The sequence below is a fragment of the Microcaecilia unicolor genome, chromosome 3 (genome assembly GCF_901765095.1).
Source record: "Microcaecilia unicolor chromosome 3, aMicUni1.1, whole genome shotgun sequence".
NCBI classification, from domain to species: domain Eukaryota; kingdom Metazoa; phylum Chordata; class Amphibia; order Gymnophiona; family Siphonopidae; genus Microcaecilia; species Microcaecilia unicolor.
The window spans coordinates 239,038,255-239,099,202 of NC_044033.1; the positions used below are offsets into that span (position 1 = coordinate 239,038,255).

The 60,948-nt window shown below is 45.4% G+C and overlaps 1 protein-coding gene across 1 annotated transcript; it reads left to right on the plus strand.

Moving 5' to 3' along the window:
• The first annotated feature begins 26,157 nt into the window (after nt 1-26,157).
• On the plus strand, nt 26,158-57,190 carry LOC115464476 (vomeronasal type-2 receptor 26-like). The gene is made up of 4 exons (XM_030194852.1): nt 26,158-26,346; nt 39,213-39,440; nt 49,217-49,343; nt 56,295-57,190. The coding sequence occupies exons 1-4, from the start codon at nt 26,158-26,160 to the stop codon at nt 57,188-57,190; spliced, it is 1,440 nt and encodes a 479-aa protein (XP_030050712.1).
• The last annotated feature ends 3,758 nt before the right edge of the window (nt 57,191-60,948 follow it).

Consider the following 60,948-nt stretch of genomic DNA (forward strand, 5'->3'; position numbering starts at 1 on the left):
AAGATCTTGCGTACCACTCTGGAATGGAGCGACCACTCGTGTGGTTGCATGACTCTGCTCAGTCTGTCAGCCAGACTGTTGTTTACACCTGCCAGGTATGTGGCTTGGAGAAGCATGCCGAACTGGCAGGCCCAACGCCACATCCCGACGGCTTCCTGACACAGGGGGCGAGATCCGGTGCCCCCCTGCTTGTTGATGTAATACATTGCAACCTGATTGTCTGTCCGAATTTGGATAATTTGACAGGACAGCTGATCTCTGAAAGCCTTCAGTGCGTTCCAGACCGCTCGGAGCTCCAGGAGGTTGATCTGAAGATCTTTTTCCTGGAGGGACCACAGTCCCTGGGTGTGAAGCCCATCGACATGAGCTCCCCACCCCAGGCGAGATGCATCCGTCGTTAGCACTTTCGTGGGCTGTGGAATTTGGAATGGGCGTCCCAGGGTCAAATTGGTCCGAATGGTCCACCAGTGCAGTGAAGTGCGGCAACTGATGGAGAGGCGGATGACATCTTCTAGATTCCCGGTGGCCTGGCACCACTGGGAAGCTAGGGTCCATTGAGCAGATCTCATGTGAAGACGAGCCATGGGAGTCACATGAACTGTGGAGGCCATATGACCTAGGAGTCTCAACATGTGCCGAGCTGTGACCTGCTGAGACGCTCTGGTCTGAGAAGCGAGGGACAGGAGGTTGTGGGCCCTCACTTTGGGAAGAAAGGCCTGAGCCGTCTGAGAATTCAGCAGAGCTCCTATGAATTCCAGAGATTGGACTGGCTGGAGATGGGACTTTGGGTAATTTATCACAAACCCCAGCAGCTCCAGGAGGTGAATAGTGCACTGCATGGACCGGAGAGCTCCTGCCTCCGAAGTGTTCTTGACCAGCCAATCGTCGAGATATGGGAACACGTGCACTCCCAGCTTGCATAGATACGCCGCGACCACCACGAGGCACTTCGTGAACACCCGTGGGGCAGAGGCGAGCCCAAAGGGCAGCACACAATACTGAAAGTGCCGTGTGCCCAGGCAGAATCTGAGATACTGTCTGTGAGCTGGCAGTATCGGGATGTGAGTGTATGCGTCCTTTAAATCCAGGGAACATAGCCAATTGTTTTTCTGAATCATTGGTAGAAGGGTGCCCAAGGAAAGCATCCTGAACTTCTCTTTGACCAGGTATTTGTTCAGGCCTCTCAGGTCTAGGATGGGGCGCATCCCCCCTGTTTTCTTTTCCACAGGGAAGTACCTGGAATAGAATCCCTGCCCTTCCTGCCCGGGTGGCACGGGCTCGACCGCATTGGCGCTGAGAAGGGCGGAGAGTTCCTCTGCAAGTACCTGCTTGTGATGGGAACTGAAGGATTGGGCTCCCGGAGGACAATTTGGTGGAGGGGAGGCCAAATTCAGGGCGTATCCGCACCGCACTATTTGGAGAACCCACTGGTCGAAGGTTATAAGAAGCCACCTTTGGTGAAAAAATTTTAACCTCTCCCCGACTGGCAGATCGTCCGGCACAGACACTTTGATGGTGGCTATGTTCCTATGGATCCAGTCAAAAGCCCGTCCCCGGCTTTTGCTGTGGAGGCACAGGGGACTGCTTAGGCGCACGCTGTTGATGGGAACGAGCGCACTGGGGCTGTCCCTGTGCCTGATGAGGCCTTCGGGCCGGCTGGGTGTACCTACGCTTCTTGTAGGCGTAGGGCGCAGCCTGCCTGGCCCGGGAAAAACGTCCACCTGCTGAGGTGGATGCTGAAGGCGCCCGGTGGGAGAGTTTGTCGAGGGTGGTTTCCCGCTGATGTAGTTGGTCCACCAACTGCTCGACTTTCTCACCAAAAATATTATCCCCCCGGCAAGGGACATCAGCCAGCCTCTGCTGGGTGCGGTTGTCCAGGTCAGAGGCACGCAGCCATGAGAGCCTGCGCATCACTATACCTTGGGCCGCAGCACGAGATGCCACATCACAGGTGTCATATATACCCCTGGACAGGAACTTTCTGCACGCCTTCAGCTGCCTGACCACCTCCTGAAAAGGCCTGGACTGCTCCGGGGGGAGCTTGTCGACCAGGTCCGCCAGTTGCTTCACATTATTCCGCATGTGTATGCTCGTGTAGAGCTGGTAGAACTGGATGTGGGTCATGAGCATTGAAGATTGGTAGGCCTTCCTCCCAAACGAGTCCGGAGTGCGAGACTCCCGCCCCGGGGGCGCCAAGGCGGTATCCCTCGAACTCCGTGCCCTCTTGAGAGCAGAGTCCACGACCGCCGAGTCATGAGGCAATTGAGGCCGCATTAACTCTGGGTCCGAGTGGATCCTGTATTGGGACTCCGCTTTCTTGGGGATGGTGGGATTAGATAATGGTCTCAACCAGTTCCGAAGCAGTGTCTCTTTGAGGACATTGTGCAACGGCACCGTGGAGGACTCTCTAGGTCAGTGATGGGCAACCTTTTGAGCTTGATGTGTCAAAATTCGCCAAAAAACCGAGCATAACTCGGGTGGTGTGTCACTTCGAGAAAAATCACTGCTACTAGGACCGCCCCCGGGCCCCCCTACCCGAGATCGCTGCCCCTACCCGAGATCGCTGCCCACCCGAGGTCGCTGGGCCCCCCCCCTCCACCCGCTACCGGGCCCAGAACTAACCTTAAAGCCTCCTTTCACGTCGCAGCAAGCAGCAGCAGGGCAGACCTCAACTCCTTCCTTCTGTGCTCCGCCCTCGCGGACGTTACGTCAGGCGAGGGCGGGACACGGAAGGAAGGAGTGGCCTGCCCTGCTGCTGCTTGCTGCGACGTGAAAGGAGGCTTTAAGGTTAGTTTCCGGGAGCGAGGAGGGAGGGCGGACCCAGTGCATTTTTTGTAGAAAAAAAGGTGCCGGTACTCATTATGGGTGGGGTCACCACATATGGCTCCACCCCTATGATAGCCACACCCACATTAGCCACACCCCTTATGTCAGCCATGGCGCATATAAACAGACATCATTGAAAATATACTAGTATAGGAGAAAAACAATAACTTGTGATTTTTTTTCATTATAAATCATTTCTGTAAGATGTTACAGCTCAAGTATACCCAGTGCAAAATAAGACAACAGATGTAAATTCTGAAATTGGACAAATTCCAAACACTAAAATGAAAATAAAATAATTTTTTTTCTACCTTTGTTGTCTGGTGACTGTTTTCTATCCATACTGGTCCAAGTGTCTGATTCTGCTGCTCTCTATCTGTTCTCTTAACTCCGTTTCCAGGGCTTTCTTTCCATTTATTTCTTTACTTTCCTCCTTTCTTCTTCCATGTCCAGCATTTCTCCTCTCTCCCCGCCAACCCCTCCATCCATCCATGTCCAGCAATTCTCCGCTATCTCCTGCTCTCCTCTCCATCCATTTCCAGCATTTCTCCTTCCTCTCCTGCCATCCCATCCATGTGCATCTCCTTCCTATCTTCCATCCCCTCCATCCATGTCCAGCATGTCTCCTCTCCCCTCCCCTCCCATGTCCAGTGATTCTCCTCTCTCCCCTGCCCTCCTCTCCTATCCAAGTCCAGCAATTCTCTCTTCCCTGCCTTCCCCTTCCATCCATGTCCAGCAATTCTCCATTCTCCTCTCTCCCCTGCCCTACTATCCCATCCCCTCCATGTCCAGCGATTCTCTTTTGCCCCCTATCCTCCCCCTCCCTTCAATGTCCAGTGACTCACCCCAGCCTCCACCTGCCCCTGAGATCATTCAAACCCCAGCCCCACTTGCCCAGCCCCCCAGCCCCACTTGCCCATACACACATACCCCCAGCCCTACTTGCCCACACACACACCACCAGCCCCACTTGCCCACACACCCCAGCCCCACTTGCCCACACACACCCCCAGCTCCACTTGCCCCCACACACACACCCCCAGCCCCACTTGCCCACACACACAGACCCCCAGCCCTACTTGCCCACACACACACCCCAGCCCCAATTGGCCATACACACCCCCCCAGCCTCAATTGGCCACACAACCCCCCAGCCCCACTTGCCCACACACACCCCCCAGCCCTAATTGGCCACACAACCCCCCCAGCCCCACTTGTCCACACACCCCCCAGCCCCACTTGCTCACCCTCCCCTGCTCGCTCCCTGCTGTTTGCACCGATTCCTGCCTCGTAAAACTTATTTTTTCGCGAACCGGCAGACTGAAGAAATAAAACAAACAGCTGACAGGCTTGCCTCCTTCGATCGCGTCAGCCGCTTCCTTTCCCTGCATTCTGAGCGCGTCCCGCCCTTCTCTGATGTCATTTCCTTTCCTCGAGGGCGGGACACGCTGAGAATGCAGGGAAAGGAAGCGGCCGACGCGATCGAAGGAGGCAAGCCTGTCAGCTGTTTGTTTTATTTCTTCAGTCTGCCGGTTCGCGAAAAAATAAGTTTTACGAGGCAGGGATCGGTGCAAACAGCAGGAAGCGAGCAGGGGAGCACTGGGTGGACCACACTGTGGCGGCGCCGCGTGTCATCGAAAATGACTACGCGTGTCAGTGCTGACACGCGTGTCATAGGTTCGCCATCAGGGCTCTAGGTGGTGATGGATAGTCGAGGACCTCGAGCATCTCAGCCTCGGCTCATCCACAGAGACCACGGGGAAGGGAATGCAAATCGACATATCCCTGACGAAGGAAGCAAAGGAGAGGCTCTCAGGTGGCGAGAGCTTTCTCTCTGGTGAAGGAGTGGTGTCGGAGGGAAGGCCCACAGACTCCTCTGAGGAGAAATATCTGGGGTCCTCCTCCTCCCCCCACGAGGCCTCTTCCTCGGTGTCGGACATGAGCTCCTGTAGCTCAGTCCTCAACCGGGCCCGGCTCGACTTCGAGGCACCGAGGCCTCGGTAGCGTCGTCGAGCGGTGGACTCCCGCGCCGGCGGGGATGAAGCTCCCTCCATCGGCGTCGGCGTCGAAGGCCTTGGCACCGGGCTAGAGCACGCCGGCGCCGAGGGTGCAAGCACCCCCGGCGCCGGCACAGTCTGGCGCATCAGCCCTTCCGGGATTCCCGGAAGGATGGCTCGGAGGCACTCGTCCAGGCCCGCTGTCGGGAAAGGAGAGGGGGCCGGTAGAGGTGTCGGTGCCGGAAGCTGTTCGGGTCCAGGAGACGGCACCGAAGTGCTGGCACCCTGGCGTAACGATACCTCTACTAAAGAGGGGGACCGCTCCTCCCGGCGCTGCTGCTTCCTCGGCGTCAAATCATCTCTGGAGCCAGGAGCCATATGCGCCGTGGGCGACCGATGACGGTACTTTTTTTGTCTTTTTCCGGTGCCCGTCATCGGCGCTCAGTGGTATTGAAGAGGAGGAGGTAGATCCCCCTCGGCATCGAGGGATCGGGTCCGACAGGGTTCGGTCCCGAGGGCCCTGGGTAGAGGGAGTGACCGGGGCCGATTGCCCATGCAGCCGCTCACCCCTGCCGTCTCCGGAAGACCGGCGGGCCGACGGGACCTGTGCTCCTGGGGTCGGTGCCGATTTCGTGGACATCGGTACTGGTACCGAAGATCCGGCCGTCGACACTGATGCCGTCGAAGTCGACGTCGAGGGGCCGGCGCAAGTTCCAAAAAGACGGTCCCGTAGAACTTGCCTCGCCACCTGTGTCCGTTTCCGTAAACTGAGACACAAGGTGCACATCTTGGTATCGTGCTCCGGCCCGAGGCACTGGAGGCACCAAGCGTGAGTGTCGGTCTGCACCGACCACACTTCTTAAATCCACTCAGGACCTTCGAGGACATCGACGGAAAAATCGCGTCGGCGAAGTCAAAGTCGTCGATGGTGGCGGTAAAATCACACCTCGAAACCGTGCGGCCACAAGGCCGCAACGAGACGCCCCCGCTAAAAAGACGAGGGAAAACAAAGTTCTTCTCTTCTTTTTTTTTTTTTTCCCCAAAATAAACAGAGAAGCAAAGAAAACAGAACAAAGAAAAATCTCGCGGCGAAAGCGCGATACGGTTTCCGGGGCTGACAGTCCTCGGAGAATAATATTTATTTATTTATTTATTGCATTTGTATCTCACATTTTCCCACCTATTTGCAGGCTCAATGTGGCTTACAGAGTTTTGTTATGACATAGTCATTCCAGGATATCAGATACAATTAATAAAGTACAATGGTTGAGTAAGGGAAGAGAGAAGGAAGGTGTTAGGCATGATAGTATAGAAGGTGGGCTTTAATAACTGGATGGGTTGGTGAGGTAGTTTTGTAAGGCTATGGGTTCTCTTTGTAGGCCTTGTTGAAGAGATGTGTCTTCAAAGATTTGCGAAAGTTAGTTATTTCATCAATAGTTTTCAGGGCTTTAGGTGCTCATGTAAGAGAAGGTGGTGGCGTGTATCCACTTGTATTTTAGTCCTTTACTGCTGGGGAAGTGCAGATTGCGAAATTTGCGGGCTGATCTTATGGCCTTTCTGGGAGGCAGGTCCACGAGGTTTAGCATGTAGATTGGGGCGTCTGCATGAATGATTTTGTGTACAATCATGCAGATCTTGAATGCAATGCGTTTCTTGAGTGGGAGCCAGTGAAGTTTCTCTCTTAGGGGTTTTGCACTTTCATATTTAGTTTTTCCAAATATGTCTGACTGCGGTATTCTGGGCTGTTTGGAGTTTTTTGATAGCCTGTTCTTTGCAGATAGATGTGGAGAAGGTTCATCAAAAGTGAAGATTCTAGACTTCAATAAAATAGCTTTGTTTAGATGGGGGATTACCTCAATGAATTGTTGTCTGGATGGGAATATCTGAAGAAGTTGGAAAGCAGTGGTTAAAACTGAAAGGATCTATTGTAAGAGCTATAGTAAGGGCAACAAACCTTTTTGTAAGGAAAGTAAATAAAAGTAACAGTTCTCAAAAGTACTGGCTGACAAGGTATGAAAAGAAGTTAGGGGGGGGGGGGGTCTTTGTAGGCGTGCTGACATTTTTAGTAGGTGTTAAAACTAGGCACGTGCTAAAACGCTAAAGCCGCCCGTAGTAATACATTGGCATCTCTAGTGTTTTGCACGCACCTATTTTTAACGCGCGTTAAAAATGCCAGTGCGCCTAAGTAAAAGACCCCATTAGTCTTTATAAACTACAAGAGATCACAGAAAGGGGAAAACTGGCAACAATATCTGCCTTGTGAAAAAATTAATAAACAAAGGATATGTGGAGTTAGAGGGTGTGGAGGAAGGCCCCAGGGTGGGGCTTTTATTTCAGAATTTCATCAGTAGCAGCAACAGAGGTCACATGGGGGAAAGTTCCCTTTTGCTCAGCAGTGTCCCAGACAAGGGAAAATGGTAAACCTAGAGGACATGAATTGAGGTTACGGGGGGCGGGGGGGGGGGGGGGGTAGACTTAGGGGTAATGTCAGAAAATAATTTTTCACAGAGAGGGTGGTTGATGACTGGAATGTTATCCCGAGGGAGGCGGTGAAGAAAAAAATGGTGACAGAATTCAAAAAGGCATGGGATGAACACAGAGCATCTTTAGTTAGAAAATTGATGGTATAAAAATCATAACTTAGATAGCTGTATGTGTTTGTATGTCACGTGGTGCTTAGATGGCAACTCTGGCTGTGAAGAACTAAGGGGCAAGCTTTTATGGTCTGGATCCCGTTTATGGCAGATCGGTTTTAAGATGGGCTGGAGAGGGCTTTGATAGAAATTCCAGTAATTTGGAACATGAAGACAGGGCCAGGCAGACTTTACTGTTGGTGTCCCGCAAATCACAAGACAGATTTGGACAGGTAGGAGTGCGCTTTGACGGCAACTTCAGTAGTTGGAACCTAAGGACAGGGTTGGGCTGACTTCTATGGCTGTGTCATAGAACTGCCAAGAGAGACAATGACCAAGTATTTTATATCACACTAGTAAAAAAGGCCCGTTTCCGAAACCAATGAAACGGGCGCTAGCATGTGGCTTTTTTTTGTGTGTGTGTATGTGTCACAGAGATTTCGTGTGTGTGTGTGTGTGTGTGTGTGTGTGTGTGAGTGTGTGAGGGTGGGGTGTATGTGCAGGTTGTTGATGTGTGTCTTTTTTTTTTATTTGTTTTTTGGGTGGGGGGTTGGGGGATGTGCTGTGCTGTGCTGGCAAAGTGGGATGGATTGTTGTGTGTCTTTGAGGGTGTGTTTCTGTTGTATTGTGTGTGTGTGTGTGTGGTTTTGTCTGTCAAGGAGGTTTGTGGAGGGGGGTCTTTCTGTTGGTGAAATGTAAATGTGGTTGTAGGGGGGGGTCAGCCTTTGCTGAGTGGTGGATTGTTTTTTCCGGGGTTTTTTTTGTGTTGTGCTGAGGCAGCAGTGTTGTTTTAGATGGGCGGAAGGTAGAGGAGCACATTCTTGGTCTGTCGGTATTTTTTTGGCCATTTCAGGGCTGCTGTAGGGGAACACTGGAAGTGAAATGTGCTGTTGGAAGCAGCGCCGTCTTTTTCCGTTGGGCTGGGGTTCTGGGCATCCTGGAGGTGGAAGACGGCTTGCCTGAGGACGCGGATGGATGTTTTAAGTTGGCGGAAGGGAGAGGAGCACGGTCTCGGGCCGTCGAGGGGTGATCCGGTATGTTCGGTCCATTTCAGGCTTGCTGCTGGGGAATGCTGGAACATTTATGCGCTGCGGGAAGCAGCGCCATCTTTTTTCCGGGTGCTTGGGGAATCCCCGAGGTGGGAGATGGCTTGCCTGAGGCTGGAGATGGTTGGGCACGTCCTTGGCCGCTTCAGCAAAAGGGGAAGAGGAAGGGGGTAGGGAGTTACCTGCAGCCACGTGAGAAACCGGCTATTCTTTGTTTGTTTTGTATTATTAGTTTGCATTTCTGTTGTAGAAAGAGTGGATGCCTTTCGAATGATGGAGGTGGTGTGTCAGTGTGCGGTTGTTTCGTTAGTTTTGCATCCAGTCTCCAGCAATTCCTAGGCAGGGAAGGAGTAGGGAAATTTGCTGCTGGCTGGGTCGCGGGTAATCCTTCCAGCTGGGCCACAGCTTGTCCTGTTCGCCCACGTCCCAGATGGTGAGGGGCACACTGTTCTCCGGCTCCACCGACTCCACGTCTAGCGAACCCAAATATAGTCTGTGCTATAGGCCCTCCGGCACTCTTCAGTACCGGCATTAGGCATTTAAAAATTTCTTCCCCCCCCCCCCCCCCCTTCCGGTCTATTTTTGCACATACCCACAGCAGGAATATTCTTCTCTTGTTCAAGCGGTGGTTCTGTGCTCTCCGTGCTGCACAAATAATGAGCCATTCTGCTGGTGAATGCTCCTCCCTTATTGCCACGTAGTTTCCTCTGATAGGTCCGTTTTACATTGCCTAGCGTTGCCTGGGAACGGTTTTGTGATGGTCCTTTGTGTTTCAGAACATTGAGTTTGTTTTTTCTGATTGGTCCGTCATGCGAGGGCGGGGCTGAGAGACATGGTCAGTGTTGTGGCTTCACCACCATGAATCCACAAACTCTTCAGGGAGTGACTGAGTGACTTCAGAACGTTGTATTCAGAACATTGAGGGTGAGTTTTATTATAGTAGATTCATTTTTTTTCTGTAATCAGGAGTTGATAATGAATGCGATTTCTGGGCAGACTGGATGGACCATTCAGGTCTTTTTCTGCCATCATTAATATGTTACTATATTACTTGCTTTATCATCTTACCTGTTTTCTCTTCCTCTCTTTACAGTATAATTAGGCTCTAAGTATTTGATATATGAATAAAATGTGATCCTTTCATGACAAAGATGCTGATAAATACAATCTTTTATTTTCAGCAGATCAGTTACACCTCAGGAAATCTTGTCATGAACGACAAGGTTGAGTTTCCTTATTTCTACCGAACTGTACCCAGTGATCTGCACCTCTGTGCAGGGATAGTCAAACTTTTGAAGTATTATGGCTGGACCTGGGTCGGTATCATTGCATCTAGTGATGAGAACAGCATGAGGGCTGTGCAGATCCTGAGAAAAGGGATTGAGCAGAGTAGAGGTTGCATTGAATTCATAGAAACCTTCAGTCATTCCAAATCTCTGATGTTTCAAAATATGGAAAAAATTTCTGAGATCATCCAAAAATCTTCAACTAAAGTGATTATTTTGTATTATAATAAAGACTACACAGAGGTTGTAAGTCTCATTTGGGAAACACCTGGAAAGGCCTGGATCATAACAACTGAAAGGAAATATTTCTTTCCCTCATACTATGTTGATAGAAGAAACACCTTAGCTTTCACCGTGGGAAAGAAAATTATTCCAAATTTTCACAAATTTCTCCGTGAGGTGAATCCTTCCATTTTTCCAAATGATTCATTCATAGGGATGTGGTGGAAGGACCTCTGTAACAACCAGTACCCCAAAAGCATCCAAAGATCCTGCAGTAGTGATGAAACATCTTTTTACCTCTTACACTGTGACATTATAAACTCTGGGGACAGCTATAATGTATACAATGCTGTGTACAGCTTGGCACATGCACTGCATAACATGATCACTTCTGGTTCTGGAAATACCACCATATGGAGTGGAGAAAGTGAGAGCTTTTCTGATTTTTTGCCATGGAAGGTAATATTTATTTTATTTTTGTTACATTTGTACCCCGCGCTTTCCCACTCATAGCAGGTTCAATGCGGCTTACATATTATATATATATAGGTACTTATTTGTACCTGGGGCAATGGAGGGTTAAGTGACTTGCCCAGAGTCACAAGGAGCTGCCTGTGCCTGCAGTGGGAATCAAACCCAGTTCCCCAGGACCAAAGTCCACCACACTAACCAATATCCTACGTCAGAAGAATGTTATTGTCAGAAAGAAGAGATGCTATATGTTTGCACAGTGTGAAAGGGAAGCAGGATGCAGTGAAGTCTGTATACTCACATAGATGCTTCATGTCAAACATTATGGACATGAAGCTAATTGCAAAGAGAAAAGCATGGTTCTTTTATTTTTCAAGCTAGTAAATTGTAGAATTCTATACCTGTTCAAATTTAATTTGGGTGATTTCTAGCTATATACAATTCCGTAAAGGTTTGAAGACTTATCTTTTTAATAAGTATTTGAATGAATTATTTTGTAGGACTTTCTTGTTTCTATATGTTTGTTTTTGAAATTATGTAACCCGAATAGATTCTGTATTGATATTAGTGGGATATAAATACCTTGAATAGAATGAAATAGAGATATAATCTTAGAAATTTAAACAATCTAAATAAGATGGCATTAAATCACCAGTTTGCAGTGGCGTTACTAGGGGGTGGTGGTGGGGGTGGTTCGCCCCGGGTGCATGCCGCCGTGGGGGGTGCCGCGCGCGCCTGCCCTCCGTTGTTCGATGCTTCTTCTCTGCCCCGGAACAGGTTACTTCCTGCGGCGTGCACCCGGCAGGGGGGAGGGGGTTCCTTCACGTGGGTGTCCTTTCACGGGGGGGGGGGGGGTCCGCGTGGCATCGGGGGGCGCTGCACCCGGGGGGGGCGGGGCGCATTGGCGATCCGCCCCGGGTGCCAGCCCCCCTAGGAACGCCACTGCCAGTTTGTCTTATGTTTTGCCTGCTCAGAGACGTTATGTTGAAGGACTATCAGGCTCATTTTCGAAAGAGAAGGGCGTCCAAAAAGCAACACAAAAGGCATATGGGTGTCCCTATGAAAGAAGGTCATCCAAATCCAATAATCGAAACAGAGCCCTAAGGACGTCCTCAGCACGAGGACGCCCATCTATGGTCGTCCCCACAGGGGGAGTGTTATGGGCAGCGTTACAAGATGGGCACCTCCAACGTATAACGGCTAGCGAAATGGTTTTGCATGGGTGGGAACATGGGTGTCCTTAGTTAGACCTGAAATAAAAGCAACCAAGGTAAGGGGGAAGTCGTCTTTAGACCCATATCGTCTTTAGACCCATATCACCCCTCTCCTCAAGTCACTTCACTGTCTTCCGATCAGGTACTGCATACAGTTTAAGCTTCTCCTTTTAACCTACAAATGTACTCGATCTACAACCCCTCCCTACCTCTCTACCCTCATCTCCCTTACATTCCTACCCGTAACCTCCGCTCTCAAGATAAATCCCTCCTGTCGGTACCCTTCTCCACCACCGCCAACTCCAGGCTCCGCCCTTTCTGCCTCGCCTCACCCCATGCCTGGAACAAACTCCATGAGCCCATACGCCAGGCCCCCTCCCTGCCCATCCTCAAAGCCTTGCTAAAAGCCCACCTCTTCAATGTCGCCTTCGGCACCTAACCACCTTACCTCTATTCAGGAAATCTGGCCTGCCCCTACTTGACATTTCACCCATTAGATTGCAAGCTACTTGGAGCAGGGACTGTCCTTTTCTTAATCTGTACAGCGCTGCGTAACCCTTGTAGCACTCTAGAAATGTTAAGTAGTAAGTAGTAGTAAGTAGTATTAGCGATTTTGTGGAGTTGGAGAGTGCCGAGAGCATTGTTGGGAGAGAAAGCTGAATCCTTGTTTGCAGAGAAAGCTGAGAGTTTGTTCAGTACCTGTTACCTTTGTCTGTGTGCTGTAGTCGGAACATTTTCACCCTCACCTGCCTCATTTGTGTTTTACCTTTTCAGCTTTCCCTACCCCTTCTAGCCCCTAAACCCAGACACCATTACTCCTTCCTCTATCTCCCCATCCCCTCCCCCTATCCTTCTCTATCCACTGTCCCCAAGTTCATATTTCATTCCCTTACCTGTTTGTAGTCTCTGTTTATCCCTTTGTCCTGTGTACTGCTGCATCCTATTTGTGAAGACTGCTTGGAGAGTGAGTGGCTAGAGGGTGTGGCAGGAGAATTTGTAGTGGGTCAGAGAGTGCTTGCAGTGTGGCTCTGCTGTGTGTGACCGCATTGTTTGTCGGTGGTGGGAGAGTGAATGTCAGCTTCTGTTTGTTGCTGCTGTGTTTCACCAAGTTGATAGGGAGAGGTGAGCACTGGTGTCACTGCATTGCACCTGTAGTGTGGGGAAATGGAAGCACTAAGGCCCTCATGATCAAAAGCCCCGCGCTGTTCCAAACAGCGCTCTAAAAATAGTGCTGGAACAGCACAGGGCTTTACCGCACGGATGATCAGAGATAATGCATGCAAATTTAAGCAGCGCAATTACCTTTGATCATCGGGTAAAAGTGCGGGCGAATTGTGCCGAGAATGCGCTCAGCACAATCCTCCCACACTTGTTTGACTGGTCTGGGCTGTCAAAAGCCCAAACCTGTCAAACACCCTGCCCCGAGACCCGAGTAATAGGGGCTGGAGGTCCGGTGGACCTCCGGTCCCCCCCGACGATTCCACCCCATGGTCTGTAGCCCCGCCCAGCGCATCCCCGACGATCCCCTTACATGGTCTGTAGCCCCGCCCAGCGCATCCCAGGATGCACTGGGCGGGGCTGGGTGCCGCCATTTTGCTGTCATCAAGCCAAGGAAGAGGAGGGAGGCAGGCGGCGTCCCTCCTCCAACTAAGGTAGGGGGGCCGGGAGGGGGCTGTCCTTATGCTGGACCACCAGAGATTGCTGGGACAATGTTGGTGGGGGGAGTTGGGGTGGGCTGGAGGTCCGACTGACCTCCAGCCCCCCTCCATCGCTCGCTGGGTGGGTGGGTGGGTGGGAGGGAGGGAGGGGGTTTTGTCGGCGGCCAATAGACCACCAGGGACCAATTTCGGGGGGGGGGTTGGGGGCTGGAGACCCACCGGATCTCCAGCCCTCCCTGAACCTGGGGAGGGTGGGATCATCGAGGGGGACCGGAGGTCCACCGGACTTCCAGCCCCCTGTTGACGTTTGCTTTGGGGGGGGGGGAACGGGGGCCTGCCAGCTTGCAACTGCATTATGGACAGGGCTCACCATTCCTCCCCAATGATCGGCAAACCCTAATGGCAGTTCAGAGCTGGCGTAGGGTTTGCCGCAGCCAGCGATCCAAATTTTGGCGCGCTGGCCGCTGATCATTGGGGAGGAATACCTAATGCCCTGTTTAGCATGCATTTGCATGCTACTTGCGTTACGAGCCCTCGAGTGCGTTCTTTCACGCGCTTGAGGGCTCTGATCATGCAGGGCTAGCAAACGTCGGCGCTAGTACAGCGCTAACAGCCTCTAGCGCTGGCGTTTGCTTTTGATCATGAGGACCTGAATGCACAGGTGGCTTACATGTTGGAGGAAGAGGGGAGGCACCGCAGGAGGTATCACGCCCCAGAGTTTTCAGGTCCTGTAGCAGTTTCCTAGACCTCACTAACCTGCAGTGTCTCACTAGGTACATAGTAACATAGTAACATAGTAGATGACGGCAGAAAAAGACCTGCACGGTCCATCCAGTCTGCCCAACAAGATAACTCATATTTGCTGCTTTTTGTGTATACCCTACTTTGATTTCTACCTGTGCTCTTCAGGGCACAGACCGTATAAGTCTGCCCAGCACTATCCCCGCCTCCCAACCACCAGCCCCTCCTCCCAACCACCGGCTCTGGCACAGACCGTACAAGTCTGTCCAGCACTATCCCTGCCTCCCAACCACCAGTCCCGCTGCCCACCACCGGCTCTGGCACAGACCGTATAAGTCTGACCAGCACTATCCCCGCCTCCCAACCACCAGCCCCGCCTCCCGATCTTGACTAAGCTCCTGAGGATCCATTCCTTCGGCACAGGATTCCTTTATGCTTATCCCACGCATGTTTGAATTCCGTTACCGTTTTCATTTCCACCACCTCCCGCGGGAGGGCATTCCAAGCATCCACTACTCTCTCCGTGAAAAAATACTTCCTGACATTTTTCTTGAGTCTGCCCCCTCTTCAATCTCATTTCATGTTCTCTCATTCTACCACCTTCCCATCTCCGGAAAAGGTTCGTTTGCGGATTAATACCTTTCAAATATTTGAACGTCTGTATCATATCACCCCTGTTTCTCCTTTCCTCCAGAGTATACATGTTTAGTTCAGCAAGTCTCTCCTCATACGTCTTGTAACGCAAGTCCCACACCATTCTTGTAGCTTTTCTTTGCACCACTTCAATTCTTTTTACATCCTTAACAAGATACGGCCTCCAAAACTGAACACAATACTCCAGGTGGGGCCTCACCAACGACTTATACAGGGGCATCAACACCCCCTTTCTTCTGCTGGTCACACCTCTCTCTATACAGCCTAACAACCTTCTAGCTACGGCACCTTGTCACACTGTTTCGTCGCCTTCAAATCCTCAGATACTATCACCCCAAGATCCCTCTCTCCGCCCGTACCTATCAGACTCTCCCCGCCGAACACATACGTCTCCCGTGGATTTCTAATCCCTAAGTGCATCACTTTGCATTTCTTCGCATTGAATTTTAATTGCCAAACCTTAGACCATTCTTCTAGCTTCCTCAGATCCGTTTTCATGTTTTCCACTCCCTCCCGGGTGTCCACTCTGTTACAGATCTTAGTATCATCCGCAAATAGGCAAACTTTACCTTCTAACCCTTCGGCAATGTCACTCACAAATATATTGTACAGAATCGGCCCCAGCACCGATCCCTGAGGCACTCCACTACTCACCTTTCCTTCCTCCGAGCGAATTCCATTCACCACCACCCTCTGGCGTCTGTCCGTCAACCAGTTCCTAATCCAGTTCACCACTTCAGGTCCTATCTTCAGCCCCTCCAGTTTATTTAAGAGCCTCCTGTGGGGAACCGTGTCAATGCTGAAATCTAAGTAGATTACGTCCATAGCTCATCCCTGATTCAATTCTCCTGTCACCCAATCAAAGAACTCAATGAGATTCGTTTGGCACGATTTCCCTTTGGTCAAACCATGTTGTCTCGGATCTTACAACTTATTGGCTTCCAGGAAATTCACTATCCTTTCCTTCAGCATCGCTTCCATTACTTTTCCAATAACTGAAGTGAGGCTTACCAGCCTGTAGTTTCCAGCTTCTTCCCTATCACCACTTTTGTGAAGAGGGACCACCTCCGCCGTTCTCCAATCCCTCGGAACCTTTCCCGTCTGCAAGGATATATTAAACAAATCTTTAAGAGGACCCGCCAAAACCTCTCTGAGCTCCCTCAATATCCTGGGGTGGATCCCGTCCGGTCCCATGGCTTTGTCCACCTTTAGCTTTACACACTTTCTTCTGTGAACGGTGCTCTATCCACTTCATTCTCAATTGTATTATTTCCAGTCCATCGCGGTGCTTCTCCAGGATTTTCCTCTGTGAAAACAGAACAAAAGTATCTATTTAGCAAATTTGCTTTTTCTTCATCATTTTCCACATAGTGGTTCGCAGTATCTTTTAGTCTCACAATTCCCTTTTTAGTCATTCTCCTTTCACTAATATACCTGAAGAAATTTTTGTCACCCCTCCTTACATTTCTAGCCATTTGTTCTTCCGCTTGCGCTTTTGCCAGTCGTAGTTCTCTCTCGGCTTCTTTCAGTTTCATCCGGTATTCCTCCATGTGTTCCTTTTCTTGAGTTTTGCTGTACTTCTGGAACGCCAACTCTTTAGCCTTTATTTTCTCAACCACTTGCTTGGAGAACCATATCGGTTTCCTTTTTCTCTTGCTTTTATTTACTTTCCTTACATAAAGGTTCGTGGCCCTATTTATAGCTTCTTTCAGCCTGGACCACTGTCCTTCCACTTCTCGTATTTCCTCCCAGCCCATCATCTCCTTCCTCAGGTATTCTCCCATACTAAAGTCAGCACGCTTGAAATCCAGGACTTTGAGTTTTGAGTGGCCGCTCTCCACTTTAGCTGTAATATCAAACCAAACGGTTTGATGGTCACTGCTGCCCAGGTGGGCACCCACTCGGATATTTGACACACTATCCCCATTTGTGAGCACCAGATCCAGTGTCGCTCCCTCCCTCGTGGGTTCCATCACCATTTGTCTGAGCAAAGCACTTTGGAAACCATCCACGATCCCTCTACTTCTTTCCGATTCCGCAGACGGAACCTTCCAATCTACATCCGGCAGATTGAAATCTCCCAGCAACAGCACCTCTCTCTTGCTTCCCAACTTTTGAATATCTGCGATCAGGTCTTTATCTAATTCCTCCAATTGTGTCGGAGGTCTGTAGACAACACCCATGTGGACAGAGGTTCTATCATCTCTTTTTAAGGTGATCCATATCGCTTCTTCCTTTCCCCAGGTCCCTGTCATTTCAGTCGCAGTGATATCATTCCTCACATACAGAGCTACTCCGCCGCCTTTACGACCCTCTCTATCCTTCCTAAATAGATTATAGCCTGGTATGTTTGCATCCCATTCATGGGAACCATTTAGCCACGTCTCTGTGATTGCAACAACATCCAAGTCTGCCTCCAACATCAGGGCCTGAATGTCATGAACTTTATTGCTTAGACTGCGAGCATTTGTGGTCATCGCTTTCTATCTACATTTCCTGGTATGCGTTTCAACATTAGTGATTTGGGGGTTTCTTTTCTCTTTGGGTACCTTCATATCTTTTTGTTCCACTTTTATTATTTTTTCTTTGGCTTCCGTTCTGTTTTCAAGAACATCACAGTGCTGTAATGGAGTACAAGAATTTTGTAGGGGTAACACTTGTGAGGTCGGATGTTTTCTTGTCAAAGGTACCGCTTTGATAGGGCTGCTATTCAGCACCTTTGTGACCAGCTCAAACCCCTCCTGCAGCCCAGGACCCATAGGAACAACCCCATCCCTGTGCACCTAAAGATCACTGCTTCTCTATCTTTTCTGGCCACTGGGAGTTTCCAGTCTGTCCTAGCTGTGAAAACGGGTCTCACTCAGGCTTCCATTTCTAACTGCCTCACCCAGTTCCTTGATGCCTTCCTTGCCAACACCTCTGAGTACATCACCTTCCTCATCATCTCCCAGGCCCTGCAGAACAACATGGTTGACTTCTATGCCGTAGCTCGCTTCCCCTGGGTCATAGGCGCCATTGACTGCACACATGTCGCACAGACTCCCCCGGGCACGAGAGGCCATTTATAGGAACAGGAAAGGATTCCACTCACTCAATATGCAAGTTGTGTGTGACGCCCAGGGGGATATTCTAGACGTATGTGCCCAATACCCAGGTTCCACCCATGACGCCTATATATTGCAACACTCAGGACTCATCCGCAGGTTTGAGCGAAGGGAGATCACCGGCAGATGGCTCCTAGGTAAGTGCAGCATGGATCTGTCCAAACTATACCTCCTCCACCGGGCAACTCTCAGCACTGTCTCCCTCCAGCTCACTCCACAACCCACTATTCCCCCTCTCCACCTCCACAAGGTACCCACTCCAAACAATACACACTCATCTTTCTCATCCTGCTTCTCCCCAAAGGTGACAGATGCTACCTACAGCGGAGTTGGCTCATGACCCCCATAGTGCACCCACAAACAGGGTCACAGGAGAACTACAACCAGTATGTTTTTTCTAGCAAAAATGGTGCTGGTACTCAAATGCCAGGCCCCCCTTCAGGGATGGGGTGATCACTGAGAGACCCATCCCACAATAGCCAGGCCCCCTGCAACCAGTCACAGAATCTATGGCAAGGCAGAATCGGTGTGTAGACACTGAACACTTTCATTAAAACTTGGGGACCATAGGTCAATTTTAGGAGACAATGGAAAAGGTGCCGGTACTCAGTACCCCCAAGTACCCCCTCAAAAAAAGCCCTGAACAACAGTAGACATCGGACCACTCGTGGCATCATCAAGCGCACCTTTGGACAACTTAAGAACAGGCATCTGGACCGTTCTGGAGGGGAGCTCCTATACAACCCTCAAAAGGTGGCAAATATATTTCTGGCCTGCTGCATGCTACATAATTTGGCAATGCGCAGAGGACAGGCCCTCCAAGAAGAGCCACAGCAACCACAGCAGGAGGCCCCAGATGAACAGGATGAGGAGCCCCCTCCACCTCCTGCCCACAGAGCAGAGCAGAGTGCACACCAGCTGGGGGTCAGAGCCAGGCAAAGACTGATCGAGACAAGTTTGGTGCGAGAGTAAGTTGACATTTATTTCTATCACATAGTACTTACACACCACCACCACCACCATCACCCGCTCTGTGCATATTCCCCTCCCTCCAACCCTCACCCCCCCCAACCCCCCAGCATGTCCCATCACTTTCTCCACCTCCTGCCCTGGCCCCGTCCCCTCCTACCCCTCCCACCATGTTCCTTTGCAGCTGGTGCTGCAGGGGAACTCTGTTGAGAGTCCTCCTCTGATGAGCTCCCACTCTCCTCCTGTCACAGTTGTGCCCATGTTTCTTGCTCTCAGTCCCCTCGCCCCCCTGGTGGTTAGACCTGGTGGCTGCTACGAACTGATGGCTTGACGTTTCCCATGTTCCAGAAGATATTCTGGTCTGGTCCAGATCTTCCAGCCTTCCAGATTGTTTTGGGAGTTTTTTGGAACTAAGCAGTACCCATACCTGGTGAACTCCCTTGTATGCTGCCTTTATTAATCACCTGGGAAGTTTTCTAGTTTACTCTACTGTCTACTGCCTGCCTAAGACCCGGCTTGCCTTCTGGTGTATTCTACTGTCTGCTGCCTGCCTAGACTCAGCTTGTTTTCCAGTTTTTTCCACTGCTTGCTGCCTGCCTGGGACCCCGGTGTGTTTTCTGGAGTGACCTGCGGTTTGGCGGCCGCTGACTCCTGCAGTTCTGACTACCTGCCCTGTCCAGTAAGTCCTGCCAGCTGCTTGCACCCAGGGGCTCAACTCCTGAGGAACAGCGGTCAAGTGCAGTTGAAGTTTGGCTGTTTTCCTGTCCTGCTTGCCCCAGCTTGAGTTGCCTCTGCTGCAGCCTCAGTCTGGTAGTTCCAGTCCTGGGTTTGCCGGTACGTCTGTTCTGCCTTGTCTTGTGTTTGGGTGATTATCCTGCCACTGTTGCTCCTTGGCAGTGGTCCAAGGGCTCACTAACCCAGAGGTTCCACGAGAAACCTAACAGATTGCAAGGCCATGAGCTTGGAGGGATCATCCATCGTGCAGGCGCTGCAGGAGCATGCTAATGGCCTTCACGCCTTGGAGATACGTATGGACCAGCTAGAGAGACTAATGACGGCATCCCTAAAAGCCGCAGCTCCTGATGCTTCAAGTTCAGGTCTAGCACCGGCAAGAGCTCCGGTCACATCAGGGATCCGTCTGAAGTCACCACCTAGATATGACGGTAATTCCAAAGACTGTAGAGGTTTTCTCAACCAGTGTGAAATAATTTTTGAGCTCCAGTCCCAAGATTTTCCTACTGAGAGAACCCATATAGCTTATATTATGTCTCTCTACTGTCCGGTCAAGCATTAGCTTGGGCATCCCCGCTTTGGAAGAAGAACGATCTGGTGCTTCATGATCTCCAGGGTTTTCTGTATCAATTTAAACGAGTTTTTGAAGAGCTTGGGAAAGTTACTTCTGCACTCCTGAGACTCAAGCAGGGAACACAGACCTTGGGGGACTATGCGATTTAGGTTCCGCACTTTGGCTTCTGAATTAGCCTGGAACAATGAAAGTCTGGTCGCGACCTTCTGGCAGGGGTTGGCACCGCAAATTAAGGATGAGCTGGCCGGACGTGAACTCCTCACCAGGTTGGATGACCTAATTAAACGTTGTAATATGATTGATATTCGATTCCAGGAGCGTAGCCGAGAACGGCGTTCCTTAGAAAAGATAGGTAGTATGACACCTAGTCATCAGATTTTACCACCGACTCCTTGTCTGCAGGAGATTCCCCCCCCCCCCCCCCAACCACCAGTAGAACCTATGCAACTAGGTCATACTCCTCTCATGATTCAAGAGAAACAGAGGCGTCGGACCATCAATCTTTGCCTGTATTGTGGTGACACGGGACACTACGCGGTCAACTGTCCACTTAAACCTGGATCCTTGGGGCAGGGTCTGACTGCAGGCACTGTAATCAGTCAATCTTCTAACCTTCTGTGTAACCAATTCTTAGTGCCAGCAGTGCTCAACCTAGGTCACAGGCAGGAGCATACTGAGGTCTTTCTGGACTCCGGGGCAGATGAAAGCTTTATAGCCGAGTCCCTAGTCCATCGACTTAACATTCTGACACAACAATTATCTAAGACCATCTCGCTTTTTTCAGTGTATGGATGCATTCAAGGATATGTAAACACTCAAACGACTCCCGTGAACTTGCGCATTGGCGATCCCAGGGAGCACATCTCCCTATATGTCCTTCCATCACAGTGCAGCCCATTGTGTTGGGTCTTCCATGGCTACAGAGACACAATCTGAGCCTGGACTGGGGAGAGGGTGAGATCTTGAACTGGGGCGAGTCTTGCAGAAAACTTTGTTTTATCCTGGACACCGATAGTGTGGTCAGCGAAAAGCAGGACCAAGATTCAGATGCGTGGACGGATATTAGTGACTCCCTGGACTCTAAGACCTCTATCGGTGGTCTGACCTGCACCTGTGCTTTCCCCAGACCAGCCAGTGCCCAGCCCTCAGAGTCCAGCCAGCAGGGGCTCTGGGATGACTCCTTGGGGCGGGTGGTCCCGCACCTTGCGTAGGAAACCGACCCCAGGTCCTAAGCTTCAGGACAATCCTGAGATGCGGAACTCTAAGAATCGGAAGTCTAGCTCACAGCAAATGGCCCGTAGGTCTACTCCAGCGAAGGGCATTCAATCCAGCTCTGCTGACAAAGCCCAGCCTCACCCTCAATCGACCATCTCACGACCCGTGCCTAATGATATGGGCGTTGATGACAGCCTAAACTTGTCAGCATATCCCACCAAGAAGATCTATGGAAACCCAGACCTCCCAAGAAGTCCGGGGAGGCCTTGAGGGGGAGGTACTGTCACAGTTGTGCCCATGTTTCTTGCTCTCAGTCCCCTCACCCCCCAGTGGTTAGACCTGGTGGCTGCTACGAACTGATGGCTTGACGTTTCCCATGTTCCAGAAGATATTCTGGTCTGGTCCGGATCTTCCAGCCTTCCAGATTGTTTTGGGAGTTTTTTTGGAACTAAGCAGTACCCGTACGTGGTGAACTCCCTTGTATGCTGCCTTTATTAATCACCTGGGAAGTTTTCTAGTTTGCCTTGCAACAGAGGTCCTCAGAGGAGTTTCCTTTTGGTGAGAGTTAGTTGCAGTGCTTCAGTGCTATTTCCCAATTACGGCTTTGACCCTGCTTGTCTGCTGGTTTACTCTACTGTCTGCTGCCTGCCTAGACCCGGCTTGTTTTACGGGTTTTTCCACTGCTTGCTCCCTTCCTGGGAACCCCGGTGTGTTTTCTGGAGTGACCTGCGGTTTGCCGGCTGCTGACTCCTGCAGTTCTGACTACTTGCCCTGTCCGGTAAGTCCTGCCGGCCGCCTGCACCCAGGAGCACAACTCCTGAGGAACGGCGGTCAAGTGCAGGTGAAGTTTGGCTGTTTTCCTGTCCTGCTTGCCCCAGCTTGAGTTGCCTCTGCTGCAGTCTCAGTCTGGTAGTTCCATTCCTGGGTTTGCCGGTATGTCTGTTCTGCCTTGTCTTGTGTTTGGGTGATTATCCTGCCGCTCCTTGGCAGTGGTCCAAGGGCTCACTAACCCAGAGGTTCCACGAGAAACCTAACACTCTGCTGCGGGTGGTGGAGGGAGAGCCTCTGCTGTGGGTGGTGGAGGGAGAGCCAGCACTGCTGCTGCTGGGTCCTGTGGTTCCACCCCATGGTCCTGTGTGGTTTCTTGTGCAGACCCACTGGTTTGGTGCTCTGTGTGCTGGGGCTGGTGGCCACTAAGGCCAGCTTCTTCCTCTGAGTGGCTGTCATTACTTGCATAGCAAAAGGGGGGGGAAGTGTGTTGGTCAAAATAACCCACTTTTGTTTTTCAGCTTTCATATACATAGCCCCACACACAAAGACCGAGCAAAGAGATGGAGAGGAATGGGATTGGCAGGCAAACCACAAATGTCATTGTACATGGTACAGAGCTGGAGACGAGGAGCGCAGTGTACTACAGAGACTGATGTGGAAAACAGCCACACAGGCAGGTGGGTAGTGTGAAAAGGATGAGGCTTATGTGATGTGATGATGATGAAGCTCCCACCTCAGGATCCCAGGTCCCTCTTTCACTCAGGGTGAGCTGGTTCTCAGTATGCAGATTTATGCAAATTACTCTACCACCCTTTTCTGCTCAGGGTGACCTGCTTCTCAAAAAGCAAACATAGTCAGGTTTCACCAATCAGGCTATTTCCATACACAACTTTATTCCAGCCTCTGGGGCACACTTCTTTTAGCTTAAAACACTTTCACAAGATACAAGCTTCAACAGTTCTTCCAGCTTAACCATTTCTTCTTGCACAGTTCAATATCCATAGATTTCTTCCCCCTGAGCCCTCTCACACAGGCCTCTGGGCTCAGTACCAACTCAGTCCCTGGACACACAGTCCCTCCTTGTAGCACACAGCTCTAGACACAGTCTTTTCATCTGGGACCCACAGTCCCTCTTCACTGTTCTAGACACACAGCCTTTTCCTCTGGGACACACAGTACCTCTTCACTGCCCTAGACACACAGTCTTTTCAGCTGGGACACACAGTACCTCTTCACTGTTCTAGACACTCTAGGGCCTTCTTACCCCAGCCAGCTTCCTTCTTGGGAACACCCAGTTCTACCACCAGTCCAAAGGGCACAGCCAGTACTTCTCATGGGGGTTCCTCTGCTTCATTTACCAGCCCCTTCTTCAGCTGCCAGCTCTCCTTCCTCCCTTCACAACTCAGAAGGAGTATAAGTAGTTAACAGCCAAACAGGCCCCAGCCCCTAACCTGCTGCACCTGTTTCTACCCCCAGGACTCTCCCCGGTCCTAACGACCTCCAGCTATACCTCCCCATACTGGCTCCCTTCAGCACTCACCCAGCCCTTCTCCCTGGACATTTTAGGGGAACTACGCCCTCTAGGGGCCTAACCAGGGTAGGACAGCCTCTTCCTTCTTACAGTAGACATAGAACTGTGGAAGGCGTGCAGAGAACACAGTGGCTACAGCACAGAGGTGTGGGAAGGAGATATGCAGATTTGGTGATGGGAAAAGAGGAGGGAGTGGGGAAGGCCCCCAAAGCTGTGAAACAGTGGTAACCTACACACACATTGCTGGAAACTTCTTGCATCTTGCAGGACAGCTGGTCAAGAGGATTGCAAGAGACAGCAGTGGACTGTAATACACTGGACTCTGAGAGCCTTGATTGTTTCTACCCAATTCATTTTACAGATGTCTTGTCCTCTATTGGACACACTCAGTAGTGGTTGCTTGTGGGGTAGGGTGGGGGAGGGTAAGAGGCCCTGAGAATGGATGTGTGCATCCCTCATGGTCTAGGCATTCAAATCTTACCTCTATTTTCACCAGGTTTACGGGTATCCACAGCTGGTAGTTTTTCTCCCGCTTTCCACCTCATGTGTCTCCCCGCTAGGTTCCATCCTTCTTTATGTGGTGAACCCCAGTCCCCTTTTATGATGTGCCCACCCATTCTCAAGGTTGCTGGGGGTGGGGAGGGTGGGAAGCATATATGCACTGAATGTCTTTTCCACACTATTCAACAAAGTCTTACAATCCTCCATAGTTATGGAACAACAACCTTTCTAAATTCTATCCTTCAAACCATTTTCAAGGTGGCCACAGGTGCGTGCCTACCACAGCCTTGAGCCCTTAAGTCATGGTGAGGGGTTCTGGTTACAGTTCCTATTCTAAATTACCTGCAGGTGGCTACAGCCCAGTGCCTATATAATTCCCATAACCTGTGACCTTCTGTACCTGATGTATTATATTGCAATTGTGATGAAGAAATCATCCATCTAATGCTTTTACCGTTGTTTTCTCTTTTCTCCTCAGCACTATATACCATTACTGATACATGCAATGTGAAAAGATGACCCAGCTGTTTGTAGCTCCTTCCTGGCCCTCACCAATGTGGTTTGGTTGTGGGTAAGGGTGTCTGGTGATCAGAGAGCAAACATCGTCTATGCGCTACCTATGGTTATCTACAAGTTTGTACTTGGCAGATCACTAGTGCTAGACAACATACCTATTATTTACACAACTCTGTGCTGTGAGGCTCTACAGAAATGCCCAACCAGCCTCCTCCCCCCCCCCCCCCCCTCCTTACCATACAGCCATGCAGTTTGGAAGGAACAGTTGGCCTTCTGTATAGCCACACTTATGACACATATGTACCAAAGTTTCTCTGACATACTTCACCTGTCATGCAACCCAGATTGCTGCCTCCTCTCACATCAACCCCAGCATTTGATAATATGTAGTGCACAAAGTACAGACACCCCACCCCCTCCAGAGGAGGCATATTTGCCCATCGGTCCTCCTCTACCGCTGCCTCCGCCTCCTCCTCCTCAGCCACCTCCTCCTCCTCCTGTGCCACTAGTGCTGTGGCCTCCTTTTCTGCCTCCTTCTCCTCCTCCTGCTGCGCCACTGGTGCTGTGGCTGCCACAGCTGCCTCCTCCTCCTCCTCCTGCTGCTGCCACCCTGTGTATATAAAAGGATTGTCTTTGAGATCAGTACATCCAACATGGCTTGCATAGTGCAGGAGCTGGCTTGCATAGTGCAGGAGCTGGCTGGCCTGAGGCGAGGGATGGGGAAAGGTGTGGTGAGCCCTGGGCTATACCCATGGGGTGTGAGATGCATGAGATGACATGACAGGGAACCCTGGAAGCTGGTCTGACACACAGTACACAGGATATGTTGGCAGACCACACTCATTGGTCAGCAGCATGTTTGCATTATGATTTGTGACTATGGTTGGCTGACCAGTTTTTTTTTTTTTTGGGGGGGGGGGGGCACATAACTTTAAAATGAGGCAATGACATCCACTAAGAGTAAGACCTCAGGCAGGAATACCATGAAACAGTATCCACCCCAGAAAGGGGGATACAGAAGTGAGGCATGTCATCTCATTTATCTCAGAGGAGGTTAGTTGGAAGTTGTAGCCACACTCATGGGAGTTTAGCTGTAACCTCAGCAGTGGCATAGTTAGGTGGGGTGCAGGGGAAGCGGTCGCTCCCCTAAATCGATTTCTCAAAAAAACGGCGCCTATGCACATGCAAGTGTCTCACCTTCCCGCCTATGCACATGTGCCGCCAACTTCCCACTTGCACGCGGTGCCATAACCGGTTCTAGAACAGGGTCGTCGTCGTCGTCACCTGCTGCTGTGAACCGCCCAGTGTCCGCATACTCCCTGTCTCCCGCCCCCATACTGTGCTGCCTGCAGAAGTGCTTGAAGCCAGGAGAATGAGAACGTCGTCCAGAGAGCTGCTCAGCCGGAGCCGCAGCGGCCGTTGTGAGTTGTCTCAAGAACATTCTTCTCCTCCTTCTCCTGGCTTCAAGCAGTGCAGGCAGGCAGCAATGTGGGGGCATGCGGGTCCTAGGCCAGGGTCCTCTTCAGCGCACGGTCCGCATCGCCCGGTGTGTGGTTGATGCAGAGCAGGCTGCGCTGCTGCATCCCGACTGTCCAGCGGTGGCGCTTGGCCTTGGCTGTGTGAGGCTGATGGATGTGAGCAGTTCTTCTTTCTTCTTTGATGGCTGGCTTGGCTGTAGAGGTAAGGTAAGAAGGGTCCAGGGACCGTTTCACGGCACGTGCTGTGTGTGTGTGCTAAAGCAGTAGCAAAAGATTATTAAAAATAAATGTGTGGGCCATCTGTAAAATGTCTAAAGCTATGCCACTTGGATAAGCATTAGGCAGTGCCTTCAAAGGTGGAGGACAAAAGATTTTGTTTTCTTTTTTACTTATTTGACAGCTTTTTAATTTATTTGAAAGCTTCCCATATCTTGATTTAAATAATATGAAATAAAAATTGAACATCACTAAAACAGCTTTTAGTGATGTTCAATTTTTATTTCATGATATTTAAATCTAGATATGGGAAGCTGGTAGAAACAAGCAGTTATCTCTGTATTTTGTGCTCATTTTGCTGCGCTATTCTATACAATACAGATGTAGAAATTTCAGTGAGAATATCCTGTTTCTTGGTCTTAACTGTTCATCTGTTTCTGTAATCTGCCTTTGGGAAGCCTAGTGTTATAAAGAAGGAATATATTGAAATTAAATGGAAATAGAATTAAACTCTCTTTTTATTGGGGCACATAGAATCACATCTGCATCTGGTGTCTGTTTTGGTCACTTGGTGGCCCTTTACTAACATTTCTGCATGAATATAGGGGGAGTCCCTATAGCCAGCCCCTCCAAATGACACTGATTTAAAATGTAGAACAAATTAGTACTCTAATCGATGAAACCAATACTTCCTCTGTGTACATCCATATGCTGCACAAGCCAGCATGTTTGAAAATAAGTGAAATTAAATAAAAATGCTACCAACAATAAAGAACAACAACAAGGATGTAGCAGCTCATAGGTTTGCTTGCTTTGTTTTGAATATATTAGATGATGGCTGGGGGGGAAGGGGGAAACATAGACTAACTTAATTGGCTTCAACTTTTTGATGTCATCATCCCATCTCCTGTTTTCTTCAACCTTCTTAATATCAGATGATGGGATTGGAGGAGGCAAGGGAAACAAGGAGGAGATACCAGACCTTTGGGGGGGGGGGGGGGGCAAGGGGAGGGATGAGAAGATGCTGGATCCGGGCAGAGGGAAGGAGCAGAAGATAGATGGGACTGGGAGGGGTGGTGAGCAGAGGGAAAAAGCAGTAGATGGATGGGACTGGGGGTGGGAGAGGGGAAGAAGCAGGATGTGAAAATAGGGATATGAGAAGAAGGGCAAGAAAAGGGGATGACATGGGGAAAGGTTGAGAAATAATGTGAATGACCTGGAAGACTGGAAAGAGGATAGGAGGCATTGAAAAGGGATTTGGATACTGGTGAGGGGTATAGGAGAAGGGGATGAGTTTCTGAAGGGAGTTGAGTTAGGGTAGAAAGGGGTTAAAAAGATGGTGAAAGAGAAGCTATTGAGCATGGGGTATATGGTAACAGACAGAAGAGTGACCTTGGAGGCAAGGGAGGGAAGGAGACATGGATGGAGCTGGGACCGATAGGGTGATGAGATGAAGTGGAGGGTAGATGATGGCAAAGAGAGTGATTACAGAGGATGGGAATTGGGGACTAATGAAGTGGGTGAAAGATGGGAGAGGAACTTAGGAGACTGGGTGAGGGAGAGATAGAGGGGGGAATGGGAGTGCTGGAATGGAAATGAGAGGGAGATGGTCAAAGCCAGTAGGTAGATGGATACTAAGGACTAAAGAGTGTGAGAAAAGTGGGGGGGGAAAAACATAAAATGAAAGATCAGTGCCAGACAGATGCAGAGAAGGACAGAAAGAAGACAAGACAAGAGAAGAGAAGAGCAAAGAAATGGGAAAGCCAACCTGGAAAAGAATTTAGGAGGACTGACACATGAAAAGTGGAAAAGAGACTGGGACCAGCCCAACTAGAAAAATAGAATGCTCAGACAACAAAGGTGGAAAACAAAAAAATTTTTTCGTATTGTTGTATTTTGCAAAGTACAGGAGAAAATACATTTCTGTTTCTCTTTTACCAGTATTTGCACTGCTTACAGAGTCTGGCTTTCTTGAAGAGATCTATATTTCAGTTTTTGTGGGCATGTTTTTTGTGGTTCCCTATTTTGTATCACATGAGGGTCTGTCCGTGTTCTGCATATGTGACTGAGGTGACTGATTCTGCTAGCATGTAGTGTTTTGTGTAGGATTGTGTAACAGTCCAGCTTGTTCCATTTTCCAGTAGCAGGTATATTGGTGCTCTAGGTTCCGGTGTCTTTTCATAGGTGGGTTAGGACTCTTATGTGTTAAGTTTTCTGTATTGATTTTGAGTGTCTTTTTGTAGGGTTTTGTGTTATTTCATAAAGTGTCTGGCCCTATTGTTTTTGACATGCTGGCTTCATATTCAGCATTTTAGTCTAGTGCATGTGTGTGTGTGTGTGTGTGTGTGTGTGTGTGTGTGTGTGTGGTTTTTTTAAATTGCCTTAACGAATATGTATGAGATGTGCATATGCAAATGAATATGCAAATGTGCCAAACCACACCCTTTGCCCCCCAAAATGAAACAGTCAAACTATGCCCATGTCTGGCGCCTATTTTACAAAAGTCTGCTCCCCCAGACATCAAAACCTAGCTACGCCTCTGAACCTCAGGCCTTGATCTGGGACAGAGGTGTTATGACTTACTAGTTGCCTATTAGCCACATGGAATCTGATATTGTACATGACATTTGCATTATTAAATAAATACATTTACAAATGAGTACAGGTGCCCTGTTTATAATACTTACGTTGAGCCCTAAGGCGCCATGGCATTGCCCTTATCATGTCAGGGCTGCGCCTCAGGGACACAAGGTCCCTCCGAATACCAAATCTTCTGCAAGATATACGTTTGTACACCAGAGTCAGGGGATGGCCTTTCATGCCTTCAGCACACAAATTCATTTGGAAGCCAAATAGGAGAGACACACAACACTGATTGGGGGGGGATGACATTACATTGTTACAGGTGATGTCATTGAGGTGGACATGAGGACAGGGATTACTGTTTGTGTGCAGTATTGTAGGGATGTGGGAATGGTTTTCCTTTCTAGTACATAGATTCTATTCATGAATGTGCATGTGCACATATCACTGATTACCCCTGAATGCAGACTACAGTTAGTGCTTACATTGCTAAGGGAGCTCTTTTATGTGTAGCTACAGGAGGGGGACCTGATAGCCCAGGAGGGGGGGGGGGGGAGCAAACACTTACCTTTCCAACTTGTCTCTTATTTGACATCAGACTTGGATAGAGACAGTCCTGTGGGGCAGGTGGTGGTGGTGCATAAAAAGAATGCACCGGTGTTTAAAACAATGGTGCACCAGGCACAAGCTTTCAGCGACACTGAAGTTTGGTTCTCTTCTGAGCGCCATCTCAGTGAATAACCGTTGGGAAACGTGCATCGCCTTATATGGATGCCCATGCGTGATGGATGTCCTTACATGCACAGTTCCATATATGGACGACCAGCCCCATATATAGACGGGTCAGCATGTGGACGTCCTGGCATATATAATGGGTCCGCATGTGGATGGCCGTCACACATGGACATCCATGACATGCATGCACCATCGCCACGCGTGCGGGGCCTTATCTGGATGAGTAGGTGTTAACAGGTGCGGAATCTTCTTTATATGGATCATTATCAAGTGTGCGAACCTCTTCATATATACACAATAAAATATGTATGTTCCTTATATTTCCAATAGCTGCATTTTCTGCAAGTACAGTGCATGTAGTTGCGGACATCCAGGTACGAGAAATAGAAGGAAAATTCATAGTGATAAATACATTAAAAAATAAGTTTCTCACAGAACTGCCAAAGGATGTCCCTCTTACAGGCCCGCGGTCCTTCGGCGGGCCTAGTAAGATGGATGTCCTTCGGCAGTTCTGCAAGAAGCATGTCCTTGTTACTGTACTTTCCACTTATGAATATTCCTTATATTTCCCGTACCTGGATGTCTGCAACTACATGCACTGTACTTGTAGAACAACAAGATACATCAGAGAAGTTCAAAGCATAGTAATAAGGACATCTTTCTCGTAGAACCGTCAAAGGACATTCAAATGACAAATGTTGGCAAGTACAGTGAATGTTGGGGATGTCCTTTGGCGGTTCTGGAAGATGGGCGTCCCTTTTTACTATACTTTGGGCGTCCCTGATTTGGGCGTTTCGCACTGCGATAATGGAATGTCTAAGGAAGTCCATACTATTTTTCGATTATACCTACCTGCTTTTGGACAACTTTGCGAGGGCGTCCTAATTCATACTTGGACGACCTTTCGAAAATGACCTTCCATGTGTGCATGATCTGATAGTGGGATACTTTCTACTGGAGTGGCATGCTTTATCTAAAAAGGAGCTGGATATCAAATAATCTATTCTGGAATATGAATTGTGAGGTAGGGAATAAAATGGGTAATACCTCTAATTATTGTGCATAAGGTGCCAAGCATCTTGTACAGGTAGCTGTATCATTACATCATGTAGAGGTGACCAAGCCTTAGATTTTTTTGAAAGGATATACAGATTTTCTATCGATTTTCAGGATTTTGAATTATATTAAAATTTCCCCCTAGTCACTTTCATTAGATATTACATCAACAGCAGTGTGAAAGAAATCAGGAATATCAGAATTAGGAGCATGTATGTTCATTATGATGAAGGGGTTGCCTCTGATAGTGACTACACTATTTTTTTGCCTGCTGGAGAGAAAATTGTTGGTAGGGACCATTTGGTTTATAGCTCAACAGATTCTGCCACATTTAAATCCTGAAAGAGTATAAAATCTGGTGACAATTTAGACACAGATAATGATTTCTTTTAATGGGGTTGTTCAGTCTAACATTCAGTGAAATGAAGGTGACAACCATTAATATAAAATATTATTGAGGATAACTCCACTCAGTTGTGTAGTTGTATAGAAAAATATGGGATATGGTAGAGAAGCATACCTTAGCAGCTGAGAATATGAAAGAATATTTATTAAAAATGTAACAATATGCAATGAAGCAACATACAATGTATAAACCATGAATTGATGAGACCAAGGAAAAAATAACCACCTGACACAGACCTCTATTAGATGGAATGACAGTGAAATACATTCTTAATTAACATAACAACCACAATCTTAACTTTTAGTTGAATGAGTGAATATGAATATTGGAAGAATTAATAATGGAGCGTATTTGCATCCACATTAAATTATAATAATTATAACATAACTGTGAATAGCACCTCATAATAATAAAGCAATTATAGTTGCAATGTATACTCTCCATTTACTAAGCTGCATTAACAGCTACCACTCGGCAATGCCAACACAGCCCATTCAAACTGAATGGGCTGCATCAGCATTAATATACCGCCAGCTACTAGCATGGCTTAGTAAACAGGGGGGTTAGATAGTTAATGAGATGTAGCATTATATAATGTAATATAATATAGAATGACAACTATAAACTATGCAATTAAACTTAGTGGGGAACCATAAAAATTCAGAGTTATTCCTGATATCCTAGGTCTTCAATTTACTAAGGATTTGGAGATAAACTGGATATACTTTGTCCCAGCATGATAAGTTCCCGAGGCCTATTGTGATGAAAGTGCTGATATATGCACAAGGCACGGAGATTTTACAGCACATCAGAATGAGAGCGCCATTGAAACACGAGGACAATGTTCTACAATTTCACCCAGATTTGAGCATGAATACCATGAAGATCAGAAAGCAATTTCTTGCTTTCAGACTCAGGTTTTGGGAGATAAATGCTCACTTTGTTCTTTTTTTTCTGTCACGAATGTGAATCTCTTACGACAACTACACAAACAAATTTATGTATCCCGACACACTGGTATGGTATAATATTAAGATAGGTGTGGAGAAGGTTCATCAAAAGTGAAGATTCTAGACTTCAATAAAATAGCTTTGTTTAGATGGGGGATTACCTCAATGAATTGTTGTCTGGATGGGATTGCCTCCATCCCCAATTCCCCCTTCTCTTTCTCCTCAGACCCTAGCTGAGCACTTACACGATAAAATCCGTAAAATTGACCTTGAATTTTCATCCAAACCCTCCCCACCTCTCTCTCCTTTAATCCACACCCCCTACTCTCCCTCTTTTTTGTCCTTCTCTGAAGTTTCTACCGAGGAAACTGCCCTTCTTCTTTCCTCCTCTAAATGTACTACCTGTTCATCTGATCCCATCCCCACTCATCTACTTAGCACTATCTCTCCTACTATCATCCATATCATCTGTCACATCCTTAATCTCTCACTCTCCACTGCAACTGTTCCTATGGCCTTCAAACATGCTATTGTCACTCCACTCCTTAAAAAACCCTCACTTGACCCTACCTGTCCCTCCAACTATTGCCCCATCTCCCTTCTTCCTTTCCTCTCCAAATTACTTGAACACGCTGTTCACCGCTGCTGTCTTGACTTCATTTCTTCTCAACCTATTCTTGACCCACTCCAATCTGGTTTCCGGCCTCTTCACTCTACTGAAACTGCACTTACCAAAGGCTCTAATGACCTGCTGCTGGCTAAATCCAGAGGTCTCTATTCTATCCTTATCCTTCTTGACCTATCTGCTGCTTTCAACCATACTCCTTGATACGCTATCCTCGATTGGATTCTAGGGCCCTGTCCTTTCCTGGTTCTCCTCTTACCTCTCACTTCGCACTTTCAGTGTTCACTCTGGCGGTTCCTCTTCAACTTCCATCCCACTTTCAGTTGGTGTCCCCCAGGGTTCTGTCCTTGGACCCCTCCTTTTCTCCATCTATACCTCTTCCCTTAGTACCCTGATTTCATCTCATGGCTTTCAATACCATCTTTATGCAGATGACTCTCAGATCTACATCTCCACCCCCGAAATCTCAACCGTAATCCAGGACAAAATTTCATCCTGCTTGTCTGACATTGCTGCTTGGATGTCTCAACGCCATCTGAAGCTAAACATGACTAAAACTGAACTTCTCATTTTCCCCCCTAAATCCACCTCCCCTCTTCCCCCATTCTCTATCTCTGTTAATGGCTCTCACATCCTCCCTGTCTCCTTGGCTCGTGACCTTGGAGTCACCTTTGATTCCTCTCTCTTCTTCTCTGCGCGTATTCAACAGATCGCCAAAACCTGTCGTTTCTTTATCTACAACATTAGCAAAATCCACCCCTTCCTTTTTGAATATGTTACCAGAACCCTTGTCCAAACCCTTGTCACCTCTTGTTTGGATTATTGCAATTTACTTCTCACTGGTCTTCCTCTCAGCCATCTCTCTCCTCTCCAGTCTGTCCAAAATTCTGCAGCACGACTTATTTTCCGACTTATAATCTCTCTTGTCGTCCTCCTTCTCCTCCACTGCTAACTCCAGGCTTTGTTCCTTTTCCCTCGCGGCACCTTATGCCTGGAATAGACTTCCTGAGCCTGTACGTCTAGCTCCATCTCTACCTGTTTTCAAATCTATGCTGAAAACCCACCTTTTCACCACTGCTTTTGGCTTTTAGCTACTACTCAATTGCCTTCCCTTGTTCCTTCTCACCCAGTACTTCTCTCGCCCTTGTCTTGTCTGTCTGTATTATTTTTAGATTGTAAGCTCTATTGAGCGGGGACTGTCTCTCTATGTCAGGTGTTCAGCGCTGCGTGCGTCTGGTAGCACTATACAAATGTTAATAATAATAATAATAATAATAATGGGAATATCTGAAGAAGTTGGAAAGCAGTGGTTAAAACTGAAAGGATCTATTGTAAGAGCTATTGTAAGGGCAACAAACCTTTTTGTGAGGAAAGTAAATAAAAGTAACAGTTCTCAAAAGTACTAGCTGACAAGGTAATAAAATGAAGGTAGGGGGTCTTTTACTTAGGCGTGCAGACATTTTTAGCACACGTTAAAAATAGGCCTGCGCTAAAACGCTAAAGATGCCCTTAGGAATACATTGGCGTCTCTAGTGTTTAGCATGCGCCTATTTTTAACATGCACTAAAAATGCCAGCGTTTCTAAGTAAAAGACCCCATTAGCCTTTATAAACTACAAGAGATCACAGAAAGGGGAAAACTGGCAACAATATCTGCAAAACCTAAGAGAAGCTGATAGAGTAGTCAGGAAAACAAAATGCAAATGGAAAAATAATAGCTAATATGGTAAAATGGGGAGGGGGACAGGATATTTTTTAGATGTTAGAGATAGGTGGAAGTGCAAAAGTGGCATTGTGAGACTCAAAGGTGAAAAGGATGAATATGGAGAAGCTGATTAAGATAAGGCGGAATTGCTTAACAGATATTTCTGTTCTGACTGGGAGCAGGATTACAGAAGGGAAACACAAATAGGAACAGAAATCGCTAGCTGTGTGCTAGGAATTGACGTCTATCAGGTCTTTTCATTTTTTTCAACTTTTTTTCATCAATTTGGATGTGATACTACCAGCACGCAATAGATTTTTGTAAAACATATAGACTATCATATAAGACTTCTACTTAAAATAATTTAAAACTAAATTCTATTATTAATCACCATTTGGGTTGCTCCCTTTTATGACTTATCCGGTATGCTGTTTTTTTGCACAACCCTTTGAAGATATATGCTTCCACACCTTCTAGACATCTGAGTTTATTTTTTAGTTGATGATATACTTCATCACATCCATTTTTTATATCCACTTAGTAATTTTCTAATATCCATTTTTTATTTTTAATGATTTTTTATATTTTTCCAGTTTATACAGCGATACTAATATTTCTTTGACAGTAAAGGAATATTATATAGGTGGGTGTCTTGTTTGTTTCTCAAGAATTATTGTTGTGTTTATCTAATTTATTTTAGGTATTTATGCTCATGAATAATGTTTATGTTTTATTTAATTAACTTTATATTAAATCACATTGATTTTTGACTCATTCATCGGGTATTATAAAAGAACAATATATTATATTGGTATGTTATTATTTTGTTTTTCATGTGGGATATCTATATTTTATTGTTTTCTAATGTGATATTTTATTTTGATATTTTACCTGTGGTAGCCCTACATATTTTAAAGATTCTATACAAAAATTTCTACATTAATTCATATATGTCGCTTTTAGAATATACATATCAATTTATATTGGTTGTTGAGTATATAAATCATTGATTTTTACGGATATTAATACATTTTTATATGTTTTTAATTTTGTACATCTAGACACATTTTGTTTGTGATTATACAAGTTTTTAAATGTCAAGTCATTTGTTTTGTAGCCCCTGATGCAGCTCTGCTGGGTGAAACACGGCCTGTGTCGGACTGATTCTGAATATTTTTGTTATTTAATAAATTGATATTTCTCTCTTATCGATCTGCTCTTTTGTGTTTCCATTTTGGAGTTTGCAGACCGGTTGCCCTGTTGTTTTCTTGGACCCTTCCTACAGTTTAGCCTGTCTTCATCCAGGCGAGATTTACATGCAATTTTGGAAGTCGAGTTGTACACATAACTTAATTAACAATCATTCAGCAGCAATAAATGGACCCTATCAAGAAATTAATGACACTAATTGCCAATAATTAGAATTTATGTGCACACTTCCTAAGAGTATTTTATAAAGTAATACTCATAAATTCTGGAATGTGGAAAACAACAAAGCAGATCAGTGGTAGATGTACACAATCTTTATTAATAGAATTGCATTAAAAACATAAATGCCCGACACAGGCTGTGTTTCACCCAGCAGGGCTGCGTCAGGAACTATTCAATGATCCTTACTATGAAATTCTTCTAAAAAGATGTTTGTTCCAACAATGTTTATCAACTGTACCGATGTCAGAAAAAACAGCACAGATCAAATTTGTATAATTGAGGGACGACCCGTGATACAACCAGCATTGTACGGTAGAAGTTTTCCCTGGTGTATCCTGTTCGACTTTACCACTTACACCTGTGTCGAGCATTTATGTTCTTAAAGCAATTCTATTAACAAAGATTGTGTACATCTTCCACTGATCTGCTTTGTTGTTTTCCACTTTGGAGTTTGCGGATCATTTGCCTTGCTGATTTTTGGGATACTCATAAATTCTTCCATGCAGATCTCAAAAGCGGGACGAGCAAGTGTAATGGAAGTGAATCTTAAAAGATTGTTTTTCAACTCTGTCTTTGACCGAAAGTAACATTTCTTGTAAATATAAAAAACAAGTTGGAATGCAGAAGATAAGACACAGCTCTAACTAATTTGGTATGCAAAGGGGAGGATGGTTCTTATTTCCCAGGCCCAGCTTGGCCACCTGGACTTGGGAAAGCATGTGACCACGTTTCCATAGATCTAAGCATTCTGTAATTTTCCTTAGCCTTAATTTTCCATAGCTCTGGAGATGGGCTCAGAGCCTAATAAAAAGGGAGGGCTGTCACAGCGGAGTCGGGGTTTATCTGTGAGCAACGTATGGACTGCGCAGAGGGTTTGCTCCTGCTCTAAAGCTCCTAGCTCTCACTGTGAACCGGGTCCCCCCAGCTGTTGATAAGAGCCTGGATGATGGAGACCAGTGATGAATGTATGTATAGTATAATTATTGTTTCTTTCCTGGTCTACGAACTCTTTGCATTGCTTAGATGTAGAGACCAGTGATTTAATGATTGTTTATAGTGCTAACCAAAGTATATATATATATATATCTTAATCATTGTAGAATTAGCTTCCCTAATAAAGGTTTAATTTACTTATTATGAATCCAAAAGAATCCACGGTACTTATTGGGTAGTTTGTGTCAGTGAGACAGGCTGTAAATCCATAGCAGTTCATCAAGGTTGTGTCATGGGCATTCCTAAAATTTATGAGAGTCTTTTACTAAGGCATGCTCACGTTTTTGGCACGTGCTAAAATTGTGGGCGCACTAAATGTTAGAGATGCTAATGCATTCCTATGCACTTTATACGGTATCCAAAATATACTTATTAGAGGGGGTTTCACTTATACAAATCATCTATTAATACTCAACTGTCAAACAAATCTTGCAGCTCCTTTATACAGATTAAAGGGTATTGTTGTTTAGGATCTGTCAGACAACCATGTCACCGCCACTCAGGCTATACTGTGAGCCAGGCACTTTTTATGGTGGGCAGGCATTCCTCATTGATCCATATTTTTTATTTTTCAACTTTCTAAATTCATTACTCAAAATTCACTTAGCATTTAAATGTAGCATCGCTATATTTTCTTCGTTTTCTACTTTTCTATTAAAAGATCAGTCATCTCGGAGACCTCTTAATCCGACATGAACTCATGTTTCGCAATGAATGCTGTATCAAGGCATGTCTCCTACAAGATGAAAATAAATAATTACATAGTATCCTACCTTATCTCTTTATAGAACCTTCAATATCAGACAGTCTCATACTATTAATTACCTTTATCAAAGCTGGAAACATTTCTGTGCTCTCTCCGATTTTAAAATGACCGCGGCGTTCTAACTATTTATATAGAGATTTATGTCACCTCTCATCAGCTGATATACTAGCATACCAATCCCAGAGCCCAAATCCTAACTCCCCCCTTTTATTTAAATTACTGACATCCATTCAATTTCTCAGTTTAACCCATTAGGTTGTACTGTATTTAAAGAAGATATCCTATATTGCCACCCTCCCACCCTACTTTAATATGATCAATAACTCTCCATTTTATATCAGAGATCTTATGTTTATAATCAATCCAATGTTGAACAAGTGGAGCTTCCACTTTATTAGTCAAGATCCAAGACTTATGTTCATTCAAGCAAATCTTAATAGGTCATTTACTTCTGCCCACATTTATCTTCTCACAAGGGCAGAGTATCATGTAAATTACCATCGCTGTCAAGCAATTCGTTGAAGAATATGATTTCAATATTTGGTTTGGGGATCCATCCAGGTAGGTCCTGCTATCACTTGGTCACACCATTGGCAACAGCCAAAGCAACTATGTTGTGGATTCACATCTTCAATCCCAAAAATTCTTTTTTTCTTTTTAGATAGTAGTTCTCCTACATTTTTAGCTCGAGAAAATGCTATTATTGGTCTTTCTGGGAACATATCATCTATCTGTAGGATGTGCCAATTTGTCATTATGGACTGGAAAAATGAACTTCGCCAAAGAGGAAAAAGGGAGCACACATATCAATTTTTCTTCTTCTTCCTCTATATAAATAGTTAGAACGTTGTGGCCATTTTGAAATCAGAGAGAGCACAGAAATGTTTCCAGCTTTGATAAAGGTAATTAATAGTATGGGACTGTCTGATATTAAAGGTTTTATGAAGAGATAAAGTAGGATACTATATAATTATTTATTTTCATCTTGTAGGAGACATGCCTTGATACAGCATTCATTGTGAAACATGAGTTCATGTCGGATTAAGAGGTCTCCGAGATGACTGATCTTTTAATAGAAAAGTAGAAAATGAAGAAAATATAGCAATACTATATTTAAAAGCTAAATGCATTCCTATGGGCATCTCTAACATTTAGCGCACCCACAATTTTAGCATGTGCCAAAAACGTGAGTGCGCCTTAGTAAAAGATGCCCTATATGCAGTGTTATAGAATATTCCTGCTCCGCGCCTGTTAGGTGTAGGAATTTACTTGACGTAAATGGTCATGCCTACATTTAGTCACAGGGACAGGCATTAGGCATTGTCTAAAAACGTGCTGAACTTTAGACAAAGTTATAGACTTCTATTAGATATATTTTTTCAGTGCTGATTTTTTTAGGTGGCATAAATACAATCTAGCCCTATGAGTATATCGTAAACACTGCCAATGGTAGTGACAAGGGACCTCTTTCAAAAACAAGCTCCACCCTAATGTTGCTTCATAATGAAAACATGTCTGCTAAATCAGGAGAAGTTTGTATTGCTTGAAGTTAGGAATGTATCCCTGCACTGAGCTTCACTAACAAATATTTTTTCTCTTTTTCATTAGCTTCATCATTATCTGAAGAACCTTCACTTTAAGAATGCTCTGGGTGAGGAAATCTTTTTTGATGAGAATGGTGATCTCGCCATTGGTTATGAAATTATAAGCCCAGTTATCCTACCTGAAGGGACACGGATTAATGAAATTGTTGGAAGTTATAACCCTTATGCTCCACCAGAGCAGGAATTTACTATCTATGAAAAGGCGATGACGTGGGACAGCACATTCACCAAGGTCAGGTTTCAATTCAATTTAAACTCCTTGCTCTGGCATTTAAGGCTATTCCCTTTGGCACCCCTCTCTTTTACCTCACTACTCTCATTTCTTCCTACAACCCTTCTCATCTTCTCCATTCTCTCTTTGCCTCCCACCTTTCTATCCCTCTGGCCATTCTAACTCTCCATTCTGAGCAATTATTGGGTTATTTTAAGTCACCTGCTTAAATTATCCTTTCCCTTTGTTACACTCCCTGAGGCCCAGGATTGGAGCCGTGGGTCTACTTAGTTTTCTAAGAGGGGCATTTTCAATATGATGTCTAAGTCTGACTTTGGACGTTTTGCAAAAAATGTCCAAAATCTGAATAGGTAAGAAGGTCATTTAAAAAAAAGAAAAACGTCTATCTTTTTTTTTCTCCAAAAATACTGTTTTGAATGAGGTTTTGTGATTTGGATGTTTTGTGTTTTGGTCCATTTTCGAAAAAAAAAGCTGTCCAAGTGCAAAACGCACAAAATCAAGCCATTAGGCTGTAGGCGGATCCAGCATTTTTAGTAGACTGGGTCCCCTGACATCCCAGGAAAGCAATGGGGTACCCTAGGGGGCACTGCAGTGGACCTTGTAAAACACTCCCAGGTACACATCTCACTATTGTTCCCTTATCTTGTCTGCTGAACCCCCAAACCCCTCCTCAAAACCCACTACCCCCAATTGTATGCTACTACCATAGCCCTTATAGGTGAAGGGGGCACCTATATGTGGGTACAGTGGGTTTCTGGTAAGTTTTAGAGGGCTCACAGTTTCCTCTGCTAGTGTAACAGATAGTGGGAGGTATGGGCCTGGGTCCACCTGTCTGCACTGCACCCTCCACTAGGCTATTCCAGGGACATGCATATTATTGTTCCAATGGACCTGAGTATAACATCTGAGGTTGGTGTAGAGGCTGGCAAGTAATGTTTTTAATCACATTTTTAGGGTGTGGGAGGGAGTTGGAGACCTCTGGGGGAGTCAGGGTAAGTCACCCCTGATTCCCACCAGAGGTCATCTTGTCATTTAGGGCACCTTTTTGTGCCATATTCGCTATAAAAACAGATCTATCTCAAAACATCTTAATGTTAGTCTTGGACACTTTTGTTCTGCTCCATTATGGCTGAAAAATGTCCAAGTGTTAGGAACGCCCAAATCCCATCCTTAACATGCCCCTGACACACTCCCTTGTGATTTGTCTGCACTTCTGACAGACTTCATAGAAAAACATCTAAAAATTGGGCTTGAAAATACCAATTTGGATGTTTTTGTGAGAAAATAAACGTCCAAATGCAGATTTATGTCACTTTTTTGGATGTTTTTCTCTTTTGAAAATGAGCCCATACATTTACTAAATTTAATTTAATTTTTACTTTATTTATATTTCCATCTCATTTTATTTTAATGCACTTATGTTCTTCTTTTTCTTCTTTCCTCCTGGTTTTATTTGAGTATTGTACAGTGCTCAACTTTTAGAGGCTTTTATAGAATCCAAGGTATTATGTTTGTTGCTGTAAAATATATAACAATTTATTCAGGTGTTTTTTTTTTTATTTCTATTTTTTTAGTCTCCTATATTGTTTACTAGATTGATTGTCTTATTCAGGGAGTTTTTTAAACATTTCTTGTTCAATGTCATCGATAGTGTACCCTATCTATATAATAATTGGTAACTCTGCTTCCTGGATGGTTGGCTGGCTGGGTTCATAACAGCATGCTAACGTCAGCTCGCCTCCAGCGTTCCCCTCCCACTCAATGTCCCGCCCTCGTGGAAAGACGAAATGACATCAGAGAAGGGCGGGACACTGAGAGGGAAGGCTGGAGGCGATGCTAGCCGAGTCTGCCGCTGCTGCGACCTGAAGTAAGATGAACGGCTTAAAAGCAGGGTGGCAGGAAGGACAGAGTCACTGGCCATGGATGGGATGGGAGGCGAGGGGAGAATCGAGGGACATGGATAGGAGGGCAGAGCAGAGGACAATCACTGGACATGGAGGGGAGGCCAGAATTGCGGGACACGGAGGGGAGGGCAGGGCAGAAGAGAATCGCTGGACATGGAGGGGAGGCCAGAATTACAGGACACGGAGGGGAGGGCAATGCAGAGGAGAATTGCTGGACATGGAGGGGAGGCCAGAATCACGGGACACAGAGAGGAGGGCAAGGCAGAGGAGAATCACTGGACACGGATTGGATGGGATGGGATGGGATGGGATGGGTTGGGAGGGGAGGGGAGGGAAGAATCACTGGACATGGAGGGGAGGGCAGGGGAGAAAGGAGAAATCGCTTACACAAGAGCCTTCCTAGGGCCTGTTTCATTTTTCACGAAATGGGCTTTGTTGCTTGTTATATAATAGTCTGCACTGTTATTCAAATTGTGCACAGTATTGCTCAAATAATGTGCCCTATCTCTCCAAATTATACACTATAGACTAAGAGCCATGTTTACTAAGCTGTGCTATAGGCACACTAGCATTTTTAGCGTGTGCTAAAAATTAACATGCGCTAATGTTAGAGACACCCATAAGAATATATGGGTGTCTCTATCATTAGCACACGCTAATTGTTAGTGCGTGATTAAAATGCTAAGCACCTTAGTAAACAGGGCCATAAATTAAGTAAATTGCTTCAACAAATTGACGCAGAAAAACTTATGCATTGAGCTCTATTCTATAAAGGATATTCACACTTTATAGAATTGCACTTAAGTGCCTAATCTGTGTCAAATTTAAGGTGCTTGCATTTACACCCACTCAAACAAGGTATACATGCCAGAGCCTAAATTAGATGTGAATTGGGTTATTCTATAACTTGTTATGAATTGGGCTTATTCTAAAACTAGATGTGTAACTCATAGGAATGCCCCAAAAATCTCCTAAGCACCCCCCCCCCCCACACACACACACTTAAAATTACATACTTCAGGAGTTACATGCACATCATTATAGAATGCAATATATATTTCCAGCTCTCAATTAAGGCCAATAATTGATTGTTAGCAGTCAATTATTGGTGCTGATTGGCTCATTAATCAAGTGGCATACGCAAATTGGCTATGCATGCTGATTTGCATGTGCAACTGTAGTTGCCATATATAGCATTCAGGGTATGAGTGCCTATTCAATAATATTATGTGTTATAGAACAACAGTGCTTAATACTGAGTAATAGGGCACACTATTAAGTAATAGCGTGGCCAATTTGAGCAATCAATGGCTCTATTTTAACAACAATGCTCACTTTTAGTTATCTGGGCCCCAAATTATGGAACAATCTCCCACTCGACGTATGTAATCAGTTCTCTTTTCCTGCCTTCAAACAAGCCCTGAAGACTATCTGTTCTCTATGGCTTTCCCTCTCTCTTCTTGATGTCTTGATCAATCTCTCGTCCTTTCTCCCTGATCTTCCCTTCTACCTGGAAAAAGACCAAGGGTCCATCGAGCCCAGCATCCTGTCCACGACAGCGGCCAATCCAGGCCAAGGGCACCTGACAAGCTTCCCAAACGTACAAACATTCTATACATGTTATTCCTGGAATTGTGGATTTTTCCCAAGTCCATTTAGTAGTGGTTTATGGACTTGTCCTTTAGAAACCGTCTAACCCCTTTTTAAAATCTGCCAAGCTAACCGCCTTCACCACGTACTCTGGCAACGAATTCCAGAGTTTAATTACGCGTTGGGTGAAGAAACATTTTCTCTGATTTGTTTTAAATTTACTACACTGTAGTTTCATCGCATGCCCCTAGTCCTAGTATTTTTGGAAAGTGTGAAGAGACGCTTCACATCCACCTTTTCCACTCCACTCATTATTTTATATATCTATCATGTCTCCCCTCAGCCGTCTCTTCTCCAAGTTGAAAAGCCCTAGCCTCCTTAGTCTTTCTTCATAGGGAAGTCGTCCCATCCCTGCTATCATTTTAGTCGCCCTTCGCTGCACCGTTTCCAATTCCACTATATCTTTCTTGAGATGCGGCGACCAGAATTGAACACAATACTCAAGGTGTGGTCACACCATGGAGCGATATAACGGCATTATAACATCCTCACACCTGTTTTCCATACCTTTCCTAATAATACCCAACATTCTATTCGCTTTCCGAGCCGCAGTAGCACACTGAGCAGAAAGTTTCAGTGTATTATCGACGACAACACCCAGATCCCTTTCTTGGCCCATAACTCCTAACGTGGAACCTTGCATGACGTAGCTATAATTCGGGTTCGTTTTTCCCACATGCATCACCTTGCACTTGCTCACATTAAACGTCATCTGCCATTTAGCTGCCCAGTCTCCCAGTCTCGTAAGGTCCTTCTGTAATTTTTCACATTCCTGTCGCGAGTTAACAACTTTGAATAACTTTGTGTTATCAGCAAATTTAATTACCTCGCTAGTTACTCCCATCTCTAAATCATTTATAAATATATTAAATAGCAGCAGTCCTAGTACAGACCCCCGAGGAACCCCACTAACTACCCTTCTCCATTGTGAATACTGCCCATTTAACCCCACTCTCTGTTTCCTATCCTTCAACCAATTTTTAATCCACAATAGGACTTTTCCTCCTATCCCATGACCCTCCAATTTCCTCTGTAGCCTTTCATGAGGTACCTTGTCAAACGCCTTTTGAAAATCCAGATACACAATATCAACCGGCTCCCCTTTGTCCACATGTTTGTTTACTCCTTCAAAGAATTGAAGTAAATTGGTCAGGCAATAAATAAACAAACAGATGCTTATCATTCAATAAGCCAGTTGATAACAGAGTCTGATGCAGTGTACAAAGCCTCAAGACCACAAGGTAGACATGTGAGTGGACGTGTATTGGTGATGTGTTCCAATGTCTGGTAAACAGTACATAGACAGTTTGGATCACCTTTAAAGCTCCAGTGCCATTCATTAAATGTGTACTGACCATAGCCTGACGGAAACTGGTTTATAACTATGACCACAAATGATGTGGAAGATTGAAACCAGGTCATCAGATCTTGTACAAGATCCGAGTAACATGTATTTGTGGTCAACTGTCTTGCACCACAGACCGCCTTCGGTCAGGTCCGAGTTTGGAATGTGAAATCAGATTGGATTTCTCAACAATAGGTGTCTTGAGAGTGAGTTGTAAATGTCACGGTGAAGTGGAAGCTCTAGGACTTCTTGGATCCAAGCGAGTAAACTACCTGTGGTGCTCCAATGACAAATGTTTGATGGGCTAATATTACTCATCATTGGTAGCCACTGAGTATCAGTAGGTCATGTGGAGGGGCATAATCGAACGGGACACCCAAGTTTTCCTGAGGACGTCCTTGCAGAACGTCCCCGCGAAGGGGCAGGGAAACCCGTATTATCGAAACAAGATGGGCGTCCACCTTTCGTTTCAATAATACGGTCAGGGATGCCCAAATCTCAACAATTAGGTCGACCTTAAAGATGGTCGTCCCCGATTTTCGGCGACAATGGAATCTGAGGACGTCCATCTCAGAAATGACCAAATCCAAGCCATTTGGTCATGGGAGGAGCCAGCATTCATAGTGCTCTGGTCCCCCTGACATGCCAGAACACCAACCGGGCATCCTAGGGGGCACTGCAGTGGACTTCAGAGATTGCTCCCAGGTACATAGCTCCCTTACCTTGTGTGCTGAGCCCCCCAAAACCCACTCCCCACAACTGTACACCACTACCATAGCCCTAAGGGGTGAAGGGGGCACCTACATGTGGGTACAATGGGTTTGTGGTGGGTTTTGAAGGGCTCACATTTACCACCACAAGTGTAACAGGTGGGAGGGATGGGTCCGCCCGCCCAAAGTGCACTGCAGTACCCCCTAAAACTGTTCCTGGGACCTGCATACTGCTGTCATGGAGCTGGGTATGATATTTGAGGCTGGCATAGAGGCTGGAAAAAAATATTTTTTTTTTTAGGGTGGGAGGGGGTTAGTGACCACTTGGGGGAGTAAGGGGAGGTAATCCCCGATTCCCTCCAGTGGTCATCTGGTCAGTTCAGGCACCTTTTTGAGGCTTGGTCATAAGAAAAAATGGACCAAGGAAAGTTTCCCAAGTGCTCATCAGGGACGCCCTTCTTTTTTCCATTATCGGTCGAGGACGCCCATGTTTTAGGTACACCCAAGTCCCGCCTTCGCTACGCTTCTGACACGCCCCCGTGAACGGAAAGCAGTTTAGGACGCCCAAAATCGGCTTTCAATTATGCCAATTTGGGCAACCCTGGGAGAAGGACGCCCATTTCCCGATTTGTGTCAAAAGATGGGCACCCTTCTCTTTCGAAAATAAGCCAGAGAGTGTCACTAATGATCCACTTTGTGGAATTTAGCAGTTGTACATCAAATTGGTCCACTACTCCAACAAAGTGTAACAGATCAACAGAGCACTTGTTCTCAAAGGGCTGGTCCAACCATTAGACATGACTAGCTAGACATCTAGGAAGCCAGCTTCTTCAGGGCAGCAAAAAACACATGCAGTCAAAGCAAATTAATAGGTTCTGACAGCCAAGAAAACTCAAAGAAACAGCAAATTTGTTAAAAAAAGGGGTACATTTAGGATACTGACTCCCAAAATTAGGCCCATAAATCCATTGATAATTACCCTATCAAACTATACACAAGGATGGGTTGCAATTCAGTATGCATGGATAGGCTGTTGTTTGCATGTTGCTAATGTTAGTGATGTGCATTCCTTTCAAAAAAGTACTCACTCTTTTCTCCATAATACACTCATTGAAATCATTGTGGAAAGGAGTGTGCATGATTTCAACATAAGTGTTGTCCTATTTGCAAATAGTTTGCAGTCTTCCATAAGAGTGAACATTCAGTGATTTTGTTCCCATGACAACAGCATTGGTGACATGGACGTCTTTTTTAATTTGGACATCCCTGACTGCACTTACGTGTTTTTTTTCTTCCGATTTTTGCTCTCTGCATGGGTCCTGCGCAGCACCAACTAAACTAAAATTGCTCCGGGGACCTGCATACTGCTGTCATGGAGCTAGGTATGATATTTGAGGCTGGCATAGAGGCATCTCAGGAGGACCAGTGCACTACGAATGCTGGCCCCTCCCAAGACCAAATGCCTTGGATTAGGTCCGTTTTTGAGATGGCCAGCAGCGGTTTCGATTATCGCTGAAAACCGCAGATGGCCATCTCTAGGTCCAGCGATCTCACCATTTGTGTCGTCTATCTCTAGAGTCGACACAAATGTTGGGATTTCAGCGGGCCGAACCATATAATGGAAACCGAAGATGGACAGCCATCTCGTTTCGATTTTACAGTTCGCTCCGCCTCTTCGCAGAGCCGTCTCCGGAGATGGACGTTTTTACACATGGGCGTTCGCGTTCGATTATGCCCCTCAATGAATCCTGGAAAGGAGATAACAGTGGTATACAAGAAATGATTTGAATTTAATTGAATTTTCATTTACTATGTTACCATGACTGCTTAAAGATGTGCTAATTTATCTGCATATTTTCATGCTATATTCAATAGTAACATTTATACTTATTATGATTTATTTACCACCTTTTTGAGGGCATTCACTCAAGGTAGTGTACAGTAAGATAAGCCAAACATAAGCAATAGACAATTACAGTAGTCAAAATATTCAAACAACAATATAAAATGCTAGGAAAAAAGGCCCGTTTCTGAAACCAATGAAACGGGCGCTAGCAAGGTATTGGCTTCCTGCAATTAATGTTTTGAAAGGGATTGTTAGGAGAAATGTGTTGTCATGCTAATGAATAATTTATATTGTTGTATTATGTGTAATATTTCTTTTTGTTGTTTTTCTGTTGTTTTTTCTTTGTGATGGTTGTGTGTGTGGGTGTGAGTGAGTGGGTGAGTGTGAGATGCTGATTCTGCATGTTAGAGCTTGTGTATTTATTGGGGGGGGGGGGGGTGTGGGTGTGAGTGAGAGACAGAGATCTTTATTCACCATGGCAGAGTTTGTGTATGATGTTGTGGTGGTGGTTGGGGGGAATGTGTGTGTGTGTGTGTTAGTGAGAGAGAGAGAGAGAGAGAGAGATCTTGATTTTCCATTTTACAGTTTGTGTATTAAGGGGGGTGGGAGGGGAGTGTGTGGGTGTGAGTGAGAGAGAGAGAGATGCTGTTTCTCCACGGCACAGTGTGTGTATGATGTTGGGGGTGGAAGGAATGTGTGTCTGTGTCAGAGAGAAAGATTGTGATTGTCCCTTAGAGAGTTTGTGTATGATGTGGGTGGTGGTGGGGGTGGTGGAGAGGGTGGCAGAGTTTGTGTATAACGTGGGGGGGGGGGTGGAGAGGGTAGCGGTGTCTGTGTGTGAGAATGTTTGGAGGGGGGAAATTGTTGGCATGTGGGGTGGCGAGCTGCAGGTCTTCTCACGCAGCTGTTGTTTGGGCTCTCTGGATGATGTCATCCGAGGCTTCAGTCCCAGGCACAGCCAATCAGAATGGAGGCAAGGGCCCAGGCAGCTTCATGGAATGTTCATGGTGCAAATTATTATATAGGATGGTATACTAAGCTACATTACGATGACAACAAAATATGCAATAAATCATTTTAATAGGATAGGGTGTCAGCAAAGATGGAACATATAGATAGATAAGATAGAGTAACAGGAGTAAGAAAATAAGATAACAATTTAAAGAAAGTGACAAATGAGGTCAGGAAGTGCTTGAATATTATCGTAGCAAGGGTTGGAGTGGAAAAACAGTAACTAGCAAGTTAGTTGCTTCTTCCAATAAAGGATTGAAACGCCAACTTTTTACCTGCTCCTTGCAGCAAAGCCTTTCAGGGAATACATTCCAGAGCGGGGCTACTCCGGAGAAGGCTCACTTGCAAGTGTCACATCATGTGATCCCCTTTGGAGAGGGTGTGGTTAGGGATACTCCTTGGGAGGACCTTAGTGAGCTTGGAGGACTATAAAGGAAGATCCTGTTCTGCAAGTGCTCTGGGCCATTTCTTTTAAGGGCCTTGAAGATTAGAGTTTTAAATTTGGCCTTGTGTTGGACTGGTAGCCAGTGAAGGTTTTGCAAAAATGGCGTATTGTTGTCATATCACTATATAATTTAGCTTGCTGAATACACCGACCTAACTTTATATAGATAAGTTAATAATGAAGTTTGACCTGCTATTTCTGCAGTATAATTTGATATCTGGACAGTAGTTGAGCAGTATTGCTATTTGTATAATATTCCTGAAACAACCTTGCTGCATCCTTCAGATATCAATTATATGATGCCTTAAATGGCAAAAATATATCTATCTGACAAGGCAACAAGTTTAAACAAAAACATCTAGTGTGCCTGAATGAAACTCACTCTGGATAAAGATGATAGCTAAACAATTAATGAGTAAGCAACCAATTAAGAGCAGATCCAGTAGGTAAATGTTCAGTGTTAGAGATAGGAAAGTAGGCTACAAAGACATCACCTAAAAGTCCTTTTCTCATAGTGCAAGTCTTACGAAAAAAAGGGAGAATTCAGAGTTATTTGAGAAAGCAGATGTATTTTCTCATACTTTTATTCAAACTTACAGTAACATTACTTACAGTAACATTGTTCAAAACATTCCCCAATCTGCCTGAATGACTGATTCCATGTCAAACTTATTTCATATTATTTATATTTCCAATCAAAATAGAGCTCATACTAACCTGCATATTCTATTGAATAGCTTGGTAATGAGCTCAAAAACTAAATGGGGAAAACTGGCACATGTTTAGACAGAAATGTAACACTGCATTTGCAAAGTCATAATTCTGTATTATGTCAAGTTATTCAGATTTTTTTCTCAATCCTCAGACACCTCCAGAATCCAGATGCAGCCCAAGTTGCCCTTCTGGGTTCAGGAAATTAATCAGGGAAGGAAAGCCTGTCTGCTGCTTTGACTGTGTTCCCTGTCCAGAGGGAGAGGTCTCCAACCAAACTGGTAAGTGAATTCATGTTACAATTTGTCACGCTCATGGGCACTGTTTAATCACTATGAGGCCTATATTCAGCCTTTATTGAAGACCCAACATGGCAGCAAATATGTATGCATTCCTGTTTTTTCAAAACATCAATCTAACAGTGAATCTTAATGCAAACACTCTCACTGTTTTTAAGAATAAGAGAGGAAATAACCTCATACAACTGTGGCAAACATCATAAAGAACGGGATCGCTAAATCAGAGAAGTCACATGCACACAGTTACAAATGGCAATCCTAGGTCAAAAAACCTCCAATTTAAATTTACTTACATTTGCAATCCAAAATGAAAAGTTCAATCAAAATTGAAAAAGAGTCTAATGTTTCACAAAATCTTCAACATACTTGTGTCATTCAAATTAAGTCACAGTATGTGAACACTTATCTTAATAATAATCGTATCCCAGTGGATGGTCACTCAGTCTTAGCAGGATGGAATGAAACAGTGTGGTCCCGACCAGGGCCGGTCTTAGGCAGAGGCGACCGAGGCGGCCGCATAGGGCCCCGTGCCTAAGGGGGCCCCGCGCGGCGTGCCTCGCCTCTGCCTCGCCGACCACGCTCGTCTGCCCTCCACCCATGTCCCGCGACGCGAGTCTCCTCGTTCCCCTGCTGCTCCCCCTCCCTCCAGCCACCTGAGACATCTCCCGTCTGACCCCCCCTCTCCCCTCCCCTCCCCTCCCCGCCACGCCAAACGACCCTCTTCTGTCGCCCGCACCTCACCTGACCTGACCCAGCATTTAAAAAAACCCTCCAAGCGGCGGTGCCGGTGCCTCGCGTCTGAGGGAAGAAAACTCGCTTCGTCATTGGCCGGCCTTCCCTCAAGTCCCGCCCTCTGATGTAACTTCTGCAAGGGCGGGACTTGAGGGAAGGCCGGCCAACGACGAAGCGAGTTTTCTTCCCTCAGACGCGAGGCACCGGCACCGCCGCTTGGAGGGTTTTTTAAAATGCTGGCTCGGGTCAGGTGAGGTGCGGGCGACAGAAGAGGGTCGTTTGGCGGGTCAGGGAGGGGGGGGGGGGTCAGACGGGAGATGTCTCAGGTGGCTGGAGGGAGGGGGAGCAGCAGGGGAACGAGGAGACTCGCGTCGCGGGACATGGGTGGAGGGCAGGGGGGACGGGGGGGGGGGTTACAGGACATAGGTGGATGGCAGTTGGCAAGGGGGGCAGGAGGGTTGCTGGACATGGGGTGGATGGAGGGGAGGAGGGCTTCTGGACATAGGGGGAGGGCAGGGGCACAGGAGGGTCACGACATGGGTGGATGGCAGGGGAGGGCATAGGGGACAGGGGGGGTTGCTGGACATGGATGGCGGGGGGGACAGGAGGGTCGCTGGACATGGGTGGATGGCAGGGGAGGGGGGTTTCTGGACATAGGTGGATGGCAGGGGAGGGCAGGGGGCACAGGAGGGTCGCTGGACATGGGTGGATGGCAGGGGAGGGCATAGGGGACAGGGGGTTGCTGGACATGGATGGCAGGGGGGACAGGAGGGTCGCTGGACATGGGTGGATGGAGGGGAGGGGGTCTCTGGACATAGGTGGATGGCAGGGGAGGACAGAGGGGACAGGGGAGTTGCTGGACATAGATGGATGGCAGGGGGGACAGGAGGGTCGCTGGACATGGGTGGATGGAGGAGAGAGAAGAAATGCTGGACATGGATGGAGGCGAGGGAAGAGTGAGGAAGGAGATGAGGTGAGGGAAAAGGAAGAGAGGAGAAAAAGTGCGCATGGATATAGAAAAATAGGCAGAAGCTGGATCCACTGGACAGTCAAGTCTGCGGCGGACCCAGCTTTTACTTACGGATGTAGGGCAAGAAATGAAGAAGAAAGGCGGAAAGTAAAGACGTAAATGGAAAGGAAGCCCTGGAAACGGAGTTAAGAGGACAGATAGCAGCACAATTGGATACTGAGCCAGCATGATCAGAAAAACAAAGTCACCAGACAACAAAGGTAGAAAAAACTATTTTATTCAGGATTTATTAATTGGAATATGTTAGTTTTTGGAAATGTGCATCTGTGATATTTTTCATGTAAGTTTTAATTTTTGTAGTATTGCTACATACTGAGTCTGACTTCTTGAGGTAACTTTCCAGTTCAGTATTTTGCATTCATGTGTTTTTCAGGTGTGATCAAGGAAGGTGCTGTATTCTGCTAGCGTATAGTTTGCAACCCTTTTTGTTTGTTTTTTTTCACTAGGTTGTGCACTGGTGTTTTAGAGCCCGGTGTAATTACAGTTGCCTTTCCACGCCACGCATAAGGTTGTAGCTCGTCCTGTCCTTGGAATTAGTGCTGTTTATGGTTTGTTAAGGTTATGAGTGTGTTTTTGCACACGTTTGTGTATAGTGTTTTGCAGTGGAGAGATTGTGTGTTGGCCTTACTAAGGTGGCACCAAACATCGGAAAGGGTGTAGAGCCTAAATCATGACACACTCTCTCTAAAAGGGTGTTTTGTGGCTCTACATGAGAATTGTGATATTATGATCCCTTGCTAGCTTCATATTGTTGATAATCTGCATTTTCCTTATGGCTGGTATATTGGTGTATAAGGTATTAATTCTGACTTTTTTTTTTTTTACTTATTTTTTTCTGTGTGTTGTCAGACAATTATGGATGACAGAGTCGGAGTCTTCTTGAGTCAGAGAGTTGTGGTATATATTTTAAAACAATTTTAATACCTTGGTGGTCTATATGTTTTTATATTGTACATTATATTTTACATATCACTTAATTTTATTGTATATCTTTTCATTTCATTTTTATTTTATTGCATATATGGGTTACAGAGTAATAGGGGAATTTGAAAGTACTGAATCTTTTCTTAATATTTTTCCTTTATTCTCCTTTGTTATGAGAATTGGAACTACTAATTGTAGTGGACTTGAACTGAATAATTTCTGGGGAGGGGAGGTTTCATGATAGCATTGTGCTTATTATTTCAATCAGTTTTTTGTACAAGTTTAGCTTCATTTGTCTTTATTTGAAATTTCATAAATAAAAAAATGTTCTAAAAATGGAATAATTTTATCAATGGGGTGGAGCTAGGGTGGGGGCGGGGCTACGGTGGGGGTGGGGCTAGGATGGGGCCCCACCAAATTGGTCTGCATAGGGCCCCGCACTTACTAAGACCGGCCCTGGTCCCGACAGACCTGGTTCATTTTCAGCTTCTCCTGGAGACCTCACTGTGCCCCAAATCTGCAAACCAAGATACCAAAATCAACTTGAGGACCCACAAAAAAAGAAAAAGTAAAGGATGGAGAGTGCTTCTGAAATTCTAACTCAAACATATTGGCGGGTTGTTTCTCAGCTGTGAGACAGCTAGCTAACAACGGAGAAAAATGGAGTTCGCTTTCAAAAAGAAAGCCTAGAACCCAGCTATTAATCCGAGCTGGACACATCACAACTCAAATTCACTCAATCATTGGTCAGAGAAACGCTGCCGAATTTAAAGAAGAATTGAATCCACAAAGTTCTACTGTCTGCAATCTGAGGACACAACACTGTTCAAACTGTAGCAGTCTTCTATTAATATTACCTCCATGGATGCTGCTGGACACATAATCAATCACCCAGCACCAGAGGGACTCAAAAAAATGTTGGAACTCTCTGTAATGAGAAACTAATGGAGCACCTAACTTGTTGCTGGTCACACAGGATTTGTGCTCACTCAGTCGAGTAGAAAGCTTTTGTTCAGTCTTGAATACGTAGAATTTGTTACATGGACACTGCAAAATGTATACCACATGATCAGATTTACAAGTAGTGTGATTCCTCAATTTATAGATCTTCCCTTCCACGGGATTTGTAAAATCTGTGCATTGTACTGTCATAGAATATTATAGGCAATTTCCACATCTTAAGTGTCCACCGGAGCCTGTAGGCATATGTCTTATTAGATCGGATGGGCTCAAAATTTCTTTCAGGTTCTGATCTCAAAGCGATTCTCAAATGATGTTTCTGAAATAGAGTATGGGACTGCAAGATGTCCAGTTCTTGCGAATAATGTTGGCCACCTCTTCCCCTTCCGTCTTATAATGCAAAATGAAAGTCTCACAAGGGTCTTCCTGGGAAGATTGAATTCCATCAGTAAGCAAAAAATCGCGGTTATTAAACCACGCTCTGGTATATGATTTTCTCAAAACCTGGCTGCGGAGGATACCCATGTTGCATCAATGCTCCTGCCAAGTCTTTAGCTTGTTGTTTATCACATGTATTGTTGCAAATCCTGCAATATCTCAAAAATTGAGAATAGGGCAGGCTGTTTTTTAATGACCTCAGATGACAGCTATGATATTGTAATAACACTTTTCTATCCTTAGGATTTTTGAAAACTTTGGTGTGAAATGCCCCATCCTTGATGTCCATCGTTATATAGTTTACTTATGAATACTTAAGTTTATTTATGAAGCTCACATCTGAAGCTTCATAAGTAAACTATATAGCAGTGTTGCAAGTATTTAACCAGTCAATGAAGTGTCTTAACTACAACATGTCTCCGCTCCACAGCATAAAAATATCATCAATATAATGTTTCCAAATAAGGATGTTTTTATTGAATAGGGAGTCAGACAACCAAGTTTTTTCAAAATTAGCCATATAGAGGTTAGCAATGGAAGGAGCAAAAATAGCTCCCATCTCTACTCCAGACGTTTGTAAAAAGAAATTATTCTGAAAAAGAAATTTTTTTTACACAAAGCCAACTCAGCCAATTCTAATAAAAATTCAGAAGGCACCTCCAGAGGCCTAGGTCTTGAGTCCAAAACCGCCTTGATGACTTCCAAAGCTCGGTGTGGAATAGAGGGATACAGCGAACTGATGTCCAATGTGACCATGAAAAAAGACCACTTTTTCAAGATCTAGGCCTGTGGAGGTCCCTTCTGAATTTTTATTAGAATTGGCTGGGGTAGCAATGAGAGCTTCTTTTCCTCCTTAAATCGCTAACCCCTATATAACTGAGTTTGAAAAGACTTGGTTGTACGACTCCCCATTCAATGAATACATTCTCATTTGGAAACATTATATTGATGATATTTTTATGCTATGGAGGTGTTTTTTGTTTAAACTTGCCTTGTCAAATGGACATATTTTGGCTATTTAACCATCATATAATCCAAAATTATCTTGACATCTGAAGGATTCAGCAAGATTGTTTCAGGAGCAGGGTCTAATGTTATACAAATAGCAATACTATTCAGCTAGTGGCAAGATAATGTATCAATTGATATGAAAATACAGCACACTACTTGCAAATCTAATCATGTGCTATACATTTTGCAATGTCCATATAAAAAATTCTACCTAGGCAAGACTGAACAAAAATTTTCTATCCAACTGAGTGACCAGCAACAAGTTAGGTGCTCCATTAGTTTCTCATTACAGAGAGTTCCAACATTTTTTTGAGTCCCTCTGGTGCTGGGTGATTGATTATGTGTCCAGCAGCATCCGTGGAGGTAATATTAATGGAAGACTGCTACAGCTTGAACAGCATTGGATTTTCAGATTGCAGACAGTAGAACCTTGTGGATTCAATTCTTCTTTACATTGGGCAGCATTTCTCTGACCAATGATTGAGTGAATTTGAGTTCTGACATGTCTAGCTCGGATTGGTAGCTGGGTTCTAGGCATCGTTTTTGAAAGCGAGCTCCATTTTTCTCCGTTGTTAGCTAGCTGTCTCGCAGTTGAGAAACAACCCGCCTGTATGTTTGAGTTAGAGTTTTTCTTTTTCTTTTTTGTGGGTCCTCACATTGATTTTGGTATCTTGGTTTGCAGATTTGGGCACAGTGAGATCCCTAAGAGAAGCTGGAAGTGAAATGGGTCAGTTGGGACCACACTGTTTCATTTCATCCTGTTAAGACTGAGTGACCATCCACTGGGATACGATTATTTTTAAGATATGTGCTCACATATTGTTACTTTAGTTCGTATGACACAAGTGTGTAGAAGATTTTGTGAAACATTAGACTCTTTTTCAATTTTGATCGCACTTTTCATTTTTGCATGTGTTGTAAGTAAATTTAAAGTGGAGGTTTTTTGACCTATGATTACCATTTTTAACTGTGTTTATGTGGATTCGCTTATTTAGCAATCCCACTCTTTATGATGTTTGCCGCAGTTGTATGAGGTCTTTTTCTTCACTTATTCAAAAATGGTGAAAGTATTTGCATTAAGTTTCACTGTTAGATTGAGGTTATCCTGGAGTTTTGTGTAGTGAATTAGATCTGTGTTGAGTTGATTCTTGTGATTTCCAGAACATCACCAGAATTGAGCACATCCTGATTTGGATGTCTACATTGCAATCTTGGTATTCTATGTAAAATGGGTCTTCACATGGCCTAGTGGAATACCTTGTGTCTAATCCAAAAATATGATCTGGATACTGCTAGTAAAACTAATCACACCCTAATTGGATAAGAAGTAGTGAATCCTTTAAAAGCATCCATTTCAGGTGAAAGTACTTCTAACAGGTAAACCCAAAAAGCACACAGAGAAGCGGTCTGCAACATCTAGAACAGCAAAAGAAGAGCATAATCATGAAGACAAATGAAATAATATTTGTTCAATGCAGATATATTCTTTTTGTTAAATCATATTATCTGATGGCATTTTATGTATTCATTTTACAGTTTTATGTTAACCTCCTGTCTCATCTCTTGTTAGGGTGAAACATGGCCATGTTGGCCGGTTAGAGGAAAATTGTATGCTGTTTTTATGTATCTGCATTAAATATTCTTTTTTCTGTGTGGGTCTGCTCCTCGTTTGCCCTTCTAAAAGATAATGCATGAATTCATTTCCAGTAAGCTCGTTGTTCATTACTCTTTAGTGTTTGATACTGTGTCAATTTGAAGCGAGTCTTATTATAAGGAAAAGCTATTGTCCTATAATTGATCCTATTTGTGAGATATTGGGACACATTTTTTATTCTTAGATATGGATGCTTGTATGAAATGCCCAGAGGAACAATGGCCCAATCAGATGAAAGATGCCTGCATCCCAAAAGTGATAACCTTCCTGACCTATGAAGAACCTTTGGGGATAACTTTGACTTTCATCTGCATTTTCTTCATTCTCATTAATACTGTCATCTTAGGGATTTTTATTCATTACAAAGACACCCCCATAGTGAAAGCAAACAACCGAGAACTCAGTTACATTCTCCTCATCTCACTCATGCTCTGCTTTCTCTGCTCCTTGGTTTTCATCGGCCATCCTGACAAAGTGACCTGTATTCTCCGACAGACTGCCTTTGGGATCAGTTTCTCCATTGCTCTATCCTCAGTATTGGCCAAAACCATCACTGTGGTCACAGCCTTTCATGCCACCAAGCCTGGAAGCAAACTCCGGAAATGGATGGGTTCCAGAGTCTCACTTTCTATAGTCATTTCCTCTTCCCTTATTCAAACTGTTCTGTGTCTTGTCTGGTTGTTCACTGCTCCCCCATTCCCATATCTTAATAAGAATTCAGAAATTGGAACAATACTAATTGAATGTAATGAAGGGTCAATAGTTGCATTTTACTGTGTTTTGGGTTACCTGGGATTTTTGGCTGCTATCAGCTTCATCGTAGCTTTCCTAGCAAGAAATCTGCCTGACAGTTTCAATGAGGCCAAGTACATCACCTTCAGCATGCTGGTGTTCTCCAGTGTCTGGATCTCATTCATCCCAACATACCTGAGCACCAAGGGCAAGTACATGGTGGCAGTGGAGATATTTGCTATCCTGGCCTCCAGTGCTGGACTTCTGGGCTGTATCTTTTTCCCTAAGTGCTATGTTATTCTGCTGAGACCTGAAAGGAACAACAGAAAATGCTTATCAAAAAACTAGAATTATCAATATTTGTGTAAAAGATGGATTAATTTAAATAATGCTTTTAGTTGTTGGGCAAGTCCAAGTTGAATGTCCTTTTTTTAACCAAAAATTAAATCAGTGGTTGGGGACATCCTAAATTTCACATATTTTATATTGTAGGAAAAATTAGATAGTGTACACAGTTTGAATATAAAATTAAGAAGATATTGTGGTCAATAATAACAATTTTGGTGATATATTTTTATTGGAATAACTTTATCTATTGAATAGACTTCTGATTCATCCTCTACTCAATGGGGAAACAATGCAGTAGCACTTAGGGGCTTGATAGGATGGGGGAGGGGGACTTTATATACTGCCTTTCTGTGGTTACATTCAAAGCAGTTTACATGGTATAGATAGATAGATGATAGATAGATAGATAGATAGATAGATAGATAGATAGATAGATAGATAGATAGATAGATAGATATAAACTCATAGCATAAGATATGATGCAATACTACATATGTATGCTTGATCTTCATTTGTCTTTGCCATTTTTGGGGCATAGACCATAGAAATCTGCCTGGCACTATCCATGATCTCCAACTACAGAAGTAGTCATTAAAGTCCCACTCTAGTCCATTCAAATCTATGAAGCTGCAATCAGGGCACAGACCGCAGAAGTCTGCACGGCACTGGCTTTGCTTCCCAATTACTGGTGTTGCCATCTTATCACTGTTAAGCTTGTTTGGTTCTATGTCTTCTCTAGGATTCCTTGGTGTTTATCCCACACATTTTTGAATTCCATTATAATGTTCATCTTCACCAACTCCCACGGAAGGATATTCCATATATCTACCACTCTCTCCATAAAAAAGTATCTCCTGACATTATTCCTGAATCGGCTCTGGATTTTTACCCCCAGATTCTACATGGAGGGGCATAATCGAATGGGGATGTCCATCTCTAAGGGCGCTCATCTCTAAGGACGTCCCGGAGAAGGGACGGGGAAACCCGTATTTTTGAAACAAGATGGGCGTCCATCTTTCATTTCGATAATACGGTCGGGGACGCCCAAATCTCAGCATTTAGGTTGACCTTAGAGATGGTTGACCTAAATGTTGAGATGGTCATCCTTAGAATTGGTTGTCCTCTGTTTTCAGCCATAATGGAAACTGAGGACGCCCATCTCAAAAATGACCAAATCCAAGGCATTTGGTTGTGGAAGGAGCCAGCATTCATAGTGCACTGGTCCCTCTCACATGTCAGGACACCAACCGGGCACCCTAGGTGGTACTGCAGTGGACTTCACAAAATGCTCTCTGGTGCATAGCTCCCTTACCTTCGGTGCTGAGCCACCACAACCCCCCCAAAAACTCACTCCCCACAACTGTACAACACTACCATACCCCTACGGGGTGAAGGGGGCACCTACATGTGGGTACAGTGGGTTTCGGGTGGGTTTTGAAGGGCTCACATTTACCAGCACAAGTGTAACAGGTGGGGGGATGGGCCTGGGTCCGCCTGCCTGAAGTGCACTGCAGTACCCACTAAAACTGCTCCAGGGACCTGCATACTGCTGTCATGGAGCTGGGTATGACATTTGAGGCTGGCAAAAAATAATAATAATTTTTTTTTAGGGTGGGAGGGGGTTGGTGACCACTGGGGGAGTAGGGGGAGGTCATCCCCGATTTCCTCTGGTGGTCATCTGGTCAGTTTGGGCACCTTTTTGAGGCTTGGTCGTGAAAACAAATGGACCAAGTCGACCAAATGCTCATCAGGAACGCCCTTCTTTTTTCCATTATGGGCCGAGATCGCCCATCTCTTAAGCACGCCCCAGTCCCGCCTTTGCTACGTCTCCAACACACCCCCATGAAGTTTGGTCGTTCCCACGACGGACTGCAGTTGAGGATGCCCAAAATCGTTTTTTGATTATGACGATTTGGGCGACCCTGAGAGAAGGACGCCCATCTTCCGATTTGTGTCGGACGATGGGCACACTTCTCTTTCGAAAATGCCCCTGATAGTGTGATTGAAGTTGCATGCACAAATCAAGTCGTATTCTGATTTGCGTATGCAACTTGATTATCTTAACAAGCTAATCAGTGCTGATAATTGCCACTTTACAGGTAATTATTTACATTAATTGGCATTAATTAGAATTTACAAACAGAACTTGCTAAGCATATTCTATAAAGTTTTGTGCATAAATTCTAAGAAGCAGAATGGAAAAGGGCGTGAGGTCACTGGCATAGACTGGGTGGGTTGTATGTATTTCTAAAATCTATGTGCACTGATATTTATTCACCAGCATTTACACTTGGCATAAATACCTATGACTAAATTTCATCACATGGACAGGCGCTAGGAGTATTTTATTAACGGCACATAACTATAGGTGTACTTTAAAGGTGTATCTTTTTCAGCACCAATTTTTATGGCACCATATATAGAATCTAGTCCTTAGGGGCCAATGTAGTAAGCTGTGCTATCCATTAACATAGTATTTTACTCTTGATTTTCTTGTGATATCTTTTCATCTCAGAAAGGATTTTAATGGTGATATATAAGCTCAGGGAACCACTGCACTGAAGAGTAATGAAGTCAACATATAAACCACATGTAAATCTACTAATTTGGAATTGTTCTTGTTGTAATTTGGAATTGGTATTGATGTAAAAAATGCCCTTCATTTTGGCGATTTTTTCATTCTCCTTTAGAGCACAAGCTTTACTTCAGCAGAGGTTGCCACTCCATCCCATCTGGCCTGAGGCAAGGGCTCCCCTCTGGATCAACACTTAACTGCAATGTGCTCTTTTTTTGTTTCCATTTGGAAAAATAGTGAGGTCTGACAGGAAAAGAGGCACTCTTGTCCAATGCAGCAATCTGTGGTATGAGCTGTTTTTCTGTCATTACACTTTTTTTTTAAATGCAACAGTACTTTGCATTCTATTAGGGACTAAAAGTTGTTTTTTTGCACATGCATTAGAAGACTGTGTGCTCTGCTCTAACATATAGATTATTACATCTGTACCTTGACTGCACATAACCAGAGAGGTTTGTACCAGCAAAACACTTTACAATAATAGTAAAAGTGCTAAAAAGAAAAGACCTTCATCATTTAGACAAAAAAGAAATATGAAGAATATGTGAAGAAAAGAGAAATAAAGCTATGAAACGCTGAGGCCCCAATACTCAAAAGTCACCATAAGAAAACGTTTGCGTCTAGATCTGCAGTTGAGGTTACCGATTACTTCATAGTGAGCAATGTTTAAAGGAAATCAGACACAAATTCGATCATTAGGCATATAGATAGCTGGGTGGCTGGTGGACGTGAGGATCGCCTGGTGACTTGCCTGCCTGGTGCGAAGGTGGCGGACCTCACGCGTCACCTAGATAGGATTTTATATAGTGCTGGGGAGGAGACGGCTGTCTTGGTACATGTGGGTACTAATGACATAGGAAAATGTGGGAGAGAGGTTCTGGAAGCAAAATTTAGGCTCTTAGGTAGAAAGCTGAAATCCAGATCCTCCAGGGTAGCATTTTCTGAAATGCTACCTGTGCCACGCGCAGGGCCCAAGAGACAGGCAGAGCTCCAGAGTCTCAATGCGTGGATGAGACGATGGTGCAGGGAGGAGGGCTTTAGATTTGTTAGGAACTGGGCAACATTCTGGGGAAGGGGGAGCCTATTCCGAAAGGATGGGCTCCATCTTAACCAGAGTGGGACCAGGCTGCTGGCATCGGCGTTTAAGAAGGAGATAGAGCAGCTTTTAAACTAGAAATGGGGG

Coding starts and splice junctions, on each gene's coding strand:
- LOC115464476 (XM_030194852.1), top strand. CDS start 26,158: ATGCGGGTCCTAGGCCAGGGTCCTCTTCAGCGCACGGTCCGCATCGCC. Junction 26,347..39,212: donor GGCTTGGCTGTAGAGGTAAG/GTAAGAAGGGTC, acceptor CTTTTTCATTAG/CTTCATCATTATCTGAAGAA. Junction 39,441..49,216: donor GGGACAGCACATTCACCAAG/GTCAGGTTTCAA, acceptor CTCAATCCTCAG/ACACCTCCAGAATCCAGATG.